This window comes from Acomys russatus, chromosome 19 (assembly GCF_903995435.1).
Source record: "Acomys russatus chromosome 19, mAcoRus1.1, whole genome shotgun sequence".
NCBI lineage: Eukaryota > Metazoa > Chordata > Mammalia > Rodentia > Muridae > Acomys > Acomys russatus.
This window is the reverse complement of record NC_067155.1, coordinates 12,408,886-12,480,974: the sequence shown is the minus strand read 5'-3', so window position 1 is coordinate 12,480,974 and position 72,089 is coordinate 12,408,886. Positions and strand designations below refer to the sequence as shown.

The 72,089-nt window shown below is 41.2% G+C and overlaps 2 protein-coding genes and 1 pseudogene across 2 annotated transcripts in view; 1 reads left to right on the top strand and 2 right to left on the bottom strand.

Annotated features, from left to right (window-relative positions):
• LOC127203197 (carcinoembryonic antigen-related cell adhesion molecule 3-like) overlaps positions 1–12,135 on the bottom strand; it is a 22,802-nt gene extending 10,667 nt beyond the window's left edge. The window contains exons 1-2 of the mRNA XM_051161993.1: positions 11,973–12,135; positions 2,963–3,322 (exon numbers count right to left, since the gene is read on the bottom strand). Coding sequence (XP_051017950.1) covers positions 2,963–3,322; positions 11,973–12,135 — 523 coding nt within the window. The remainder of the gene's footprint in view (positions 1–2,962; positions 3,323–11,972) is intronic.
• A 9,330-nt stretch (positions 12,136–21,465) lies between these two features.
• On the top strand, positions 21,466–52,149 carry LOC127203650 (vomeronasal type-2 receptor 116-like; annotated as a pseudogene).
• Positions 52,150–61,198: 9,049 nt separating this feature from the next.
• The window catches only part of LOC127203196 (carcinoembryonic antigen-related cell adhesion molecule 3-like), a 16,076-nt gene continuing 5,185 nt past the window's right edge, over positions 61,199–72,089 (bottom strand). Inside the window, exons 3-5 of the mRNA XM_051161992.1 lie at positions 66,458–66,817; positions 62,513–62,860; positions 61,199–61,479 (exon numbers count right to left, since the gene is read on the bottom strand). Of these exons, the coding sequence (XP_051017949.1) occupies positions 61,199–61,479; positions 62,513–62,860; positions 66,458–66,817 (989 nt within the window). The remainder of the gene's footprint in view (positions 61,480–62,512; positions 62,861–66,457; positions 66,818–72,089) is intronic.

The following is a 72,089-nucleotide window of genomic DNA, read 5'->3' as shown; positions in this document are numbered from 1 at the left end:
CCTACAAGATCTGGAACTTCACTCTCTAACTCTTTTTGTTCTTTGTCTGTTCCACTTGTACTTCCTGTCAACACCTGACTTCACCTTTTAGGTTCATTTTACTTCAAGCCCACTATGACTAGGTTATTGTGAGAACTTGGATCTGTATAATTTTTTAAATGGTGCCCTTAAAACTTCAGGCATTCTACAGGGCTTTAAGGAGATGAAAAGGAAAAACAGATCATCTCTTGCAGAACTTTCATTATCGGCATGCCATTTTACCAGCCCCCAGCTCTACCTTCAATCCCAGGGGTGGCACCCATTAAAGACTACCAAGACAGTAGCCACCAGGGACCACCAGAGGCCTGAAGCCAACACAGAATCTCAGATCTACCTGCAATCCAAAGGTCTACTGCCATCAGGTTCCACCACGCCAACACCAATGAAAGCCAGACAGCTACAGGACAGTGTAAGAACACATTCAAATAAAATCCAGGGCATGTCACCACCAGTTATCCTACTAAAACAAGTCGTGGATATCCAAAAACAGCAAAACAGTAAGAAAACTTGCTTAAACATAATCTTATGAAGAAAATAGAAGCCTTTAAACAAGAAATAAATAAATCCCTCAAAGAAATTCAGGAAAATATAGTCAAACAGGTGAATGAAATGAATAAATTCCTTAAAGAAATAAAGGAAATATACAAACAGGAGAATGAAATGAATAAAACTGGAAAAACATGAAAATAGAAGCAATAAAGAAAACACAAACTGAGGCAATCCTAGAAATGGAAACCTAGGAAAAAGAACAAGAACTACAGACACAAGCATCACCAACAGAATAGGAGAGATGGGAGAGAGGATATTAGGCATAGAAGATTTGATAGAAGAAAGTGATATATTGGTCAAAGAAATTGCTAGGTCTAAATATATTAATGCAAAACATTCAGAAATTCTGGACACTATTAAAAGACCAAACATAAGAATACTACACACAACCTAGAACTATCTTCTGAAAGGCTTCATCCAGCACTGGAAGAAAACATATGCAGAGACCCACAGACAAACAATAGGCGGAGCTCGGGGAGTTTTGTGGAATAGTGGGAAGAAGAACAGAGTGAAATGGATGGGTCAAGGACACCACAAGAAGACCTACAGAGTCAATTAATCTAGACTCATGGGGGCTCACAAAGACTGAACCACCAACCAAAGAGTATACATGGGCTAGACCTAGACACCTTACACATATGCAGCTGATATGCAGTGCAGTCATCATGTGAGTTCCCTAATAGTGAGTGTAGGGCTGTCTCTGACTCTGTTGCTTGCCTTTGGATCCCATTTCTCTAGCTGTGCAGCCTTGTCAGGCTACAATGGGATGGGATGTTCTTAGTCAGGCTGCCATTTGAAGTGCCTGGGTGTGTTATTACCCCATGAGGTCCTGCCCTTTTCTGATAAAAAGGAAATGAGGTGCTATAGAAATGACTCAGAGGTTAAGAGCACTGTCTGCTCTACCAAGCGTTCTGAGTTCAATTCCCTGCCACCCTGTGGTGGCTCACATCCATCTGTAATAAGATCTGGTGCCCTCCCCTGATGTACAGGTGTACATGCAAACACAACATTGTATACACAATAAATAAATAAATAAATAAATAAATAAATAAATAAAAAGGAAAAGGTGTTGGGCCCAGGGGTCCCGCTCAAACTAAGGCACCAGCCAAGGACAATACAGGAGGTAAACTTTAAACCCCTACCCAGATCTAGCCAATGGTCAGAATATTCTCCACAGTTGAGTGGAGAGTGTGATACGACTTTCTCACGTACTCTGGTGCCTCACATTTGACCATGTCCCCTGGAGGGGGAGACCTGGTGGCACTCAGAGGAAGGACAGCAAGTAGCCAAGAAGAGACTTGATACCCTATGAGAATATACAGGGGGACGTAATCCCCCTCAGGAACAGTCATAGGGGAGGGGAATAATGGAAAAATGGGGGTGGGGGTGGCAGAAATGGGAGGATACAAGGGATGGGATAAACATTGAGATGTAACAAGAATAAATTAATAAAAAAATTTAAAAAAAAAAAGGAAAAGGTGATTGAAGGGGCCATGAAGGTGGGACTGGGAAGAGAGGAGGAAGGGAGCTAGGATCTGGCTGTAGAGATTAAATAAACACATTAATGAAAAATATCACCTTTCAAAACAAATTTCAATACCTGTGGAAAATGAATGAATGAATGCATGGATGGATGAATGAGTGAGTGACATTTCAGGACCATGCAGCACTCTCCACGCTGCATGCTGTACCTCTCCCTTCTGTCTTTATTTTCTCATCCTAGAGACCGCACAATAAGCTACAAAATGATGGACATCCATGATCCCTGAAAGAACAGCCATTCAGCCTGGGATTCCCTCTGTCTCTCCTGGAACTTGGTCTGTCAGCAACAGTGAGGGTGCCTCTGAATTCCGTTTGTGAGACAGAAACCCAGCTGTGCACTCAGTCTGACCTGTGTTCTCAATGCTCTGGAAACACGGAGTTTGCTCTCATCAAACACGTGGCAAAATGCCTTTGAGGGATCCAAAAGAACCAGATGAGTGCCGAGTACAGAAAAGGACAAACTCAGTCTCACTGCAGTCACCAGTCAGGGTTCTGACACAGAACAAAGGCCCAGAAACAGATGTATCTGGAGCCTCTAACCCTCTGGGTGTGTGGGAGGAGGTGACCTGAGTCCCAGAAAGAGGGCTCTGGGCTCCACCATCTCGTACAGGGCTTCAAGATGGTGACATCACATTCTCAGTTGTGGCATGGGTCTGCCTATGTGCTCCCTGGGCCTTTATGAAATGTCTTGGACCTCTCTCTAGGTAATTCCCTTAGGTTAACTCCTCTTTTCCAAAGGAAATACATAGAGAAAGGAAATGAATATGAACCCTTGCCAATATGTGTGTCTAGTGGAATCAACCCCACCCACCAACCATGGTGAGTCACTTACAGTAGACGAGGAGGTATATGGGTGCTACTGATACAAGTTTTGCTTGCCTATTATAGCCTTCTAGAATATAGTGTCCTGTGTCCTTCTGAGTGACGTTGCGGATCTGCAGAGATCCATCACTGTAGATTGTCTCTCTGCCACTGTATGCACGCCCCGTCATATTTCCTTTAGCATTCACTGCATACAGTGCAATCTCGTGACTCTTTTCTGTTATCTCTTTGAACCAGGCAAAGGATGTATGAGTGTCTGGAAGATTTATAACTTGAAGAATGACGTTTGTTCCTTCAAACACAGGAAATGGTACGAAAGTAATGCCCATTTGGGTAGTGGTAGTTGGGTGCCAGCAGCTTAAAAGGGAGGCTAAAAGGGAAGAGAGAGAAACAATCAATATTGAGTGGGTGTCAACATCACTCAAGTTAGTGGGTAGGGGGTGTACCTCCCCACCTTAATGGAAGTGAGCAATATCACCACCATTCCCTCAGAGTCTCTCACGGTGTACTTACCTCTCTTAGAAATTCTCTGCTCAGGTGTCTGCCTGGCTTGCCCTTCAGTGTCCCTATATTTGATGTAAGGGTGCTTCACTGACCTCTTTCTCTAGGGAGTCTTCACTATCTGAATTTTTTTTCTTTTTCCTTCGTGGTACCAGGCAACCCCTGACATCATCTTGCAGATACTCTGACATCTAGCCCACTATGACCAGGGCTCTGTGAAGACAAAGCTTAGTCTGCCATATTAGGATGATTAAGTTCCTGGAAAGGATTTGGAGATGAATGGAGGAAGGAAGGAAGGAAGGAAGGAAGGAAGGAAGGAAGGAAGGAAGGAAGAGTGTGTCCATGAGTTAATCTACATAGTTCCCAGGTTTGTAGCCAACAACAAATAGTTATACTCAATGGTAATTTAAATATTCTTATATTTCTTATTTATTGTATTGTGGGTTTGTGAAGGCTCATATCTGAGTGTGTGCACATGAGAGTGCATACCACAGCAACAATGTAAAGGGCAGAGAAAAGAATCTGTGAGTCTATTCACAAATCTAATATGTAGGAGCTGAAGACTTAATTCAGGTTGTCATGGCCTCCACACACTGAGCCATTTTGCTGGACACTCATGCTTGATTTCTATTTGGAGAGTCACCTGGTCATTCATGGGAACAGCAGTCTTCAGAACAGAGCAGCCACTGTGATTTGGTTTGAGTAGAGAACATTGGGGCTCTTCTCTCCTCATCACTACCTGTCCCCAGAGAGCCTCAGGAGGCTGAATCGATTCCCTCTTTGTACCTTTTCCCTATGACATCAAGCAGAAACCTGGAGTCTCATCCTGGGCTCCTGTCATCGTTAGAAGAGTCAAGCCTTATTCTGAGTTCCCATCAACCCACACACAGTCAGGGATTGGGGACACTTACCCATAAGCAGGAGCCCCTGCCAGGAGGTACACTCTTTGAAGGAAAGCATAGAGGACACCACCATCTGTCTATGCACCATAATGTCCTCTGAGGAGAAAAGCTTCAGCTCCAGTAAGACTCCCAGCCTCTGTTGTCCTTCTGCCCTCTGAGCTGTTTGTCTTCTCAGGCATAAGCACTTCACAGACTCCCACAGACTGTGAGTGGTGGGGTCTGTGTCCAAGGAGCTGCTCTGTCCCTTCCACTCTCAGTGCTGCCCCTGCATCCCTCTTCACTTTTCTCTTTGCCTTTCTCCCCCAAGCAACACATTGCACACAAAGGTGATAAGCATCCCCCTGACCTCAGGGAACAACAGCTCATCCCAGACCAAACATCTACTGTTTCCTGGCCTTGGGTCTGTCAGTATCAATGTGGGAGACTTTATAATGCCTGTGGGTCTCTGTGACACAAAGACAAAGCCAAGAACCCAGTCTTCCCTGTATTCGCATTTCTCTGGGAATGTGGGATTTCCCAGCAAGAAGGTGACATAAATGCCTCTGAGGGCTTGGAAGAGATGAGCTCAGTGATGACCAAGGATGAAGAACAATTCTTTATTACTAATATCACCAGGCAAATTCCTGATCCAGGAGAGAGGCCCGGCAGCATTTTTGTGAGGAGTTTCACTTCCTCAGTCTTGGAGAAGAGGTTGTCAGCGTGTCGTGGAAAGGACTGTGATATTCTTCCTCCTATGGAGGGTTTCAAGGCAGCCTTGCAGCACTGTGTTGGCTGAGCTGTGTGTTGGGAGACCCCAGGTTCTCTCTAATCTTTCAGAGTCTAAATTATCTAAATGATTCCCCTGAATAAATCCTGTATTGCCCTTGGAAGATGCCAGGAAGGTAGGACTTTAATGTTTCTCAGTCAGGGCTATTCTCAGAAAAAAGAAACTGAACAGGATCTTGGGAGGGAGCTCCACGTTAGGAGGGACAAGATGGATACTAGTCTCCTAGGCAAGTTCATGGCTCAGGGAAACAATTTTCTGAGTGTTGAGTGTGTGTCCTGATATTGCCCCCTGGAGAGCCCTGGATGAACTGCAATTTCATGTCTAGGCCAACAGCAGGGATGGTCCACAAGTCAAATGTGACCTGCCCTGGTCTTTTCATCCTGTCATCCTACCTACCGTGCACTCCAGAGCTCCAGTTTCCATCTAGTGTAGGGTGGATATAGACAAGGTTCCCGATTTTTTCCTGGGAAGTCCTGGACTAAAGGTAGAGTAAGAGTTCATACAGAGGAGGAGCTTTTTGCTCAGAAAATTTCAAAGAAAAGTTCTAGGGCATTGACTATGTATTCAAAGGAGCGGGTCTATACCTTCACTTGCTGGCACATCTCTAGTGTCTAAATAGTTCCTTCTCTTTGCCCACAGGGTTCTTAGGGAGTCTGCTCTTGACTACATAGAACATTGATTCAAATGTATGTGTCCTCTGCACTTCCACACACACTGTTCTAGGTTTCTTTTTGTTGTTGTGTTTTTAAAAACACCCTAAGGAACAGCACACCAGGTGAAAGTAAAAGATCCATTTTCTTTTTTCTTTTTCTTTTTTTTTTTTTAAGTTTTAGAGAGATCGGGAATACAAGGCACTTTCCTCAACATAATAAAGGCTATATACAGCAAGCCAATAGCCAAAATCAAAGTAAATGGTGAGATACTCAAGGAAATTCCTCTAAAATCGGGAACAAGGCAAGGCTGCCCACTCTCTCCATATCTCTTCAATATAGTACTCGAAGTTCTAGCCAGAGCAATAAGACAACAAAAGGAGATCAAGGGTATCCAAATGGGAAAGGAGGAAGTCAAATTATCCCTATTTGCAGATGATATGATAGTGTACATAAGTGACTCTCAAAATTCCACCAGAGAACTCCTAAAGCTGATAAACACCTTCAGCAAATTGGCTGGATACAAAATTAACTCAAAAAAGTCTGTAGCCTTCCTATACACAAATGACAAGCTTGCAGAGGAAGAATTAGGAAAGCCACACCCTTCACATTAGCCACAAGCAATATAAAATATCTAGGAGTTACCCTAACTAAGCAAGTGAAGGACTTGTATGAAAAAAATTTCAAAACTCTGAAGAAAGAGATTGAAGATGACCTGAGAAGATGGCGTGATCTTCCTTGCTCATGGATCGGGAGAATTAACATAGTAAAAATGGCCATCCTACCAAAAGCAATCTACAGATTCAATGCAATCCCTATCAAAATACCTACACAATTTTTTAAAGACATTGAAAGTTCAATTCTGAACTTCATATGGAAAAACAAAAAACCCAGAATAGCTAAAACAATCTTGTACAATAAAAGGTGCTCCGGAGGAATCTCTATACCTGATTTCAAACTGTACTATAAAGCAATAGTAATTAAAACAGCATGGTACTGGCACAGCAACAGGCTGGTTGATCAGTGGAATTGAATCGAAGACCCAGATATGAATCCACACACATATGGTCACTTGATTTTTGACAAAGAAGCCAAATCCATTCAATGGAAAAAGGATAGCATCTTCAACAAATGGTGCTGGTCTAACTGGAGGTCTATGTGTAAAAAAATGCAACTGGACCCATATTTGTCACCTTGCACAAAACTCAAATCCAAGTGGATTAAAGACCTCAACATAAAACCAGAGACACTAAGCCACTTAGAGGAAAAAGTGGGAAAGAGCCTGGAATATATTGGCACAGGAGACAACTTCCTGAACAGAACACCAACGGCCCAGGCCTTAATGTCAACCATTAATAAATGGGACCTCATGAGGCTGAGAAGCTTCTGTAAGGAAGGAGACACTGTCAAGAGAACAAAGGGACAGCCTACAGACTGGGAAAAAATCTTCACCAACCCTACATCTGACAAAGGTCTAATATCCAAAATATATAAAGAACTCAAGAAATTAAACACCACCCAGAAGCAGAAAGAATCAAATGGTATATATTCACTTATATCTGCATACTAGCCCAAGGGGCATGTCCCACGAAAGCCTTCACTTACCAGGAAACTGGGACAGAGGGGAAGGCATCCTATTGGGACTCTAAATGAGAGACGCATGGGAGAACAGCAAAATAAAAGGATCCAGAGGGTCCTAGAAATCTACAAGTAGAACAATATGATAGGCAGATTTGGGCCCAGGGGTCCCGCTCAAACTAAGGCACCAGCCAAGGACAATACAGGAGGTAAACTTTAAACCCCTTCCCAGATCTAGCCAATGGTCAGAATATTCTCCACAGTTGAGTGGAGAGTGTGATACGACTTTCTCACGTACTCTGGTGCCTCACATTTGACCATGTCCCCTGGAGGGGGAGACCTGGTGGCACTCAGAGGAAGGACAGCAAGTAGCCAAGAAGAGACTTGATACCCTATGAGAATATATAGGGGGATGTAATCCCCCTCAAGAACAGTCATAGGGGAGGGGAATAATGGGAAAATGGGGGGGGAGGAATGGGAGGATACAAGGGATGGGATAAACATTGAGATGTAACAAGAATAAATTAATAAAAAAAATAATAAAAAATTTAAAAAAAATTTAAAAATTAAAAAAAAAAATAAATAAACACCACCAAACCGAATAACCCAATTGAGAAATGGGGCTTGGAACTAAACAGAGAATTCTCAACAGAGGAGTATCAAATGGCTGAGAAACACTTAAAGAAATGCTCAACCTCCTTAGTCATCAGGGAAATGCAAATCAAAACAACTCTGTGATTACATCTTACATCCATCAGAATGGCTAAGATCAAAAACTCAAGTGACACCACATGCTGGCGAGGATGTGGGGAGAGAGGAACACTCCTTCATTGCTGGTGGGAATGCAAACTAGTACAGCCACTTTGGAAATCTATCTGGTGCTATCTCAGAAAAATGGGAATAGGGCTTCCTAAAGACCCAGCTATTCCACTCCTTGGAATATACCCAGAAGATGCTCCAGCACACAACAAGAAAATTTGCTCAACCATGTTCATAGCAGCCTTATTCATAATAGCCAGAACATGGAAACAGCCTAAGTGTCCCTCAGTAGAAGAGTGGATAAAGAAACTGTGGTACATATACACTATGGAATACTACTCAGCTACTAAAAACAAGGAATTCCCGAAATTTGTGGATAAATGGATTGAGCTAGAAATGATCATAATGAGTGAGTTAACCCAGAAGCAGAAAGAATCAAATGGTATATACTCACTTATATCTGCATACTAGCCCAAGGGGCATTTCCCACGAAAGCCTTCACTTACCAGGAAACTGGGACAGAGGTGAAGGCATTCTATTGGGACTCTAAATGAGAGACGCATGGGAGAATAGCAAAATAAAAGGATACAGAGGGTCCTAGAAATCTACAAGTAGAACAATATGATAGGCAGATTTGGGCCCAGGGGTCCCGCTCAAACTAAGGCACCAGCCAAGGACAATACAGGACGTAAACTTTAAACCCCTTCCCAGATCTAGCCAATGGTCAGAATATTCTCCACAGCTGAGTGGAGAGTGTGATATGACTTTCTCACGTACTCTGGTGCCTCACATTTGACCATGTCCCCTGGAGGGGGAGACCTGGTGGCACTCAGAGGAAGGACAGCAGGTAGCCAAGAAGAGACTTGATACCCTATGAGAATATATAGGGGGAGGTGATCCCCTCAGGAACAGTTATAGGGGAGGAAAATAATGGGAAAATGGGGGGGGATGGGAGGATACAAGGGATGGGATAAACATTGAGATGTAACAAGAATAAATTAATTTAAAAAAAGAAAAAAAAAGATCCATTTTCCTTCTGGGTCTGGGTCAGTTTGTACCACTGAAAGAAATCAAGACAGTAAATGGGATTCTGACTGGCTCATCCACTGGCTGGATCTCTGGGTCATGCTTACCTAGCTGTCTTTCTTACATAAACAGGGACAATCTACTATGGATAGTGCTGTTTCTAGTGGCCTTGTCCTTCCTGCATCAATTAAGACAATCCCTCACAGACGTGTCCACAGCCCAACATCATAAGGAAGTTATTCAGTTGAGACTCTTTTCCCCCAAGCAACTCTGGAATGTGTCAACGTGGCTCACTACCGCACTGTTTCATACTGTTAAGCCCTCTCTGTCCACTGCAAGACTCCATAAGAGATATCACTTTCTGTTCCTAGTACTCATCACAAGCACTGCTGTCCACAGCACTTCACAGATGGACCCTCAGAATTAAGAAACAACTCATGGCATCTGCCCTGGGTTTCACTGTTTCCACTGTGTAGATCCTAAGCTCATGGACACCTTGATGTCCACCACTGACCTTGTGAGCAGTAACTGAAACAGCATCACCAAAACCTGCTTTCATCCTGACTCAGCACAAGATTCCCAGGCACATACATCACGTCCACTTTCTGATAACAATTGAATCAGAGTGGAAACCAATCAGCAACTGAGACAAGTCAGGAGCTGCGAACATTTGTGGTAAAAGAGCATGAGCAAGGTTCAGATCTCTAATTAGTCCTTCTGTGTCTTGAAGAGCAAAATATCATGAAAGCAAGTAGAGGGTACAGGAAGTCATGAATGAGTGACTGAAAGAAAAACCTACTTGACCTAAAGTACATTCCTCCCACTGGGTGGATCATCCTGCTTGGAAAATGCCCCAACTCATATTGAAAACCAAGATTAACCATAAGATATCAGAGATACAGGGAGAGAAGAAATAAATGGAGCTGGAATCTCATGAGAGTATTTGGAATTTTATATGCCTATGATCATGGGTTGGTAATTTAGTTCTTTATCTATTCATAAGGCTTCACACCAGAGCTCAGTGATGGTATTTCAGAGATCTGCTTACCAGGACTGTATTTCTTGACTGTGGTCCCATTGAGGCTAGTGACAGAGTTAGAGATGAGACAGATATAGGGTCTTCTATTATTAGTAGAGATGATTGGGATAAAGAGCTCTTGGGAGTATGACTGGGACTTACCATTGAAAACCCGTGGTTTAGAGGCTATGTGGCAGGAAAGATTGAAGTTTGCCCCTATATGGAAATTGATATCTGAGGATATAACCAGAGTTTGTGGGCCATCTGGAGCAAACAGAATGAAGCCACGTGGGATGTCAGAACAGGAAAGTGGAAATCCTGGTCTGTAGAAGGCTATGGTATCTGTGCTACATCCTCAGGTAAGTAGAGTTATTCTTGGCTGCATAGGTATCTGTCCACCACAAGCATGCCTGGTGTCTACATATGCCAGAAGGGGACATTGGATCCCCTGAACCTCGAGTTAAAGGCAGTGGTTACCTGCTATGTGTGTGCTGGGAACTGAACTTGGGTCTTCTATAAGAACATCTAGTGCTCCTAATCTCTTTGCCATCTCTCCAGCCCTCCCAGGTAGATCTTTTCAAAGGCAGATCTCACTGGTAAAAGGCACAGAGCCAGAACTCCCTGAAAATATGGCAGGAAAAGACATGTGAGTTTGGCAGCTCTGGGATAAGGATTTAGGACACTAACTTTCTATATATGAGACCATTGTTTTAAATACCCAGGATCTAAGGCCAATCCATGCAGGATCACCTCTCCAAAACACACAGTAGGGTAAGAGGAGAGGCAGAGTTGTTTGAAATCAGTTACTCCCTGAACAGTGTGTTCCTGTGATAGATACAGGATCTACTGAAGGAGGAGTTTGATGATTTCCAGCAGTCTACTCCTCTTGGGTGTGTCCACTTCCTTTTTCTAGAGTTTTCAGGTATTCCATTAAGCTGCTAGTATAAGATGGTTCCAATTTGTTTATGCAGGCACCTAGTGCTCTGAACTTTCTTCTCAACACTGCTTTCCTTGTGTTCCTTTGTGGTGCCAGGCAACCCCTGATATCACCTTGCAGATACTCTGACATCTGGCCCACTATGACCAGGGCTATGTGAGGACAAGGCTTAGTCTGCCATATTAGGATGATTAAGTTCCTGGAAAAGACTTGGACATGAATGGAGGAAGGAAGGAAGGAAAGAAGGAACAAACAAACAAAAAGAAATGAAGGAAGGAGCAGAGGAACGAAGGTAGGAAGGATGGGTGTGTCCATGGGTTAATCTACATAGTTCCCAGGTTTGTAGCCAACAACAAATAATTATACTCAAGGGTAAATTAAATATTCTTATATTACTTATGTATCATATGTGTGGGTTTGTGAAGGCTCACATCTCAGTGTATGCACATGAGAGTGCATGATACAGCAAATGTGTAAAGGGCTGAGAGGAGCCTCATGAGTCTGTTCTCTCATCTAAAGTGTGGGAGCTGAAGACTGAATTCAGGTTGTCACGATCTCCACACACTGAGCCATTTCGCTGGACACTGCAGTTTGATTTTGATTTGGAGGGTCGCCCAGTCATGACTGGGAGCATCGGTCTTCAGAACAGAGCAGCCAGCATGATTTGGTTTGAGTAGAGAACATTGGGCCTCTTGCCTCATCGTCACTACCTGTCCACAGAGAGCTTTAGGAAGCTGAATCGATTCCCTCGCTGTATCTTTTGCCCTATAATGTCAAGAAGAAATCCCTAATCTCATCTTGGGCTCCTGTCCTCTTTAGACAACTCAACTCTGACTTGTAATTCCCCTTGACCCACACACAGTCAAGAATTGGGGACACTTACCCATGAGCAGGAGCCCCTGCCAGAAGTTCTCTTTGAAGGAAACCATGGAGGAAACCACCATCAGACTTCTCACTGTGATGTCCTCTGAGGAGAAGAGCTTCAGCTTCTGCAAGGCCCACAGCCTCTGCTGTCGTTCTGATCCTTGAACCGATTTTCTTTTCATGCAGAAGCACTTCACAGAATCCCACGGACTGTGAGTGGTGGGGTCTGTGTCCAAGGAGTTGCTCTGTCCCTTCCACTCTCAGTGTTGCCTCTGCATCCTTCTCAACTTTTTTCTTTGCCTTTCTCCCCCAAGCAAAAATTGAGCAACAAGGCTGATGAGCATCCCCATGACCTTAGAGAAAAACAGCTCATCCCAGGGCTGATATCTGCCATGTCCTGGCCTTGGGTCTGTCAATATCAAAGAGGGAAATTCTATCTTGTCTGTGTGTCCCTGTGACACAGAGACAAAGCAGAGCACCCAGTCTGCCCTGGGTCCCCATTGCTCTTGGAATGTGGGATTCCCAGCCTCTGAGGTCTTGGCAGACACCAGCTAAGTGATGACCAGGGATGAAGATCAACCTTTTATCATTAATGTCACTAGCCAAATTCCTGAGCCAGGAGAGAAGCCCAGGAGCATTTGTGTGAGGAGTTTCACTTCCTCAGTGTTGAGGAAGATGTTGTCAGTGTGTCCTGGAAAGGACTGTGGGCTCCCTCTTCTTATAGAGGGTTTCAAGGCAGCCTTCCCGCATTGTGTGTTGGCTGAGCTGTATGTTGGGAGAGCCTAAGATCTTTCTAATCTTTCTGGGTCACCACCGTCCTCATTCTAAGTGATTGCACTGAATAAATTCTGTATTGCCCTTGGAAGGTGCTGGGGAGGGAGCACTTTAATGTTCCTCAGAAAGGGTGGTTCTCAGATGAAAGAAACTGAGCAAGGACTTGGGAGGGAGCTCCAGGTTAGTAGGGACAGGACGGATACCAGTCTCCTAGGCAAAGTCATGGCTCAGGGAAACAATTTTCTGAGTGTTGAGTATGTATCCTGATATTGCCCCCTGGAGATCACTGTGAGAACTGCAATGTCTAGGCCAACAGTGGGGGTGGTCCTCAAGTCAAAAGTGACCTGCCCTGGTCCTTTCAGCACAGGTGTGAGATATGCCCTGTCATCCTGCCTACTGTGTACTCCAGACATTCAATTTCCATCTAATACAGTGTGGATCTAGACAAAGTTCCATATTTTTCCTGGAAAGTCCTGAACTAAGGATGGAATAAGAGTTCATGCAGAGAATGGAGACCCTTGGGAGGAGCCTTATGCCCAGAAAATTTCTAGGACATTGGCTATGTTTTCAAAGGAGAGGGGACTAACGGAGGAACTGTACCTTCACTTGTGGGCTCATCTTTAGCACCCAAATCCTACCTTTTCTTTGCCCACAGTGTGCTTAGGGGCATCTGTTCATGACTACATAGAACATTGATTTAAGTGCCTGTGTCCTCTGCTCTTCCCTCACACTGTTCTACTTATCTGGGTCTGGGTCATTTTGTAGCACTGAAAGAAATCAAGACAGAAAACAGGATTCTGGCTGGCTAATCTGCTGGCTGGCTGGCTCATACCTAGCTAGCTATCTCTTATGTAACCAGGGACAATCTGCCTAGGGACAGTGCTGTCCACAGAGGCCTGGTCCCTCCTGCATCAATAAAGACAACCCCTCACAGACCTGTCCACAGCCCAACCTCATTACGAAGTTATTCACTTGAAACTCATTTCCCCCAAAGCAACTCTATGCTGTGTCAAGTTGGCTAACTACAACATTGTATCAGACTGTTATAGCCTCGTTGTCTACTGGAAGACTGCAAAAGTAGTTCCCCATTGTCCAAGTAAATGTCGCTCTCTGTTCCCTGCAGCGATCACAAGTACTGGTGTCCATAACCCTTCACAGCCAGACCCTCATAGTTAGGACACAGATGACAGCATCTACAATGGGTTTCACTTGTCCCACTTCCCAGTGATGTCCACCATTGACATTGTGAGGAGTAACTGAAACAGCATAACCAAAGCTCTGCTTTCATCTAGACTCAGGAAAAGCTTCCCAGGCACATACATCACCTCCCTCTTCCAGCTCCAATTGAATCAGAGCAGAAGCCAATCACCACCTGAGACAAATCAGGAGCTGTGAGCATGTGGGGTAAAAGAGCATGAGCAAGGTTCAAGGCTCTGATTGGTCCTTCTGCGTCTTCAAGAACAAAAATCATGAAAGCAAATAAAGGGGACAGGTAGGCATGAATGAGTGACTGAAAGAAAACCCTACTTGAGCTGACGTACATTGTTCCCAGTGGGTGGGTGCTCCTACTTGGAAAAATACAAAAAAAAAAGAAAAAAAAAAGAAAAATACCACCACTCATATTAAAGTCCAATCCAAGGTTAACCAGGAGAAATCAGAGATACAGGGAGAGAAGAAAGAAATGGAGCTGGAATCTCATGAGAGTTTTTGTGAAACTTTTTTTCCGTGAGCGTTAGTTGGTAACTTACTTCTTTATTCATAAGGCTTCACCCTGAAGCTCAGTGCTGGTATCTCAGAGATCCACTTTCCAGGACTGTATTTCTTGACTGTGGCCCCATTGAGGTCATTGACAGAGTTAGAGACTAGGCAGATATAGGTTCCACCATTATTAATAGAGATGTTTAGGATAAAGAGCTCTTGGGAGTATGACTGGGACTTACCATAGGTAAGCCAAGAGTACTGTGCAGGTGGGTGGGAAGCTGCATGTCAGAAGAGGTTGAAGTTTGCCCCTAGATAGAAATGAATATCTGAGGAGGATATAGCCAGGGTCTCTGGACCACCCAGAGCAAACAGAATAAAGCCACATGTGATGTCAGAATGGTGAAGGAGAAATCCTGATCTGTGGAAGGCTATGATATCTCTGCTACAACCTCAGTTAAGTATAGTTATTCTTAGCTGCATAGGTATCTATCCACCACAAGCATGTCTGATATCCACAGTAGCCTGAAGGGGGCATTGGATCCCCTGAACCTCATGTTACAGATGGTTGTGAGCTGCTGTGTGTGTGCTGAGAATTGAACTCTGGTCTTCTTTAAGAGCATCCAGCGTTCTTAATCATTAAGCCATCACACCAGCCCTCCAAGGTAGATGTTTTCAGAGGCAGATCTGACTGGTAAAGGGTACAGAGCAAGAACATGCTGAAACTATGGCAGGAAGGGACGTGTGAGTTTGGTGCATCTGGGCTAGGGATTTAGGACACTAACTTTCTCCATATGAGACCATTGTTTCTAATACCCAGGGTCTAAGGACAATCCATGTAGGATTACCTCTCCAAAACGCACAGTAGGGTAAGATGAGAGGCAGACAGTAAAGTTGTTTGAAATCAGTGACTCCCTAGGCAGAGAGTCCCTGTGTTAGAGACAGGATCTACTGAAGAAGGAGGACTAAGCAAAGCCCTGTCCCTTACTTTCCAGGGGTAGAGACATCAGCACACCAGAGAACACATGATTTCATGTCTAGTACATGACCTTTGGGTTCCTGGAATTCTGCAGAAATGCTCCATACTGAGGTGGCTTAGTTCTGGAGTCAAACTGTCTGTTTGTTCTCACTTCCTGGACCAGGTGTCCTGTCAATCTGCTGATGACCAAGATTAAGATCAGCTTCTCTCCATTCCAGACACCTGAGAAGGCCTCCAGGGTGGAGACACTGAATACGTGACTGCAGACAGACATCTTCTGCTTTTTCACATCTGCCACTGAGACTGTTCAGGCCTGATATGGTCAGTGTGCTGGCTGTTCCTCACTACCCCAATGATACTTCATGGCTTGGAGTGTGAAGAAAGGAGATTTCCTCTGCAACCCATGTTACTGCTCTTTTAAAAATTTATTTAAGTAATTTGTTCAGATTACAACTCAATTGTTGTCCCATACCTTGTACCCTTCTGTTCCTCACTCCCTCCTGCTTTCACCCTATAGCCCTCCACTATGTTTATGACTGAGGGGGAACTCCACCCCAAGTATATGGTCATAGGCTATCAAGATCCATGTTGATAGTCTGCTTATTATTTCTCTGAGTGCCACCCACCCTTCCCTCCACAGGGAAGTGGTCATATATGGGGCACCAAAGTTTATGTCAGAGTCAGTCACCACTCTCCACTCAACTGTGGAGAATGTCCTGTCCATTGGCTAGATCTGAGTAGGAATTTGATGTTTACTGCATGCATTGTCCTTGGTTGGTGAAGTAGTTTGAGCAGGATCCTTGGGCCCAGATCTGCCCATCATGATGTTATTCTTGTAGGTTTCTAGGTCCCTCTATTTCTCCTTTCTCCCATACTTCTCTCACCTAGAGCTTTTTAGGAGGTCCCCACCCAATCTCCTGGTAGGTGAAGACTTTTGTGGGACATGACTTTTGGGCTAGTGTCCAATTATAAGTGAGTAAATACCATGTGAATCATTCTGCTTCTGGGTTAACTCAATTGCTATGATCATTTCTAGTTCCACCCATTTGTCCACAAATTTCAGAAATTCCTTGTTTTTAAAAGCTGAGTAATATTCCATAGTGTAATTGTGCCACAGTTTCTTTATCCATTCTACTACTGAGGGACATTTAGGTTGTTTCCAGCTTCTGGCTATTATGAATAAGACAGCTGTGGTCATGGCTGAGCATCTTCTGAGTATATTCCATGGAGTGGAATAGCTGGGTCTTGAGGAAGCTCTATTCCCAGTTTTCTGAGAAAGCGCCAGATAGATTTCCAAAGTGATTGTACAAGTTTACATTCCCACCAGCAATGAAGGACTGTTCCCCTTTCTCCACATCCTCGCCAGCATGTGCTTTCACATGAATTTTTTATCTTAGCCAATCTGATGTGTGTAAAATGAAATCTAAGATCGTTTTGATTTAGTTTCTCTGATGACTAAAGACGTTGACCATTTATTTAAGTGTTTCTCAGCCATTCAGTATTCCTCTATTGAGAATTCTCTGTTTAGTTATGAGCCCCAATTTTCAATTGGGTTATTTGGTTTGGTGGTGTTTAATTTCTTGAGTTCTTTATATATTCTAAATTATAGACCTTTGTCAGATATAGGGTTGGTGAAGACATTTTCCCAGCCTGTGGACTGTTACTTTGTTCTGTTGATAGTGTTTTCTGTCTTACAGAAGCTTCTCAGCCTCATGAGGTCTCATTTATTAATTGTTGACCTTAAGGCCTGGGCTGTTGGTGTTCTGTTCAGTAAGCTATCTCCTGTGCCAATGTGTTCCATTGGCTCTTCCACACTTTTTCTTCTAACTGATTTAGTGTCTCTGGTTTTGTGCTGAGGTCTTTAATCCATCTGGACTTGAGTTTTGTGCATGGTGACAAATATCGATCTAAATGGATTTTTCTCCATGTAGACATCCAGTTCAACCAGCACCATTTGTTGAAGATGCTATCCTTTTTCCATTGAATAGATTTGGCTTCTTTGTCAACAATCAAGTGACCGTATGAGTGTGGATTCATTTTTGGGTCTTCAATTTTATTCCATTGATCAACCAGACTATTGCTATGCCAGTACCATTCTGTTTTATACTTTTGCTCTATAGTACAGCTTGTGATCATGTATGGAGATTCCTCCACAGGATCTTTTGTTGTACAGAATTCTTTGAGATATTCTGGGTTTTTTGTTTTTCCATATGAAGTTGAGAATTTATTTTTCAATGTCTTCAAAAATTGTGAATTTTGATAGGGATTGCAATGAATCTGTAAATTGATTTTGGTAAGATGGCCATTTTTACTATGTTAATTCTCCTAATCCACGAACAAGGAAAAACTTTCCATCATCTCATGTCATCTTCAATCTCAGTCCTCAACTGTGTCCTCCCTGCTGAGCCTCAGAAAGGGGAAATGTCCAAGTGACCTCACTTAACTGTGGCTCTAATGGCAGTGCTCTGGCTGGTTTTATTATCCAGGTGATTGCATAGCCAATTAAAAAATAATAAAGCTATATAAAGTCAATGCTGTATTTAGCAGGGAAAAATATCTAACTTCCCTAGCCATATAAATGTGGACACACATCTGAACCTGAACACAGACATACACCCAAAGTAGCTTTAAGTCAATCTATGCATAACAAATTCATGATTATGTGTACCTATGCATCTGTGTGTATACGTACATTTCCATGCATGTGTCTGTGTGTGTATTTATAAAGTATTGCTGAAAATTCTAATATCAGTTATCTCATCATTGCAAAGGCTGCAACCCAGTTATCCCAAAGCGATCATCGCTGGAAAGTAAAATACAAGAAAATATCCTCGAATAGCAAAGTAGAAGGATCCAAAGGGTCCTAGAAACCTACAAGTAGAACATTATGATAGGCAGATTTGGGCCCAGGGGTCCTGCTCAAACTAAGGCACCAGCCAAGAACAATACAGGTGGTAAACTTCAAACCCCTACTCAGATCTAGCCAATGGACATAACATTCTCCACAGTTGAATGGAGAGTGGGATATGACTTTCTCACATACTCTGGTGCCTCACATTTGACCATGTCCCCTGGAGGGGGAGACCTGGTGGCACTCAGAGGAAGGACAGCAGGTTACCAAGAAGAGACTTGATACCCTATGAGCATATACAGGGGGAGGTAATCCCCCTCAGGAACAGACATAGGGGAGGGGAATAATGGGAAAATGGGAGGGAGGGAAGAATGGGAGGATACAAGGGATGGGATAACCATTGAGATGTAACAAGAATAAATTAATAAAAAAAATAAGTAGGAAAAAAATAAAGATATGTGACTGAAGTGCCAAAAAAAAAAAAAAAAAAAAGAAAGAAAGAAAGAAAATGTCCTCAAATCCTTACAAATGAAGATGGTAATGGTGGAAACAAATAAAACCCATAAACAAATGCAGGAAAATACAGTCAAACAAATTGGGAACCTTAGAGAGGCCATGATAGAGGCTGATAGATAGGAAATGAAGAAATCACTCAAAGAAATTCAGGTATAAGCAAGTAATCAGGTGAATGAAATCAATAAAATGGTTCAAGATCTGAAGATGAAAATGGGAACAATGATAAATGCAGAAACTGATGAAAGACTGGAAAGAGAGAACTTAGAAAAGAAAGCAGGAACTGCAGAGGTAAGCATCTCCAACAGAATACAAGAGATAGAGGAAAGAATCTCAGGTACAGAAGAGACATTGGAATAATTTAATGCAAGCATCAAAGAAAATGTTAAATCTAAATCTAAAAAAATTCATGACATGAAACATTAAGAAATCAAGGACACCATGAAAAGACAAAACCTAAGGATAATAAGAAGCGGTCATCAAAAGTCTCCCAACCAAAAAAAAAAAAAAAAAGCCCAAGGCCAGGCAGTTTCAACACAGAATTCTACCAGATGTTAAAAGAATGGGTAATAACAATACTCTTCAAACTACTCCACAAAATAGAAATGGAAGAAACATTACCGAACTCGTTCTATGAAGCCATAGTCACATTGATACCTAAACCAAAGACCCAACAAAGAAAGAGAACTTCAGTCCAATTTCTATTATGAACATTGTTGCAAAAATACTTACTTAAATAGTGACAAACTGAATCAAAAAACACATCAAAGGTGGAACTCACCATGACCAAGTAGGCTTGGAGCCTTCTTCTTTTATCCTATTACGGTTGGTCTTTTCATAGTGCCCCAGATTTCTTGCATGTTTTATTTCATAAACTTTTCAGTTTTAACCCTTTTTGACTGGTGTATTGATAACTTAAACCATGTCTTCTACACTTGAGATTCCTGCTTCCATCTTTTGTATTCTGTTGATGTTGCTTGTGTCTGCAATTCCTGTGCTCTTCCCTAAGTTTTCCAAGGGCCTCCTCTGCTATTCTGCTATTTTGCTGGCTGTATCCCAGTCACTAATGGTATTTTATCAAGATGAATTTTATACATATCTAAAGAATCAATCAAATGAGAAAAATGAAGGCCCATAGACTGGCAGAGAATCTTTGCCAGCTATACATCTGACAGAAAGTTTAATATCCAGTGTATAAAAGGACTCAAGAGTCAATGAGTCAAAATAAAAATGATCTATTCAAAGAAGTGGGCCTGGGACCTGTACTGAGCATTATAAAAAAGAAGAAAGAAATGATTTTAAAAATCTCTAAAATAAAATCATCATCCTTAGCTATTAGTAAAATACAATACAAACAAATTTTGTTAATTCATTTTGCCTAAGGTAGAATGTCAAAAATTCACCAAAAAAAATGGACAACTGTTAGGGGTGATGTCATCCTATTCAAGCTATTCTGAACCCAGGGAGTGCAGGTAGGGTGGGAGGAGGAACTTCTGCACTCAGACTGTTAAGCTAGAGTAGCACAGAAAGACTAGTGAAATTGACCTGTTTCCAAGACCAGTAATGTTGATTCATTGCTATCTAAGAAAAGCCATTAATGCACAGTGATTCACACTCTGTGTTGGGCACAGTTTCCACTGTGGGCACCTTTGCATTAATATGCAGCACAGAACCATGCCTGAAACATTAGAGCCATGATTAAATACATCCCTGTGCTTTTGGAATCAGAGCCCTTCTCTCCTGAAAGCATTCCTCAGACACACACACACACACACACACACACACACACACACACACACACATACACACACACACACACACACACACACACACACGGTTAGATTTCTTAAGGACACTATGTGCTCAGGATATTAGTGGGTGGACCCAATGCTTTAGGATTAGGATTAGGTGTATCATAACAAAATGTCAATTCATTGATTCATGTGGATAAAAGAGTATTACAGAAAGTCAGAGTTCAGATTTACACAGGAAACCTGATCTCCACAATGACATTAAGCAGATCAATTGGAAATCAAATCAGCAGAACTATTAGTTACATTACAAAGAGACACAAACTGTTCAGAGCAGAGATGGACATAATATTGGCATTCAGACATCCATCTATAGGAAAAGGAGCATTCTATGACTCATGGAGACCCAGGAAAGCAAGACTAAGATTGATAGTCTCCAGTTCTACAGAGCATGGTGTCTGCTGTTGAGACTTGGTCAGGCCTGGCATAGGTCATTTTTGGCCTTCTTCCCTTTCATCTACCATGACACCATCTGGTGTGACATGTTTGTAATATCATAAATGGCTTTTCCATGAGTTGTCCTTTGGTTCACATTTGTGGATGTATCCACTAAGGATTTCATGCCTTGGGGCTGGATCTCTGTAGTCTCAGATGAAATCATACTGCCTGTGGCAGAAGATCCTAAAATAATATTTTTTAATCAATAAATGTTATTCTGAAGGCAAGGCCTCAGAATCAAAGCTTGTGGGAATAAAGCATTGGACAATTCCATGGAGGAATGAGGAGTCTTGTCAGAAAAAACAGGGCACGATTCAAGGGATATCTTCAGTCACCAGTAAAATTACAAACAAATGTGCACATACACACACGTGAGCCACGTGTATGTGTGCTGGGCAATGCAGAGTTCACCTTATCATGCTCACAGATGCGCAGGTACTTTGTTAGCATGCTGTTCTCATGGCTTTTTGTCTCTTGCTTTCTGCAGGTTCCACTTCTTCTGTGCTCCTACAGCAGCAGTGAGTGCTTGGTCAGAATAAATTACCGTTTGGACAGTAAAGGAGATGTGATGATTGCTGGATTTTTCCCTACTTTTACTGCCTACCCACTCAACAGAACAATTGATTGGAGAATCACTAAATTTACCAGAGATTTTATGATCGAGTAAGTCTTTTATCCATGTATTCCTTTTCAAGATTTGGCATGTGTGTGCCCCTGGGAAAGCACAGATTGAAGCATCATTATCCCAAGTCTTTACCCCCATTAAGTCATCTCCTCTCTTCCATTCCTGAATCTTTGTGCAGTGCTGTGGCTCATCTGTCACTTTCAAAGGACAAGAAGAATTCTGGGTTTTATTCATTTTATTTTCCACTAGAGACTGGGCATTTCCCCATATTCTTTCCCATGCCTATAACTCCTCAGAGTTTTGATGTTTTCAGTGTTAGCTTTACAGGAGAATGATTATATAATAGAAGATTCATAGAGTATTTGATGGGATTCTAGAAATCTGGCTGTGCTCCTGGGAAAAGACATAGTGTCACTGAGTTAGTGACCAGCGATATCCTCGTGTGAGGCTGAAGTGACAAATAATGTCTGTGTTTGCTTAGGAGCAGGAATGTCAGAAGTAGGAATTGGGACCTATTTTATGCTTCAAAAATACCTTCATCTGTCTCAGATGATTTTATCTGATTTTTAATATTTATATTCTCTGATAGCTTCTCTGACAACTTGCCATTTTTTACCTGTTTTCCTGAATATATGTCCGCTTGTTCACTGTCATGAATGTGTTCCCGTGCACACAGTGACTGTGATGCTGCCTCTCAAAGATGTTTCTAGGGATTCAAATGATACAAGATTGAGACATAGTGTCAGACAAGTCTGTTTGAGTTTCTTAGGTCCTACCAATGAGAAACAATCATGCCTCTCAAAGATGTTTCTAGGCATTCTCAATGATACAAGATTGAGACATAGTGTCAGACAAGTCTGTTTGAGTTTCTTAGGTCCTACCAATGAGAAACAATCATGCCTCTCAAAGATGTTTCTAGGCATTCTCAATGATACAAGATTGAGACATAGTGTCAGACAAGTCTGTTTGAGTTTCTTAGGTCCTACCAATGAGAAACAATCATGCCTCTCAAAGATGTTTCTAGGCATTCTCAATGATACAAGATTGAGACATAGTGTCGGACAAGTCTGTTTGAGTTTCTTAGGTCCTACCAATGAGAAACAGTCATGCATGTTAGTGCTTAAAGGACGTCAGGTGTATTTTATCTCAGGCAGATATGCCCACAGCTGCTGCAGGTGACTGCATAATAAGTACCTGAAAATGAGAAGTGCAGCTTGGACTCAAGTCTGAACTCAAAACAGAACACGGTAACGCATACTCTGGAATTAGGTTGGAAACAATGGGTGGAAAGCCACCTAAAATAAGCACAGGAGTGAAAAATGGATCATTGTCAGTGTGGCGTTACTGTGTCTGCTGAAAAGTGGCTGTGGAGTAAGTAATCAGCTCAGAAGTGGAAGAGGGAAAATGTTCCAGTTAGAATGTCATTTGACATTAAGGATATTGTAATAGGTTTAGTCTAAAATGGACCTACAAAGGCAGCACGGGAAATTTAAAATTTGGTATCCGGATAAAATAGTCTACTGGCCTCAGGGATCATTGCTTACTTCAGATAAAATTACAAAGCTGTATGGTCTACATTTGCACCTTGTATGCTAAGGAGACTGGTCTGCTTCACAGCAGATACTGTCCTTGTCCCTCACCTCCTCTCCTTTCCAATCTCAACAGCCCAGGAACCACTGTGCATCAGCCTGAGTCCCTCTTCAGGGTGTACAGCAGCATCCCCATGTCTGCTAAGATCACACTTGTAATTACGTGATCTCTCTGGGGCTGGCTTGTCTAATATGTACAGGAAGAGAGTGCTGTGCAAGTGTGACTTAGTACCTTATGGAGTTAGAAATTAAGCTAAAATAGTCAAAATTATAAAAGCAATCAACAATGAACATATCTGATTAAGGCAACACATTTCAAATCATACTTTTTCTAGAAAGTGGGACACATTCAAGTATATTATACTCTTCAAGGCTCACAAATGATTTCACACTTTTGATAAAGTTTTTCACACAAATGTAAGAGACTTTACCTGTAATTTGAAAGAGGAATTGTTCTTTCGTCGGTTAAATTTCCTCAGATTCTAATTATAACTTCATAAGTATATTTATCTTAATTACCATAAATGTAAAATATCATAAGTAGTACTACATTTAGCATTATATTCTCTGACATTAATTTTGTGTTGTCTAATTTTCTAATTGGATTTTACTTCCTTGTTGTCAAAATCAGGAAGACGGTAAGCGAATACATGATAGGCTCAGAATATGCAAACTGTGTCTACCTTCTGATTAAAGCAGATTAATTTACAAGAGCACATGTATTCGCATTATAGGATCTTTTATGCATGGTGGTTAACTTCCCTGCAAAATAATAATGACAGGCACTTCTCTCCCTATGTAGGAGAGTGATTTTCCTTCAAGTTAACTTAAAAATAGGACTGACTTAGTCATTTTACAAATTATGTGTCTATTTGTATATTAATAACTCGAAACTATTTTTGTATTAAAATAATATAAAAGGTCAGATTTTAATATTTTTCTTTTTCTGTGTGTATTTTTCCATTATTTGTTGTTTTTTAAAGATTTATTTTTTTATTATTAGTATTCAGGGATCTGGCTACATGTACATTAGCAGGCCAACAAAAGGGAATCCAATCACATTATAGATGGTTGTGAGCCACCATGTGGTTGCTGGGAATTGAACTCAGGACCTCTGGAAGAGTAGTCAGTGCTCTTAACCAATGGGCCATCTCTCCAGCCACCATTTTTCACTATTTTTCAAATTAATGGACATAGTGTCTGCTTATTGGTTATTTGAAAACACTTTATGATGCAATATTTGTTGTAAATATTTATTATAGTTCATGCTGAATATATAAAATAACATAAACTTTTAGTTGTACAAGTTATATTTATCAGTTATCAACGCCATATTTTCTTTTTTTTTTCAAAGCCATATTTTAAAAATCGGCACTTCTTTTCAGTTTTGTTCAAAAAATATTTGCACTAATTACTTTAAGTTTTGCATTGCCATACCAGTAATACTATCAGTAATATTTGTACACATTCATTTATGATCATGACATCAATATCTGTTTGTGAGATAATTCATCCTATGTGAATTGTGCAATGATTGATTACATTAACATACCTTTCTTTTCAACTTTAATCATATTAATTGTACGTCTTATAACAAACCCTGTGCTACCAAACCCAAATGTCTTGCTGGGCATCATGGTAGTGCATGCCTTTAATAGGAGAATTTCTGAGGCACAGACATTTCATTTTGGTTTGTTTGTTTGTTTGTTTGTTTTTGTTGTTTGAGACAGGGTCTCTCTGTGTAGCCTCGGCCGTCCTGGACTCTTTGTAGACCAGGCTGGCCTCAAACTCACAGCGATCCGCCTGCCTTTGCCTCCGGAGTGCTAGGATTACAGGCGTGTGCCACCATGCCCGGCTAAAGCTACCTGGATGGAACTTAGAGAACCAAGATCAACAGTACTGTTTAGTTTTTTTGTTTTGTTTTGTTGTACTTTGGGGGGGTTTGGTTTGTTTGTTTCTAGGGTCTCTCTGTGTAGCCTTGGCTGTCTAAGACTCACTTTGTAGACTATGCTGGACTCGAACTCACAGCCATCTACCTGCCTCTGCCTCCCAAGTGATGAGGTTAAAGCCTTGCGCCACCACTGCCTAGAGGCACAGACATTTCAAGGCAAGCATTGTCTACACAGAAACTCTGAAACACCCAAACAAATATACTGGTACTTTTTGAAGAAATTATCTTTCTTAACTTCTCTTAAGTGCCTGGGATACTTTATAAATAGAACTAGTAAAACAGCATGGTTTGTAAATACTTTTGGTGAAAATTCATGTATAATACTGTCTGGGGAGGAAATAAACCTCTCCTTTTTTTTATTTCTTGAGACAGAGTTTCTCTGTGTAGCCTTGGCTGTCCTAAACTCACTTTGTAGACCAGGCTGGCCTCAAACTCACAGCGATCTGCCTGCCTCTGCCAACCGAGTGTTGACATTAAAGGCGTGCACCACCTCCACCTGGTATAAACCGCTCTTGAGTTGCCCACAGTGTGTTTGTGTCTTGGTGTCCAGGAGGACAAAATGTCAAGCTCTAAGCCTGTGTGCTCACAGTGAGATGAGCAACCATTGTCCTGTAAAGTTTTGCGTTGTTGTGTACGTAGTGTGTAGAAACATAAAGGAGTCCTTATTTACATCACTTGTCTCTAGAAATGTAAAAAAAAAAAAAAAAAAGCTTTGAAACTAATATATTTTGTGTTTCAAAAATTCTCAATTTTTACAACATCATAGGGACAAAATACTTATATTTTGAAGATACTTTGAAAGTATTGTTCTATGTGGGGGGTCCTTGAAGGCAGCTGAGTACATAGTAGACAAACAATACTTTCTGTACACATGTTTTCTACCTAGAGGTTCACAAGAGCACAAGGTGTGTTAAATGTAGTGATAGAACTGACTAATGAGGTCACCTAACTTCAGAATTTCTCTAATTCATTTTTTCCCTGTATTAGAGGTCTATTGCTGAAAAGGGGGTGTTAAAACCACAAACCATCTCTGTGCTGGGGTTGATCTGTGCTTTTAAAACTAGTATTGTTTCCGTGGTGAAGTTGGGTGATCCTGTGTTTGACATGAGCATGATTAGGATTGTCATGCCCTGTTGTTGACTTTTTCCCTTGATGAGTATAAAGCACCCTTCACCAGCTCTTCTGGATAGGTTCTGTTTGATGTTGATTTTGTCGCATCTCTTTTGGAGGCTAGGGGATCTTTTTTTTTTTTTTTTTTTTTTACTTATTTTATTTATTTATTTATTTATTACCAAGAAGAGACTTGATACCCTATGAGCATATACAGGGGGAGGAAATCCCCCTCAGGAACAGTCATAGGGGAGGAGAATAAGGGGGAAATGGGACGGAGGGAAGAATGGGAGGATACAAGAGATGGGATAACCATTGAGATGTAACAAGAATAAGTTAAAGAATAAATAAATAGCTAGGGGATATTTTAAGACAGGTTTTCTCTGTGTAGCCCTGGCTGTTCTGGATTTGCTTTATAGACCAGGCTGGCCTTGAACTCACAGAGATCTACCTGCCTCTGCCTTCCCAAGTACTAGGACTATAGGCATGTGCCACCACACCTGGCTTATTTTGCTATAACTTAAGATAGCTATGCCTTCTGGGATTAGTTTTTCTTATTTTTATTATTTTCAATATATTGAACTCAGCTTTCCATCCCTCCACTTCTCCCATCCCTACCGCAATTTCTTCTCCATCCAATCCACACCTCCATTTTCCTTCAGAAAAGAGCAGGCCTCTCGGGATTATCAACCAAACACCACATGGCAAGATACAACAGGACTGGGCACAAATACTCATATCAAGTGGGTAAGGCAACCATGTAGGAGAAAATGGGTCCCAAGAGCAGATGAAAGAGTCAGGGATAACCCCACTCCCACCATTAGTAGTCCCACAAGAACATGAGCCAAAAAAACATAACATATGCAAAGGGCCTAGTACAGACCAATATACACTCAGTCATTGCTGCTTTAATCTCTGTGAGCCCCTGTGAGCCCTGCTCATTTGATGCTGTGAACTGTGCTCTCCTGGTGTTCTTAACCCCTCTGTCTCCAAAAATTCTTCCTCTCCTTCTTTCATGTAGTTCCCAAAGCTCCAAGAGGAGTGACCCAATGGAGATCTCCAAATTGGGTCTCTCTCCACCTAATATTTGGCTGTGGGTCTATGCATCTGTTCCCAACAGCTGCCATCAGAGGCCTCTGTGATGACGACTGGGCTCAACACTAATCAGTGGATATAGCAGAATATCATTCAGAATGTTTATTGATTTTTTTTTCTTCCTATGTCTCTAAGCTATCAAGCCTAAATTTCCTGGTCATCCAAGCAGTGTTCAGCATGGGTTCCCTCTCCTGGTGTGGGCCTCAAATTAAACCAGTCATTCATTGCCCAAGTTCTGCCTCTCCATAGCCTCAGCACATTTTTCAGGCAGAACACATTGTAGGTGGAAGGTTTTGTGTCATTGGTGTCCCACTCCTAACACTGGAATGTTTGCCTGGTTATAGAAGATGGACGGTTCAGGCTCCATATCCTCATTAACTAGAAACCCTCACTAGGATCACACTTGTAGAATCCTGGAAGCTTCTATCGCACTGTTTCCACATCACTCCCCAAATGCCCCCCAACTCCAGTCATCTCTCCACATATTCTCCCCCTTCATCCCATCCTCCACGTATGCCTGACCACTCCTATTCTCATCCCCACCATCCACAATCCATCCATGAAATCTATTCTATTTCCCCTTTGCAGGGACATCCATGCATTCCACTTAGAGGCCTCCTTGTTATTTAGCCACTTTGGGTCTTTGGGTTGTAGCATAATTATCATTTACTTAACAATCGGTATCCATTTATATATGAATACATATCATGTTTGTCTTTCTAGGTCTGAGTTCCCTCACTTGGGATGACTTTTTTCTAGGTCCATCTATTTGCCTGAAATTCTCATAAAATGTCATTTTTTCTAAAAGCTGAATAATACTTCATTGTATAAATATAAAACATTTTCTTTACCCATTCTTCAGTTGAGAGACATCTACATTGTTCGCAGTTTCTGGATATTATGGATAAAGCTGCTATGAACAGAGTAGAGCAAGTGTCCTTGTGACAGGATGGAGGATCCTTTGAATATATGCCCAAGAGTGGTATAGTTGGGCCTGATGTAGTTCAATTCCCAGTTTTCTAAGGAACTGCCACATTGATAGCCAAAGTGACTGTACAAGTTTGCACTCCCACCAGCAATGGAGGAGTGTTCCCCTCGCTCCACATCCTTAATGACATGAGCAGTCACTTGCATTATTAACCTTAGTCCTTCTGACAGGTATTAGATGGAATCTCAAAGTCATTTTTATTTGTGTTATCCTGAGGGCTAAAGATGTTAAACATTCCTTTAAGTGTTTCTCAGCCATTTGAGTTTCCTATCTTGAGTTATCTTTATTTATCTCTGTGCCCCTTTATTTTAACTGGAATATTTTGTCTGTTGATGTCTAGATTCTTGAGTTCTTTATATTTTTTGGATATTAGCCCTCTATCAGATGAGGAGTTGGCAAAAATATTTTCCTGTATTGATAATGTCCTTTGCCTTCCAGAAACCTATCAGTTTCACGAGTTTCATTTATTGATTGTTGACCTTAGAGCAAGAGCTAGCCCATCCAAGTTCTGTTCAGAAAGTCATCTCCTCTGCTAATACATCCAAGGCTACTCTCCAATTACTCTTCTGTTAAGTTCTGTATCTGGTTTTGTCTTAGAGCTTTGAACCACTTGGACTTGAGTTTTGCTCAGGATAATAAATATGGATCTATTTGCATTCTTCTACATGCAGACATCTAGTCAGACCACCACCATTTGTTGAAGTTTTTTTCATCGTATATTTCTGGCTTTTTATTAAAAACCAGGTGTCCATAGGTGTGTGGATTTATGTATCAGTGTTCAATTCAATTACATTGATCAACATGTCTGTTTTTGTGCCAATACCATGCAAATTTTATTGCTTTTGCTCTGTAGTACTGCTTGAAATCAGGATGGTGATAGCTCCAAATTCTTTTTTTTTACTATTTGGGACTATAATAGCTATTCTGAGTTTATCTTTTTCATATAAAACTGAGTTTTGTTCTTTCAGTGTCTGAGAAGAATTTTCACTGAGTTGGAATTTTGATGGGGATTGCATTGAATCTATAGATTATATTTGGTAGGATGGCCAATTTTACTGTTACTCTTACAATCCATCAGCATGGAATATCTTTTTCCATCTTCTGATCTTCTCAGTATTTTCTTCAATAACTTGAAGATCTTGACATACAGGTCTTTCACTTGTTTGGGTAGTAATACCAAGTTATTTTATATTATTTGAGTATACTGTGAAGGGAGTGTTTCCCCAATTTCTTTCTCAGTCCACTTGTTCTTTGTACAAACAATGACTGCTTTTTTTTTTTTACCTATTTTGTATCCATCCACTTCACTGAAGGTGTTTACTGGCTGTAGGAGTTCCCTGCTAGGACTCTGGGCATCACTCATGTATATTATCATATCGGATGCAAATGGAGATACTTTGAATTCTTTATTTCAAATTAAATCTGCTTGATCACTTTTAGTGTCTTATTGCTCTAGCTAAAACTTCAAGTACTGTATTGACTGGATAGAGAGAGAACAGACAGATTTGTCGTGAACCTGATTATAGTGGAATTTCTTTAAGTTGCTCTCTATTTAATTTGATGTTGGATACTGGCTTTCTATAAATTGCCTTTATTATGTTGAGGTATGTTCCTTGTGTCTTACTCTCTCTAGCCTGCTTACCTTTATTTACATTTGCTTGGATACCTGAAATTAAGCCAACATGGTCATGGTGAATTATATCTTTGATGTGTTCTTGTATTTAGTGTGGAAGTATTTTATTGAGTATTTTTGCATCAATGTTCATTAGAGAAATTGGTCTGAAATCTCTTTTTATGTTGGATCTCTGTGTGTTTTAGGTATCAATGTGACTGTGTCCTCATAGAATGAATTTGGTAATGTTCCACTCATTTCTATCTTTTGGAATAGCTTGAAGAGTATCAATATTAGCTCTATCTTTAAGGTCTGGTAGAATTCTTCACTGAAACCATCTGGCCCTGGGCTTTTTTTGGTTGGGAGACTATTAACAACTGCTTCTATTGCTGTAGGAGAAATAGGACTATTTAATTTGTTTATCTGATCTTGATTCAAATTTGGTAAGTGGAATTGATCAAGAAAATTGTCCATTTCACTTAGATTTTCAAATTTTGTGGCATGTATGCCTTTAAAGTAGGATCTTATGATTCTTTGTATTTCTTCAGTGTCTGTTGTTATGTCTCCCTTTTCATTTCTGATTTTGTTAATTTGGATAGTGTTGCTCTGCCTTTTAGTTAGTTTGCCTAACAGTTTGTCTATCTTCTTGATTTTCTCAAAGAACCAGCTCCTAGTTTTGTTGATTCTTTGAATTGTTCTCTTTGTTGTAATTTATTGATTTCAGCCCTGAGTTTGATTATTTCCAGACATCTACTCCTCTTGGATGTTTCTGCTTTTTTTCTAGGACTTCCAGATATGTCGTTAAGTTGCTTACATGGGATGTTTCCAATTTCTTTATAAAGGTACTTAGTGCTATGAATTTCCCTCTTAGTACTGCTTTCAATGTGTCCCACAGATTTGGGTATGTTGTTCTTTTATTTTTGTTGAATTTCAGGAAGTCCTTAATTTCTTCTCTGACCCAGGTGTCATTAAGTAGAGAGTTGTTTAGTTTCCATGTGTATGTGTAGGCTTTTTGATATTTCTGGTCTTGTTGAAGTCCAGGATTAGGCCATGATAATCTGATAGTATACAAAACATTATTTCAATCTCTTTGAATCTGTTGAGGCTTGCTTTGTGACCTACTATATGATCAATTTTGGAGAAGGGTCCATGGGATTCTGAAAAAAAGGTATAATCTTTTGTGTTTGGGTGAAAATTCTGTAGATATCTGTTAGATCTATTTGATTCATGACATTGGTTAGTGTCCTTATTTCTAAGTTTAGTTTCTGTTTTGCTGACCTATCCTTTGGTGAAAGTGGGGTGTTGAAGTCTCCCACTATTAGGGATCGATGTGTGGTTTAAGCTTTGTTAATAATAGTTCTTTTACAAATGCGGATGCCCTTGAATTGGGAGCATTGATGTTTAGAATTGTGAGGTCCTCTTGGTTGACATTACCTGTGATGAGTATGAAGTGGCCATCTTCATCTCTTTTGATTAATTTTGGTTGGAAGTCTATTTTATTGGATATTAAAATGGCTACAGCAGTTTGCTGCTTCTGTCCATTTGCTTGGAATACCTTTTCCAGCCCTGAGGTAAGGTGTATCCCTGTGGCTGAGGTGCATTTCTTGAATGCAGAAAAATGTTGGGTCTTGTTTATGAATCCATTCAGTTAGTCTGTGCCTTTTTATTGGAGAATTGACACCATTGATGTTGAGGGATATTGAGGACCTGTGAGCGTTGAGTCCCTTGTTTTTGACGCTGTTTGCAGTAGAGTGTTTGTGCAGTTATGTTTTTGTGACAGTGTAGTTATCTATTTCCCATGTAATTTTGGTTGTAGCTTCTCACTTTAGGTTTGAGATTTCCTTCTAGTATCTCCAGTAAGGCCACAAAACAAGGATGCCCAACCATGTTTACAGCAGCCTTATTCATAATAGCCAGAATCTGGAAACAACCTAAATGTCCCTCAGTTAAAAAATAGTTAAAGTTTACACTATGGAATACTACTCATCTATTAAAATTAACAAAATGCTGTGGACAAATCAATAGAACTAGAAATGATCATACTGAGTGATTTAACCCAGAAGCAGAAAGACTCGCGTGGTATGTACTCACTTATAATTGGACACTAGCACAAAAGGGATGTCCCATGAAAGTCTTCACTTACAAAGAGATTGGGATAGATGTGAGGGCATCCTATTGGGGCTCTCAGTAAGAGAAATATAGGAGAATGGGGAGATAGAATGATCCAGAGGGACCTAGAAACTGACAAGAGGAACATCATGATGGGTGGATCTGCACCCAGGGTTGGATAGTCTGATCAAACTACTGCACCAACCAAGGACAATACAAGAAATAAACATCAAACCCCTACTCTGATCTAGCCAATGGACAGGACATTCTCCACAGTTGTGTGGAGAGCAGGGACTGACTCTGACATGGATTCTGATGCCCCATATTTGACCACTTCCCCTTGGTGGGGAGACTTGGTGGCACTCAGAGAAAGAATAGGCAGGCTATCAAGATGAGACTTGATAGCCTATGACCATATAGTGGGGGAGGAAGTCCCCCTTGGTCATAGATCTAGAGGAGGGGAATAGGGTGAAAGTAGGAGGGAGCTAGGAATGGGAGGGTACAAGTGATGGGATAACAATTTAAATATAATCTGAATAAGTTAATAAAAAAGGAAAAAAGATGTTATTCATCTCCCTTTCCACAGATCCTACCAAAATGGAGAAAATAACATTATATTCTTATGAATCACTAAAAAGGAGAAAATAACATTGCATTTTTGTGAATCACTAAAAGTATGTCAACATGGGAATGAACTTTGACACCCAAGTCAACTAACTATTCACAAAATACTACCCTAATGAAATGAATATTTATGAATATTATGTTTTTTCTCATAAAAGTCATAATATTCCTCCATGTGTGTGTAGACTTGGCTGTTAAAGGGTGGAAGTTATTTTCTTCCCTACTGACTATTAAATGAGTGAGTAACTAGATCAGAGTACATGCTGAAGATGGCATCACCAAACATGCATGGTATCTGATCTGCAGGATAGAGATTAGGGACACAGCTGGAAGAAACAGACCACAAGACCAGGAGAGCCCTAGAGGAGAGGGATCTGCACAGTGGGTCCAGCCTTGGGCCATCCAACTGGCCCATGGAGAATAGGTTCCCAGTCCCCAGAATCTGGACTCATACCTGCCTGTGAGCTGCAGCTGTGCTCTATATCACGGACTTGGTATCAGGGACTGAACTATGGGCAGTGATGCACCAGAGTCTGAAGCTGCTGGCCTGGGGACAACTCAGGAAAACAGGTGGATCTGACATCAGACTGCCCAGGAGCTGGAAATCACATGGGCACAACGTCCAAAGCCCAGCACAACCTAGAGTGCCATACCTGTGCTCCTTCTCTCTCCCTCTCTGAATGTTCTGTGGGCCATATAGAAACAGTGTCAGTGTCTGCTAGCCAAGGGGGAGCCAAGTGTGTGGATCTGGGATAGAACTGATCTTAGATCATCTTTCCAGCCCATGGAGGGACTCCTCTATATGGGGCCCAGGCATCTGTGGCTCTATAGCTGTAATCTCGGGTTGATTGATCTGAGGTGGCACTTTCTTAATGGATCGAGAAAAAACCTAGCCAGCTGCCCCCAGAGGACTGTTCCTGAAGAGTTGGGTGGAACTGAACCAATGTGAATGCTTCAGGCAGAAGCCTAGCCAGCTACCCCAGCCCAGCAGGGCTCCCACGCTCATGGGAGGGACTAAACTGCCCAAAGGGATAAGGCTGAAACCTAGCCAGCCACCAGAAACTAGGAAGACCCAGGAAGCCATTTCTGCAAGCTGAGGCAGAACACAGCTAGCTACCACAACACAGTGGAAGTTCTGGTTCTCAGGCCAGACTGAACCTGCCTGAAAGGATCAGGCTGAAGCCTACCCAACTGCCACAAGCCAGAGAGCAGTATCTGCTCTCTCAGGCAGGACTGAACCAAGCCCGTGGCCTGGACAGTTCAGGAAGAAGCCTAGCCAACTGCCACATGCCAGCAGGGGTTCTGACACTCTAGAGCAGACTGAGCATAGCCCCCCCAAAGCCTCAATGCCCAAGGGTGAGGTTTTCAAAGCCTAGCCAAAGGCATGATAACCGGCTTTATCTACACTACCTCGAACTGATCCTTGGGCTGCAGAGCACCAGCACCTGCCTCTGTTCACCCACTGGGGAGGCCAAGGTGTGGAGCAAAGTCCCCTGTGGCTGAAACCAGGTTGCCTGCCAGATTCAGGGAAGGGTTCCCTGATCTCAAGTGAGGGCCCTCGACTTATAGACATTCACCAACAAACTGCTCTCAAAGACCAGTGAAGGACACCAGAAACTACCTCCCAACATAAGAGACAGTAAGATCACTAAAGGCCAGCTTAAAAACACAAACAACAAAAACCAAAACAATATGGCATCTCTAGATCCCAGCTATCCCAAAGAATTCAACCCTGAGAACTCAAACACAAATGAAGAACAAGAAAATGAGCTCAAATCCTGAGAAACAGAGATGATACTGGAGGAAATGAATAAAATCTGTAAACAAATGCAGGAAGATGTAGCCAAACAGATTGAAGACATTAAAGGGGCACTGGAAGAAATTCAGGAAAATACAATCAGTGAGAGAAATCAATAAAACAGTTCACAATCTGAAGATGAAAATGGAAACAATGGTAAAAGCACAGACAGAAGAAAGCTGGGAATGAGAGAACTTAGAGAAGAAAGCAAATAATGCAGACGGAAGCTTCTCTAACAGAATTCAAGAGATGGAGGAAAGAATCTCTGGAGTAGACGATACAACTGTAGAATTTGATGCAACCATCAAAGAAAATGTTAATTCTGAAAAATTCCTGACACAAAACGTCCAAGAAATCAAGAACACCATGAAGAGACAAAACCTGAGGATAATAGGAATTGAGGAAAGAGAAGATGGCTCCAAGGCCCAGAAAATATTTTCAAGAAAATCATAGAAGAAAATTTCTCCAGTTTAAAGAAGGAGATTCATAAAAACAAACAGGAGGCCTACAGAACACCTAATAGAATAGACCAGAAAAAAAAATCCTCCCACCACATAATAATCAAAACACAAAATGTACAGAATAAAGAAAAATATTAAACACGACAAGCGGAAAAGGCCAAGTAACATTTAATGGCAAAGCTATGAGAATTATACCTGACTTCTCAGCAGAGACCATAAAAGCCAAAAGAGCCCTGGCACAGGTCCTGAAAACCCTAAGAGATCACAGATGCCAGTCAAGACTACTCTTCCAATCAAAACTTTCAATAACAATTAATGGAGAAAACAAGATATTCCATGACAAAAAAATTCAAACAGTAATGATCCACAATTCCGACCTTCCTGAAGTTACTAGAAGGAAATTTCCAACCCAAAGTGACAAGCTACACCCAAAATTACACAGGAAATAGATAAGTACACTGTTGCAAAAACATAACCACTCAAAAATTCTACTGCAGTCAACATCAAAATCAAGGGACTTAACAGTCACTGGTCAGTAATATCTCTCAACAGCAGTGGTCTCAATTCTTCAATAAAAATATACAGACTAACTGAACGGATGCATAAACAAGATCCAAGATTCTTTGGCATTCAAAAAACATATCTCACCCCCAAGTATAGACATCACAACAGAGTAGAAAGCTAAAAAAGGATATTCCAAGCAAACAGACACATGAAGCAAGGTGGTGTAGCCATTTTAATATCTAATAAAATAGACTTTCAACCAAAATTAATCAGAAGGGATGAGAAAGGATACTTCATAGTCATCAAAGGTAAAGTCAACCAAGATGGCATCACAATTCTGAACATCTATGCCCGCAATACAAGGGCACCTATATTTGTAAAAGAACTATTAACAAAGCTTAAATTACATATCTATCCCCACACATTAATAGTGGGAGACTTCACAACCCTATTTTCTCCAAAGGATAGGTCAACAAAACAGAAACGAAACCAAGAAATAAGGACACTAACCAATGTCATGAATCAAATGGATATAACATATATCTACAGAATTCTTCAACTAACACAAAAAGATTATACCTTTTCAGCACCTCAGGGAACCTTCTCCAAAACTGATCATATGTTAGATCACAAAGAAAGCTTCAACAGATACAGGAAGAATGAAATAATACCTTGAATATTATCAGATCACCATGGACTAAAGCTGGACTTCAACAGTGGAAATAACAAAAAGCCTGCACACACATAGAAACTAAACAACTCTCTACCCACTTGCTCTCCGCATGTGAAAACCTGATCCTTTTTTGGTGAAATGAGGAGCAGAGGCAAAAGAATTCCCACCCTCTCATGGGCTACAAAATGCCCTGGTGTTATATAAGGTGGATGATGATGACCCCAATATGAAATTGTTTTCAGTCTAGCATTCACTCACACACACACACACACACACACACACACACACACACGTACATATACTACACTACACACACACACACACACACACACACACACACCACATTGAGTCACATCACATTACATCATAGAGAAATATATACACATCACACAAACATACACATCACATTAACTGTTATAGAAATTGCAGTTGTTGTTAAGACAGGTTGAATGACCTGGAGTTTCTTGAATTAAGCAGTTTCTTAGTAGCTGGTATCTTGATAAAGAAACATTTGTTTTTTGTGCTTATTAAGATTGAAAGTTAACTTCTAGGAGACTTATAGAACTGTCCCTAACTCACAGACATAATTCATCACAAGTACAAGGCAACTGAATTAATCCTATTTGGAGCTCAATTTTTAAGATATCCACATTCAGGGATTTACAACATCTTAAAGAAATAAAACTAAGGGCCATTTTAGTTATATGTAAAAAAAATACAGCAGAGGCTTCTTAATATATATACATATATATGAAATAAGTCTCAGAGGAATCACCAAATAACAAGAAAGAAAAATCCATAACTAGACATTCCTTACCACCAAATGAAACATACACTTCTGGAAGTGAGTTCACTGAGTTTTTGGCTAAATGGGCCCTATGGAAACATCCAAACAACCCAGGCTACTTCCAAGGTTATTGGTTGCTCTACACAAAATGAAGGTAAGGTTGCATTTCTGAAGACAACACCAGCAGGATTTATTGAACATGGAGAAGTTGGTATGGTGCCTACCTAGAGCATTTTTCCTATGCACTAGTATTTACAATACTGGAAGGTATTCTGCATGCTACCAAAGGAAAAGGGTAAATAACAACACAGCTACAAACCCTCTAATCAACAATGGTTCCCTACTACAGGATGCCAGTGTGCAGTCATGAAATATTGGCACAAAGCTTGTGGGACTAACAAAGCAATATTTGGTTGGATTTATGGACTACTCCATGAGAGGAAACCCAACATTCCTAGGGTTGCAAAGAAAACAAACATAGATAAGCCATGGACCTAGGGGGAGACCAAATACTATTGCTCTGCTAAAATAACGTAGCAATAAAATGACTCCTTAGAAGATTCTGCTATATTCTTAAAACACTGTCGCACTCAGCCATCGTCAAAGAAGTTCCCTGAGCAGTAGCCCGCTCGGTCCTAAATGGAAAGTACCCACAAAACTCACTCAGGCATCAGCAAATGCTGAAGAAAAGGAGGTGGAAAAATGGTAAGAGCTAGGCATGGTGAAGGACATTGTGCATAAATGACCTTCTAAACACAACAGGACTGATACACATATGAACTCCCAGAACATGTGGAAGCATGAACAGGCATTTACTAGTCTAAGTGAGATGGTGTACCAGTGCTGAGAGGGGAAGTGGACACAAGCCTCCTATTTCAGAAGCTCTTGGCAAGCTATAACAAGCCCCCATCCAAAACCTAGTGACAAGAACAAAAATTAGTTTTGTCCAAAAGAGTCTCCTTGGATATACAAACAAGTAAGGCCAAGCCCCATGCTCAGTAGTAGATGGAAAACAAAATAACCAAATTCACTGGCATTTTGGGAGGTTAATATTTTTAATTTTGCATGTCTTTTGGGTACATATTAACTTTTGTGCTTTTTGTTTTGTTTTTATGGTTTTCTGTATATGAAAACACATGTGTCTACACAGCTCTATGTATCTCTGTGCATCTTGTCCTTTTTCTTTGGCTCTTTTTCTTCTGTTTATTTGTTTGTTTCCTTGTTTTGTCCTTTTCGGGCTTGCTTGTTTTTTGTTTTAATTCATTATCATTATTATTGTTGTTGTTGTTGTTGTTATTGTTATTATTATTATTATTATTATTATTATTATTATTATTATTATTATATGTCTTTTTGCTTTCTAATACCAGAGAGAGAGAGAAAGGGTGTGGATTTGGGAGTGAGGGGATTTGGGCAGGCCCTGAGAAAAGTTGGTGGAGAGGAACTGCAATTAGAATGCATTGCATGATGAAAATCGATTTTTCAAGATATGCAGGAATAAAGATAGAACAGAGATTGAGGGCATGTCCAACTAATGCCTGACCTGACCTGAGACCTGCCCCATGGGAAAGAGTCAGCCCTTGGCACCATTAATGATACTCTGCAGACAGGGGTATAGCATGGTGTCCTCTGAGAGGCTACACCCAGTAGCAGAACCAAACATATGTGAAGACTCACAGCCAAACATTGGGCAAAGCACAGGAAGTCTTATGGAAAACTGGGGAGGGTGGAAAACCTGGATGTGACAGGAGCTTCACAACAAGATCAACCAAGCCAATTAACCAGGGCCCAGAGGTGCTTGTAGAGCCTGAAGTACCAACCAAAGACCAGGCATAGACAGATGTAGCAGATGGGGAGCTCAGGCTTCATGTGAGGCCCCTACTAAGGGGAACATGTGCTATATCTAACCTGGGCTCAGTTGTCTGCTTTTTGGTCACTCCACACAGTGGGGCTGCCTTGCCAGTCCACAGGGGAATGATCATGTCAGTCCTAATGGAACGTGATGAGCTGGGGTGGGAGGGTAAAGGATCTCTTCTTTTCTGAAGAGTAGGGAAGGAAGGATAGAGAGAAAGGGAAAGAGTGTGGTACTGAGAAGAGGGAAAGGGCTAAAAAAAAGGAAGTAAAATGAATAAATAAGTAAATAAATTGTGTTTTAAATTATTTTCCATTAAAAGTAGAAAAATAAATATCACTCCTATTCTAATTCCAGAAAATACTGGAAAGATATTTAAACATGGATTTTTGGAAACAGAACCATTTAAACTATAAAAGCCATTGCACTAAACTTGTACAAATGTTATGTGGTGTGAGTCTTCCTCCTAAATATTGTCCTACCTTCTTCCAGGTTTAAGTTGAGGAACTACCAATGTATTTTGGCCATGATGTTTGCCATTGAGGAGATCAACAGCAACCCCTATCTCTTACCTAACACATCCCTAGGATTTGAGGTTCAAACTATCCCGCACGGTCAAAGAAACACTCTGGCCCATCTTTTTGGCTCACTTTCAGGGTCTGATCATGCCATTCCTAACTACAGGTATGCAAGAGAGAGCAATTCAGCTGCTGTACTTACAGGACCATCATGGGAAATATCTGAACACATAGGTACACTGCTAAGTCTCTACAAATTTCCACAGGTGAGATGGGTTGATGGGGGACGATATGGTGCAGCTGTACTTGATTACATTTTAGATGGCTGTGAGGGAAGAGAGGGAAACTTAAGTCACTCTTCATTGATAGGGAACTTATGCAGATGGTTGATGATACATCTATGTCTCTGCAGCTTAGAATAGAGAGAAGGGAAAAGATAGAGTAGACACAGCACACTGTTGAACCTCTGAATATCTTCTGTACTTTTCTGGAAAAATCCATGGGAGTACAGATTTGACCCCAAAGTTTGATTGCCCTAGAGGCTTCAAGCCATTGCTATAGAATTAAGTTGAATTTTATGACTCTATACTTGTTTTTTATTGTTTTTTCTCTACAGCTTACTTTTGGGCCTTTTGATAGTATCCTGAGTGAGCAAAGACAGTTTTCTTCTCTGTACCAGGTGGCCCCTAAGGACACATCTCTGACACTTGGCTTTGTATCTCTGATGCTTCATTTCCAATGGTTCTGGGTGGGGCTCTTTATCATAGATGATCACAAAGGTGCCCAGACTCTCTCAGATTTGAGAAGCAATATGGATAAAAATTAAATCTGCATAGCATTTGTGGAAATGATCCTAGCCAGCAGGGGCTCATATCTTACCAAACCCTGGAAAAGTCAGGTTCAGATCCTGGAATCCTCAGCAAATGTGATTATTATTTATGGGGACTCTGATTCTCTGTTAAGCTTAATAGTAAATATAAAACAGAAGCTACTTATATGGAAAGTCTGGGTCCTGAACTCACACTGGGATCATTCAAAATTTGATGAACATTTCATATTAGATTCACTGCATGGGGCCCTTATCTTTTCACACCATAATGAGGAGATTACTCATTTTACAGATTTTATCCAGACAGTCAATCCCTCCAAATACCCAGAAGACATTTATCTTCATGTATTGTGGCACTTATTCTTCAATTGCTCACTTTTTAGGAAAGATTGTAAAATTTTGGACAATTGTCTGCCTAATGCCTCCTTAGAATTCTTGCCGGGGAACATTTTTGACATGGCCATGAGTGAGGAGAGTTACAATGTGTATAATGCTGTGTATGCCGTGGCCCACAGTCTGCATGAGATGACTCTCAATCAAGTACAATTTCAAACACATGGAAAAGGAATGGAGATGATATTCTTCCCCTGGCAGGTAATGTCAATTCAGTTGTATTGTGGCATCAGCAGCACAACACTCTAAGGGTTTGTAAATGCATTCAAACTAGGCAATACATATTTCAGATTATTTTGTCAAAAATCTGCAAGAGAGACTGTGTAAGGAGACATCATTTTTTCAGCCAATACATAGTTACATTACAAAGAGTCATACAGTATTTTCAGTGTAAATATTTCAATATGAAAAATCCATTTACCTCCCGCCAGGGATTTCACACAACAGAAAAGAGACAGATAATTATCACCATGTACCTGAACGCTTCTAAGTGCTATTTTATGTAAATGATTCATAAAATCATTAATTTTACAGAGCAAAACTCTAAATATTTTTAATTTTTAATTGGGTATGACTACATTTTCAACAAAGGTCCAAGTTTTCTCCATGGACATCTGTGACTTAGGAGTGCTTGGTTCCAAGTTTTCTAATGAAATTGATTGACATATTAGAAGCAGAGTGATGCCGCCGTTATCCTTGAGTGTCATTTGTTCAATGCAATTTACACCTATATTTAAAGGGGCTAAAATCAACATGAGACGTCCCTTGAATCTGCCTCTGTTGCCCTTCTCTGGAGGTTGGTTATGTAAAATGAGTGCATGCATCTCTTATAGCTTCACCCTTTTCTAAAGAATACACAACTCATCAACTCTGCTGGAGACCATGTGGTCCTGGATTGGAAAAGAAAATCGCATACAAAGTATGACATTCTCAACTTTTGGAATTTCCCAAAAGGTCTTAGGCTAAATGTGAAAGTAGGAACATTTTCTCCAAATGCTCCAGAGGAACAGAAATTGTCTTTATCTTATCACAAGATACAGTGGGCCACAGGATTGACAGAGTTGAGTTGCAGTGTTCTGACCAGAATGTAAATCTCAATGATACGTTTCCACTTTGCTCACACAGGGCCAATTCACAGGCATATAATGACCACCTATATAGAGAATTGTCCTAATACCTATTTTGCAGGATCAACTATTTAATTTCCAATGTGCTCATTTCCTTAATATCATAAGTACAGTATGTTTTTTCATCATTATCACAGATCATCCAATGGAAGATTTATTTTGATCCCAGCTTGAAAAGTTTCGGTCAATGGTCAGTGTGCCTTTTGTTTCTAGGCCCCTGTCAAGACAGAAGAGCATGATGTACATGTTTGTTTGGCTGTTGCAAAAAAAATGCTACTTAACAAACAATACAGGAAGATTTTTCTTGGCTCACAGCTTGAGAGTATATTCTTTTCACTGCAAGAAATGGTGTGTTTAGGGGGTAGAGGCAACTGTTCACATTGCATCAACAGTCAGAGGGCAGAGAGTGCAGAATGCTGCTGCTGTCATTCATTCCTGACTTTCCTTCATTCAGGGACCATGGCCAATAAAGTGGGACCACCCACTTTTATAGATGGTTTTTAAATCTCAAGTAACTTAATCTAAAAAAGATCTTTCACAATACTTCTCTTAAATGGGTTTCCACCGTGATTCTAAAATCTATCAAATTGACAAGATGAAACAATACCATCAAAGAAAACTATATTTTCCTTTTTATCCAAGAGTCAAGATACAGTAGGTTTATAGTCACAACAAGACATGATACCAAGAACTTAAATTTTTACTTCTACACTTTGCCTTATAATCTTTCAACATTTTTCCAAGGAAGCAATGTTTTAAAGCCAAGCATTGACCACATGGACTGGTGAATGACTCACCCTAGTAGTAAAACACACACACACACACACACACACACACACACACACACACACACACACACACAAATTAAACTATCTGCATTTAGAGATATTAACATAAACAAATTAGTGGTTCTACATTCAAAAACACTCTGTTGAAGATTCCATAAAAACCTTACCATTCCCTATAACTCGTTTTATCCTCAGATTCCTCAGTCACTCTGCAGTGAGAGCTGTCATCCTGGATTCAGGAAAACCCACCAGGAGGGCAAGGCTGCCTGTTGCTTTGACTGCATTCCTTGCCCAGAGAATGAGATTTCCAATGAGACAGGTAATTGTCAGTCATGCAGAAAACATCCCCACCTGTCCATCATCTGCACTGTCTAAGCAAATGGAAAACATCTGTAAGAGAACTGCCAGTTCACATCAGATAAGTTAATCCTCTTCCTTCCAGCTGTTAGAAAATTACCGGTATAGGTTAATGCCCGGCTGGTGCTCTGGAGAGGGTCCAGGGTAGATTCTCCGGTATTGGATTGCAGATGCCCTTCTAGTTCACTTTATCTCTTGGGTGACCAGAGCTGATGGCTCAGGCAACTGATCAGGATTGAAAGAAGAAAAAGGAAGGAAAGGGAAAAAGAGCCCAAGGTTTCTTCTCCAGGGACTGGCTGTACTCCGGCTGAGGAGAACTTAAACTGACCACCTTTTTTTCCTATGGCTGAGGCTGTAAAAGTGGCTTCTGGCTAGAAACTGCACAGGGGTCATAAAAGGAGGCTCTTTGATCTGTAGATAGGCCTCTTTATAGAGATCTCCAATAAGTTGGTGTAAACTTAGGCTTATTAGCCGTAGAAGGCTGATGCCCCTGAGTCAGCTAACTTATTTGCTAATCTATTGAGAAATAAGGAGTAAGAAAGAGAGATAGAAAATCAACCACTCACACACATACGTTCAAGAGAAGAGGACCAGGAGAAAAGGTGGATAAAGTCAGGTGTCTTAACATCAACTGCAGTTAAGCTGCTCAATCTTTCCTTCTCTGTTCTCCCTCATTTTCTCCTCTGTTCTCCTTCATTTTCTCCTTTGTTCTCCTTCCTTTTCTCCTTTGTTCTCCCGCTCACGTTTATTGTAGCCCATATTTATACATCTGAGAAAAGGGAATTACCTCATAGTCAGAAGAGTACAATTAATCACAAAAGCAGATGAATTCTAAAATACAACAGGTTACATATTTTAAATCTAAACATTTCTTATCTATGTATCCATTACAGACATTCATGGTGAGTTCATAATGACAAAGGTTGACAGGGTCTAAGGTTAACAGGGTCTGATACTTACAAGAGTATACAACTTACCAGTTAGGACGGACCTATACATTATCCAGCTATCTCTTAGTTTATTATGAGCTCAGAACAATAATTTTGTCTGTCTTTCATTCTAAGGAACAGAGTAAATTCAGACATCTCTAGGTAACTTCATTCCACATAGGTTCACATGGAGTTTAAACAAATTTGGCTATATTTATGGTCAAATACCAGGATTTGTGATGCCATCTGCGGTGGAGGCTTATCTGAAGCCACAAATCTGCTGGTAGGCTATCCTAAGTGAGGCATCTGGAGGTCCACAAAGGTATTTATTGCAGCCATAAACTAACTTTAACTTTTAAAACTATTTGAGCCAAATCAGGAATTCCATAATCAGGGATTAATTCATCTGGATAACAAAAAGTACATCTTCAATAAGATCCTCTAGGAAGTTTGCTCAATCAGAGCTGGTCAGTACCCAAAAGATAACAATTCACACCAATGCCAGATGTATTTATTTTTGGTTTTTCGAGACAGGGTTTCTCTGTGTAATCTTGGCTATACTGGACTCGCTTTGTAGACCGGGCTGGCCATGAATATAGTCCTGGCTGTCCTGGACTCACTTTGTAGACCAAGCTGGCCCTAGACTCACAGTGATTCACCTGCCTCTACCTCCCTGGGTGCTGGGATTAAAGGCATGAGCCACCATGCCCTGCTCTAATGCCAGATTTCAGAGAGATGCAGTAGTGCACAATTGACAGGGTAGTCAGAGGCTGGAAGCAATTCTGGGGTCCATCACAATACAGACCTTGCAAATATCGGATCACCTCCAGAGATCTCTCATGCCTCCTGGACTTTCCCAAATCAATAACTCCTGACAGCATGTCAGAGGCTGGAAGCAGTTTTGGGGTACATTGTGGTATAAGACCTTGCAAACACCAGATCACCTCCTAGACAGCCCACGTGCCTAGTGAGCTCCCTGAATAGGGCAGCTCTTGGCAGGTATACCACTGAAATAACACACTCTTGACGTTGAAATTCATAGCTGCTTTGTATTCTTGAACTATTGTGCAAGTGACTGACTACAGAAAACCATTGTAGACCACCAGGGTAATATGGTTCGCTTCACCATGCATTTTGTTTTAGTTTCTTTCCTAATGCTATGACAAAGCACCATGACCAAGAGACTTATTTTATTTATTTTAATATATTTTATTAATTTATTCATATTACATCTCAATTGTTATCCCATCCCTTGTATCCTCCCATTTCTCCCTCCCTCCCATTTTCTCCTTACTCCCTTTCCTTATGACTGTGACTTAGGGGGGACCTCTTCCCCCTGTATATGTATTTTTAAAAGCATTTGATTCGCTTACACTTTCAGATGGTTGGATTCCATAAAAGCAGATCAGAGGCATATATGGTAGTTTGAATGGGGAGGAACCCCATATGCTCGTATGACTGAATATTGGTCTATAGTTGTGGAATTATTTGGGAAGAATTAGGAAGTGCGGTCTTGTTGAAAGAGGTCTGTCCCTGAGGGTAGGATTTCAGGTTTCAAAAGCCCACTTCATTGCTATTTACTGCCCCTCGTCTCCTCTCTCTGTGCCTTATGCTTGTAGATAAAAAGTAAACTCTCTCTCTCTCTCTCTCTCTCTCTCTCTCTCTCTCTCTCTCTCTCTCTCTCTCTCTCTCTCTCTCTCTCTCATGGCTTGGCCTCATTGATTGGCCACTCCCAAGAGTTATGAGCCACTACTGGTGGCAGAACATGTTGTAAGCCAAAGGTTTGTGGCTAGGCTACTGTCCTAGTTCCAAACCTGGATCCTAGCCTAATACAGACCATGGACACTTTAGGTTCCATATCCTCATTACTACAAGCCCACTCTAAGGTCACCATCATAGGCTCCAGGAAGTGTCCACTTCACTGGGTTTCTACATAGCTCCTTGAATGCCCGCCTATTCTCTCCCCATACGAGATCCCTCTATCCTTATCCTATGTACTCTTCCCCACCTTATCCTTCCTGTTCCTATCTCCATCCACCCACAGTCCACCCACAAAACTGATTCTATTTCTCTTCCTGAGGGAGATCCTGAATCCCCCTAGAGCCTTTGTTGTTACTTAGACTCTCTGGGTCTGTGGATTGTAGTATGATCATCATGTGCTTATTAGCTAAAGTTCATTTATAAGTGAATACACATCATGTTTGTCTTTCTGAGTCTGAGTTGCCTCACTCAGGATCATTTTTTCCAGTTCCACCTATTTGCCTGAAATTTTTGAATATCATTTTTCCAAAAATCTGAGTAACACTCCATTAGGTAAATATACCAGATTTTCTTAATCCATTCTTCAGTTGAAGGGGATGTAGACGGTTTGCAATTTTGGACTATTATGAATAAAGCCACTGTGAACATAGTTGAGCAAGTGTACATGTGGTAGGATGGAGCATCCTTTGGGTATATGCCCAACGGTGGCGTATTTGGGTCTTGATGTAGGTCAATTTCCAATTTTCTAAGGAACTGCCATATTGATTTCCATAATGGTTGTTCATGTTTGTACTTGCACCAGCAGTGGAGGAGTGTTCCCCTTGCTCCACTGATCTTGGTCATTCTGACAGCTATAAAATGGAATCTCAAAGTCATTTTGATTTGCATTATCCTGAGAGCTAAGGATGTTAAATATTCCTTTAAATGTTTCCCACCATTTGAGTTTCCTATTTTAAGAACTCTCTATTTTGCTCTTTCCCCTGCCTTTGAATTGGAATGTTTGGTTTGTTGACATCTTGTTTAAGTTCTTTACATATTTTAAATATTAGCCTTCTATTGGGTGAAGAGTTGGTGGAAAAATTTCCCATTCTGTAGGCTACCATTTTTCTCCTCTTAATGGTGTCCTTTGCCTTACAGAAACCTTTTCGTTTCATGAGTTCCCACTTATTAATTCTCTATCTTGGTTCCATGGCTAGCTATCAGTGTTCTGTTGAAAAACTCATCTCCTATGCTAATGAGTTCAAGACTACTTGCCAATTTCTCTTCTATTAGATTTACCATATGTGATTTTATATTGGTGTCTTTGATCAACTCGGACTTGAGTTTTGTGCAGAGGGATAAATGTGGATCTATTTGTATTCCTCTGTGTGCAAACACCTAGTTAGGCCAACACCATTTGTTGAAGATGCTTTCTTTTTTTCCATTGTATATTTCTGGCTTTGATACAAAACTCAGGTGTCCATAGGTGTGTGGATTTATGTGTGGAATCTCATTGGATAATATTGACCAACATTTCTGTTTTTATGCCAATATCATTGATGTTTTTATTCCTGAACTTCTGTGGCACACCTTGAAATCAAGGATGGTGATACCTCCAGAAGTTCTTTTATTGTTTAGGATTGTAGTAGCTTTCCTGGTATTTCTGTTTTTCCATATGAAATTGAGTATTGTCCTTTCAAAGTCTGTTGTTATTTCTCCCTTTTTGTTTCTGCTTTCATTGATTTGCATACTGTCCCTTTGTGTTTTAGTTAGTTTGGCTAAGGGTTCGTCTGTCGTTTTAACTTTCTCAAAGAACCAACAAGTTTCATTGATTCTTTGTATTGTTCTCTTTGTTTCTAGCTTATTGATTTCAGCCCTCGGTTTTATTATTTCCTGCCATCTACTTCTCTTGTGTGTATTTGCTTCCTCTTGTTCTAGAGTTCTCAAGCGTACCGTTAAGTTGCTAGTGTGAGAACTCTCCAATTTCTTCATGAAGCATTTGTGCTATGAATTTTCCTCTTAACACCACTTTCATTATGTCCCATAAGTTTGGGTATGTTATGCATCCATCTTTATTTTTATTCTTTAATTTTTTCTTTATTTCTGCCCTGCTCCCGTAGTTGTTCAGTAGGGAATTATTCAGATTTCATGGGCTTATAGATTTTCTTTGGTTTCTGTTATTGTTGAAGTCAAGCTTTAATCTATGGTGGTTTGATAGGATACAGGGAGTTATTTCTTTTTTTAATTAATTTATTCTTGTTACATCTCAATGTTTATCCCACCCCTTGTATCCTCCCATTCCTCCTCCCCCCCATTTTCCCATTATTCCCCTCCCCTATGACTGTTCCTGAGGGTGATTACCTCCCCCTGTATATTGTCATAGAGTATCAAGTCTCTTCTTGGCTACCTGCTGTCCTTTCTCTGAGTGCCACCAGGTCTCCCCCTCCAGGGGACATGGTCAAATGTGAGGCACCAGAGTACGTGAGAAAGTCATATCACACTCTCCACTCAACTGTGGAGAATATTCTGACCATTGGCTAGATCTGGGAAGGGGTTTAAAGTTTACGTCCTGTATTGTCCTTGGCTGGTGCCTTAGTTTGAGCGGGACCCCTGGGCCCAAATCTGCCTATCATATTGTTCTACTTGTAGATTTCTAGGAACAGGGAGTTATTTCAATTTTCTTGTATCTGTAGAGACTCCCTTTGTGGCCAAGTATATGGTCAGTTTTCGAGAAAATGCCCTAAGGTGCTGAGACAAAAGTGTATTGTTTTATGGTTGGGTAAAATGTTCTGGTATCAATTAGGCCCATTTGATTCATAACATCTCTTAGTTTCATTGTTTCTTTCTTTAGTTTTTGTCTATGTGACCTGTCCATTGGTGAGAGTACAGTGTTGAAGTCTCCCACTATTAGTGTATGTGAGGTTAGATGTGTGATTTAAGCTTTAGTAATATTTCTTTTACAAAGATGGATGCCCTTACATTTGGGGCATAGATGTTCAGAATTGGGATATCATATTGGTGAATTTTTCTTCTGATGAGTATGAAATGTCCTCAATCTCTTTGATTGAATTTGGTTTGAAGTCTATTTTGTTAGATATTAGGATAGCTACACCAGCTTGCTTCTTGGGTACATTTGCTTGAAAAATATTTTTCTTATCCTTTACTCTGAGATAGTGTCTATCTTTGATGTTGAGGTGTGTTTCTTGCATTGTATGCAGAAGAATGGATCCTGTTTTATATCCAGTCTGATAGCCTGTGCCTTTTTGTTTGGAAGTCCAGTCCATTGATATTGATATTGATACTGATAGATTTTAGTGACCCATAATTGTTAATTCCTGTTCTTTGGTTGACAGTTTTGATGGTGCTGGTACTGGCAAGTGTGTGTGTGTGTGTGTGTGTGTGTGTGTGTGTGTGTGTCGCTTTGGCTTTTGCTAGGATGAAATTTATTTCTTGTGATTTTATGGGTGGGGTTAATCTCCTTGGGTTACAGCTTTTCTTCTAGTACTTTCTGCAGAACTGGATTTGTAGGTAGATATTGTTCACATTGGACTTTGTCATGAAATATCTTTCTCAGCCTGTGCTGATTGAAATTTTTGGGGGGGATACAAAAGTCTGGCCTGGCATATGTGGTCATTCAGAATCTGCAAGACATCTGTCTAGGCCTTTCTAGCTTTTAGAACCTTTGTTGAGAAGTTGAGTGTAATTCTAATAGGTCTGCCTTCATATGTTACTTGTCCTTTTTCCCTTGTCTATTTTAATATTTGTTTCTTTGCTCTGTACATTTAGTGTTTTGATTATTATGTGACATGGGGGGGCTTCTTTTCTGGCCCAATCTATTTTGTGTTGTAAACTTCATGTACTTTTATAAGCAGATCCTTCTTTAGGTTAGGTATATATTTCCTTCTATGATTTTGTTAAATATATTTTCTGCATTTTGAACTGGGAATCTTCTTCTTCTTCTATTTCTATTGTTCTTTGTTTTGCTGTGTTCAGAATGTCTCAGACTCTCGGGACATTTCTGTTAGAAAAAAATTTTTAAGATTTAACATTTTCTTTGTCCAATGAGTCTATTTCTTCTATCACATCTTCAACCACTGAGATTCTTTGTCCCATCTCTTCTATCCTGTTGGTGATGCTTACTTCTATAGTTCCTGTTCACTTACCTAGATTTTTTATTTCCAGAATCCCCTCAGCTCCTATTTCCACTTTCAGGCCTAAAACAGTTTCATTTGCCTCTTTGTTTTTCTTGGCTTTCCTCAAGGGATTTATTAATTTCCTCAATTTTTTGTTTCTCTTTCCTTGACTTCAGGATTATTTTCATTTCTTCATAAAGTACCTCTATCATCTTTGTAAAGTTGGTTTTAAGGTCCTTTTCTTGTGCTTCAGCTACACTAAAATATTCCTGTCCTGGTGGCTGGGCTCTAGCAGTGGCATACTGACCAGCCTATTGTTGATTGTGGTTTTACCCTGGCATTTAGGAATCTGAGTTTAGAGTGGTTATTTCTGAGTTTTCTTTCTGAGTTTGTCTTTATTGAATGGGTGTATTGTGCCTTGATTTCTATTTCTTCTTTGAACTTCTGGTCTTTGTGGCCTCATTTCTGGCATCTGACTTCACCTCTGGTCCAGTTGGAGAGTCTCTGTCAAGGTTGGGGTCTGGGCATCTGGTGACTAGCTTGTCCTTTGATGTAGCAGGGGATCTCTGTTCTTCTGACTGGTGTGGCCTGCACCTGTTCTTCTGACCACTCTTTTTTTAGTCATATTAAACTTTTTCTTTATACTTTGGCTTACAACTTTGCGGTTTTTATAATTTAAGTGTGCGCATGTGAGAAAGAGAGCTTTTTTTTTTAATTGTTATTTTGTTTGGTTTATTGGGATTTTGTTTGTTTCTCTTTTAAAGATAGGGAAAGAAAGGGTGTAGAATTGAGTGAGCATGGAAGTGGGAAGGATCTAAGGGAAGTTGAGGGAGCTAAAGTTATAATGTATTATATAGGGAATATGGATGATATATAAGGAGAATTAACTATATATTAAAATTAAAATGCACATAGAAATATAGATAGTATTAATAAATTGAAAATCTGGGGGAAGCCATAACTATATATTATAATCTAGGAGTAAACTGACAACCTGCCAGGAAAAAAAACTGTTGAAATATTGTTCCATGAAGACATGAGACTATATGAGTACTTCTGTATCTATAATTATGCCGATGCTGTTGTTTTGATAACTGTGTCACTGATGAAACATTTCAAGGCTCCAAAGTGTCAGAATACCAATCCACCCAGGTTCCTTCATAGAATGGGGAAACTTAGAGGACACCATGGATTTCATGAATGTAGGTACATGTGTGGGGTACATATAGGAAAACATCTTTGTGATTAGGATTTCGCAGGACATCCTCTCTATCTCACTGAAGCCCCTTGCCCTCTGATAAATAGAGATGTATTAATAAGGAGGTAATGCATGCCAGTGCTTTAATGACTTCTAAAAACAGATACAACAGGGTCACTAAAAGCAGGGATACCGTGTGAATAATATTAACAGGAAAAAGAAGCATTGGGGCTGTTTAATTTGTACCTGCATTAAGTAGAAGGGAAACTGAGTTTGGAATTATTATCCGAAAGTGCTTTTATATTTGTATTGGAAACAACGTGAGGTAGTACAATGTGTTGGGGCTTGGAAAGCTGCTGAGAACAAAAGCAGAAATCTAAGACTACACTTGTGATCACCTGCATTTCTTCCAGATATGGATCAGTGTGTGAAATGTCCAGAAACTCACTATGCAAACACAGAGAGGAGCCACTGCCTAGAGAAAACTGTGACATTTCTAGCCTATGATGACCCCTTGGGGAAGACATTCAGCTTCATGTCCCTGACCTTCTCCTCACTCACAGTTGTTGTTCTTGGGGTGTTTCTGAAGCACAGAGAAACTCCCATTGTCAAAGCCAATAACCGAGATCTCAGTTACGTACTTCTCATCACTCTGACCCTCTGTTTTCTCTGTCCCTTCCTCTTCATTGGCCATCCTACCACAGCAACCTGTGTCCTGCAGCAAAACATTTTTGGACTCCTCTTCAGTGTGGCTCTTTCTACCGTGTTGACCAAAACTATCACTGTAGTTATGGCCTTCAAGATCACTGCTCCAGGAAGAGTTTGGAGATGGTTGCTGATCTCAGGTGCCCTTAATTTCATTATCCCTATCTGCACCCTGATACAAGTTGTTCTTTGTGGAATCTGGCTGGCAACCTCTCCTCCCTTTATTGATAAAGATGCTTACTCAGAACACAAACATATCATCATCATTTGCAAGAAAGGATCAGCTATTACCTTCCACTGCATCCTTGGATACCTGGGAGCACTTGCCCTAGGGAGCTACCTTATGGCTTTCTTGTCCAGAGATCTGCCCGATACATTCAACGAAGCCAAGTTCCTGGCTTTCAGCATGCTGATGTTCTGCAGTGTCTGGATCATCTTCCTCCCTGTCTACCAAAGCACCAAGGGAAAGGTCAAGGTGGCTATGGAAGTCTTCTCTATCTTGGCTTCCAGTGCATCACTCTTGGCCATCATATTTACCCCCAAGTGTTACTTCATATTATTAAGGCCAGAAATAAACTCACTTGATCACATCAGGGACAAAACATATGGAAGGAAGAAAAATCTTATTAAAACCTAGCTCCTGTGTTTGTTAAATAACATCTTTGAAGGCTGATGGTTCTTCACCATCTGAACACTCGCATAAAAATTAGAATTTGGCATTTTGTACCATGGGCTATTACTTCTTTAGGTAATCATTTTAGGCTTAGGGTTATGGGGTTCAGCAGCCATTCATTCTTTAATGTTGAAATATATGTCACTCGCTGAGACAAACTGGAGACCTGTAACAGGGTGGGCTACAGAGAGAATATGGGGATGTCTCTACCTAAGACTATTAGCATGGTGGTACACAGGCTCTGGAAGTTATTATCTAGCCAGGAAGGATCTATAGTAGTAGTAGGGGAACACCAATCCACCTACAAAACCTTCAAACCAAAATTTATCCTACATAAAAGATGTGCAGAGATAAAGATAGAGACAGAAGGAATGACCAGCCAATGCCTCGCCCAACCTGAGACCCACCCCATGGGAAAGAACTAACCCCTGACACCATTAATAATATGTTTATAGAAAGGATCCTAACTTAACCATTCTCGAGAGGCACCGCAATCTCAAAGCCAAGAGTTAGGCAGGATTTGGGGAGTTCTGTAGAAGGGTGGGGGGAGTATAGTAGGACCTAGAGGAGACAAGAATGCTGCAGGTGATTTGAGCCCAGGGGTCCCGCTCAAACTAAGGCACCAGCCAAGGACAATACAGGTGGTAAACTTTAAACCCCTACCCAGATCTAGCCAATGGTCAGAACATTCTCCACAGTTGAGTGGAGAGTAGGATATGACTTTCTCACGTACTCTGGTGCCTCACATTTGACCATGTCCCCTGTATGGGGAGGCCTGGTGGCACTCAGAGGAAGGACAGCAGGTTGCCAAGAAGAGACTTGATACCCTATGAGCATATACAGGGGGAGGTAATCCCCCTCAGGAACAGTCATAGGGGAGGGGAATAAGGGAAAATGGGAGGGAGGGAAGAATGAGAGGATACAAGGGATGGGATAACCATTGAGATGTAACAAGAATAAATTAATAAAAAATTTTAAAAAATAAAATAAAATAAAAAGAATGCTGCACGAAGTCTAACGTAGTCAACTAAACTAGACCCATGAAGGAGTACAGAGATGTAAACACCAGTCAAAGGGAATGCATGGACTGGAACTAGTCCCCCTACAAATATGTAATTTATGGGCAATTTGATCTTCATGTGGGTTCCCTAGTAAGGTGAGCAGGTGTTATCTATGACAGGGACTCTGTTGTCTGCTTTCAATCACTTTGCCCTAACTGGGCTGCCTTGCTTGGCCTCAGTGGTTGAGAAGGAGCTCAGTCCTGATGCAACTTGATGTGCTGGGGTGACTTAGTTGGGGAACTATCCTTTTCTGAGGACAAGGAGAGGAGAAACAGGCTAGGAGGGAGTGGCGAGCAGGAGAAGAGGGAGGGAGCTATGATCAGGATGTAAAGTGAATATATAAATTTAAAAGAAATTTTAAAAAGAAATGTGTGTTGTATTTTGAGTCCTCCTCTTGCACTCACTATTACCTTTGTATTATTGATACGATTTGATAATGAAATCCTAATTTGTGAGTTCTGCCACTTAGATCACTCACATGTTTTATCAATTTGAAAACTACATTCCAAGAAGATTTATTTCCTCTACCAATTATGTGAGCTGATGAACAGATTCAAGAGCCATATACGCACATGTTAAGGTTTTCTTAAATTTTTTGTAATTTTGATGTTCAACAGAACAAATTTGTGTCAATGTATCACTTTCTTTCTGAAGCCCTTAAACTTTCACAAACATGTCATGCGTTCTTTTGATATTTATTTTTATATGGAAGAACTCTAATTACTTTGCATTTCACATAACTTTTTCTGAAGATTATTCAACACCAGGTCACTGCATAATGAGCTACATACTAAGTTATTGAGAATTTAGGATTTCCTTTTATAACCAAATGCCAAATGTCAACCAGAAAACAAAAAAAAAACAACAAATTTCAGTCAGTGTATGAAACCACACTTTGAATTATGGTGATATCAAATGTGCAGATTTAACTGCTTCTGCTGACTTTGTACTCACGCCTCTGTATTTTTTAAAAATTTTTTATTAATTTATTCTTGTTACATCTCAATGGTTATCCCATCCCTTGTATCCTCCCATTCTTCCCTCCCTCCCATTTTCCCATTATTCCCCTCCCCTATGACTGTTCCTGAGGGGGATTACCTCTCCCTGTATATGCTCATAGGGTATCAAGTCTCTTCTTGGTAACCTGCTGTCCTTCCTCTGAGTGACACCAGGTCTCCCCATCCAGGGGACATGGTCAAATGTGAGGCACCAGACTATGTGAGAAAGTCATATCCCACTCTCCACTCAACTGTGGAGAATGTTTTGTCCATTGGCTAGATCTGGGTAGGGGTTTAAAGTTTACCACCTGTATTGTCCTTGGCTTGTGACTTATTTTGAGTGGGTCACTCCTCTGTTTTACTCTAAACCTCTAAGCAGTATTCATCCTTTTATTTCTTCACGGTCTGCCACCTTTTGTAAAACTGGCACATATTGATATGTTACTAAAATACATTTAAAAGTGTTTTACTGTAATTATTTGCCTATGTTCATCAGGAAATTAAATCTATAATTTTCACTTTTTTATTGTGTACCTTTCTGGCTTTGCCATCAGTATGATGCTAGATTTGGATAAAGGTTGTCTAAGTTATAAGATAACTTGAGAATAACTGGTTTTCATTCTTTTCAAAGATCTGCTACAGGATCTAGTGGGATGGTTTAGTAGTTAAGAGCAAGGGTAGTGTAATTTGATTCCCAACACACATGTGATGGTTCACAGCTATCTGTTAACTCCAGATACCGAACATCAAACACTCTCTTCTGATGTCTACAAGCTCCAGCATGAAGGTGAGATGCAAGACATAAATGCAAGCCCAACACATGTACTGGTGGTGAAGACAAAATGGAAGAAAGAGCATCTCCCCATTGCCAATGCCACAACAGATGTGAGGCAGGACTGCTTCTCCCACACTCATGCTCTTGGGAAACCAACAACCCACATATACAGCATCAGGTCTACTGTGCTGCCAAGAGGAGAAGGACCTGCTTTCCTGAGCGCTTCAGGAGGTGTGGGGCAGGGAAAGCTCTCCTGCTCTGTTATCTCAGGGCCAGCTCTTCTGCATGTTGTAAGGGCCAAGGGACAAGGAGTGAATCTCTCCCTCACCCATGTCACCACACAACAAACAGGTTGCAGAGCCAGTTCTCCCATGTTCGTGGGGCAGGCTCACACATGCCACTGCCTCCAGGGTCAGCTCTATACTGCTGCCCAGGTGAGGCTCAGGGCTTTACATCCTGAATGCTGCAGCCGGTGAGGGGCAGGACCAAATCTGCTCTCTTGAATCCAGGGCCCCAGGATCTCCCACCTGCTTTCAGGTGTGCTGTTTAGTCATTAGAATGCGATCTCACTTATTTCTTTATGAAGGCACTTAGTCCTATGAAGTTTCCTCTTAGTACTGCTTTCATTGTATCCCATAAACTTGTGTATGTTGTGCCTTAACTTCCATTGAATTCTAGAAAGTCATTAATTTCTTTTTTTATTTATTCATTGACCCAATGGTCATTCATAGAGAATTGCTCAGTTTCCATGGGCTTGTTGGCTTTCTGTTGTTTCTATTGCTGTTGAAGTCCAGCTTTAATCCATGGTGGTCTGATAAGATATGGGGGATTATTTCCCATTATTCCCCTCCCCTATGACTGTTCCTGAGGGGGATTACCTCCCCCTGTATATCCTATTGGGACTCTAAATGAGAGACGCATGGGAGAATAGCAAAATAAAAGGATACAGAGGGTCCTAGAAATCTACAAGTAGAACAATATGATAGGCAAATTTGGGCCCAGGGGTCCCGCTCAAACTAAGGCACCAGCCAAGGACAATACAGGACATAACTTTAAACCCCTTCCCAGATCTAGCCAATAGTCAGAATATTCTCCACAGTTGAGTGGAGAGTGTGATATGACTTTCTCACGTACTCTGGTGCCTCACATTTGACCATGTCCCCTGGAGGGGGAGACCTGGTAGCACTCAGAGGAAGGACAGCAGGTAGCTATTATATCTTCTATGCTTGAGATTCTCCCTTCCATCTCTCTGTTGGTGACACATGTGTCCATACATCCAATTCACTTGCCTAGATTTTTCATCTTCAGGGTTCCCTCAGTTTGTGCGTTTTTATTCTTTCTATTTCCATTTTCAGGTCTTGAACAGGTATTCATTTATTTCACATGTTTCTATTCTGTATTTTTAAGAGATTTATCATTTCCTCTTTAAAGGCCTCTATCATCTTCATAATGTTGGGTTTAAGGTCATTTTTGTGCTTTGGTTGAATTGGAATATCCAGGTCTTGCTGTATCTGGACTCTTATGGTGCCATTTTGCCCTGGCTGTTGCTTATAGTGTTCTTATGCTGGCCTTTAGTCATATCGGTTCGGGGTTATTATAGCTTTAGGTGCTGATTTCTGAGTTTCTCTTTATTGGATAGGTGAGGCTTCGATATTTTCTCTTGGTTTCTGTTTTTTTCTCTGGTCTTCTGGCCTAAGTAGACTGTGGTTCTGGTCATCAACTAGTCTTTGGTTGTGGTAGAGTGTTTGCACAGGACTTTTTGTGGCCTGTGTGACCTCTGGGGCTTAGGGTGGCAAGGTGCTTTTATGGTCCCCAGAACCAGACTGGCCTGCAAAAAAGCGGAGTGTTTCTGCCAAACTTATGGGCCAGAATTTAGAACCCAAGGAAGGGGTGCAGTTTGGGACTGGTTGGGTCTGCTTTTAAGAAGAGTTGGAAGGCTTGGGGCAGGGTCATACCTGGAATCCCTGATGCTGACATGGTCTCCAGGAAAGCAGCAGGAGTTGGGGTTTTTGTTTTGGTTTTTTGTTTTGTTTTGTGTGGATGCTGCAAGGGTGGAAGGAAGCTATGATTAGATAGAGAGGTGAGTTGGGTTGGGGTTCACAATGTGAAATTCAAAAAAATCAATAAAAAGTTAAAATAAGTAGTTTAAAAATAAGAAGAAAAATAATCAAACAAATAGTATTATCAAGTCATTGGTGAAGTGTCTTATCCTGACCAATAATAGACCTGTCAGAGACATTCTTCACCCACAGCATAGAGCCAGTCACCATGTGAGACTGATCTGGGAGGGAGAAAGGCTCTGAAATGCTAGTCCCTATCCATGGAGTGTTTTCTCCTCTCATGTGAGATACAGGAAATGTGAGTATGTTTCAAAACCCTGGTGGCTCCTCTATATAGGGACTATGGTAAAAAGTAATGAAGGAGATAATAAGTCATGAATTTGAGACAAAAGGAAATCAGCTTTCCCTAAAAGACACTTTGCCCCCCTGGAAAGTCCTTTGGACTACATGAGACTGTGCAGGGCTGGGAGACATTGTAGTCACATTCCAGGCTGGAGCCATAGTTGGACAATAGAAATCAGGGAAGCAATGATAGGAGAGACTAGGGATGAAACTTCAAGTTGGGAAGATTAGGATTTGCTGATACTCAGGGACACAACCTGGGAACCAACTACTGTATCTTTTCAGAAAATCAAAATATTTCAAATCCAATACTGATGCTGACAGTTCAGGGTTCCAGTTAGAAAAGATTATGATTTTCTTGTCTATCACCCTACTATGACCAGTGGCAGAATTATGTATTAGGCCCCATTTTTAGAAATGATGTTGAGGATAAAGAGTCCTGGTGAGGCTGGATGAGGCTTCGCATTGACGAGGCAAGACAGTTTGGCAGATCAGTTAGAGACTGCATAGAAAGTGGATGATGTTTTCCCTTGTGGTGGTTTAAATGAAAAATGTCCTCCATAGGTCTCAGCCATATAAACTCTAGGTCCATAGTTGGTGGTGATGTTTGGTGAGGTTTAGGATGACCTGTGCCGGAAGACGGCCCCTGAGGCAAGCCATGAGACTAAAAAACCCTGCAGCATTTTCAGTCCAGTCTCTCTGAGTTGTGGCTGTAGTTCAAGAGGTGAAGACCCTGGCTTCCTGCTCACACCACAATGCTTGTAGCTTACTGACATGCTTCCCTGCCTAATAAATTAATTTCTCTGTAGGTTGGCGTGATCATGGTGTTTTATCACAGCAACAGAAAATTAAACTAAATTCATAATTGCCTCATATCAGAGGAGGTGGGGTTATGTTTATGGAGTAAACAGAACAAATCTAAATGTGGACTCACCAGAGACAATGTTTCTGTCTTTAAAAGGCTGCAGTGGATCTTAAAGCTATGTCAACCTCTAAAAATACTGAATAAACAGGCGGTTCTATGCCAGGCACACAGCTGGATTCCAGTGCCAGAACATCCTACATACTGAAAACCCCCAAGTATACCCACATGTGTTAACTGGACCTCAGATGTTACCTTTCCTCATCACAGTTGCTAACCCTGAGATTATCCAGACAAGAGAAGTCCCTCTGTGTCATTCTTGGCCCCAAGATGCACCTTGCTGGATGTCTGTGAGGAAGCCCATGATGACATGGCCAACCTAGGTGTTCATATAGGTTGTTCTCTGTCATGAAACTAAAAGGAACAGAGCAAACTGTCTCTGGCCCTGAGAACTTACACAGTTGTAGCTATGATGGAACCTAAACTATCATTTACTAACTAGATCATGCTGTGTTGCGCTCATTGAATTCTGGATTACACACTCATAGTGATCTGAGTCAGTCCTAATAAAATGAGAAAAGGGAGAGTCATGTTGCTCTCAGACATACTTAGTCTATCACCTTCTGAGAGGCTCTTCTTCACCACAGTATAGATTATATTATGAGTCTCAAGCTCACCTGTCAATGCTACCAAATCCTCACTTTCCACTGGACTGGAGTTGTGTCTTATGGCTGTATGAAACAGTGTTGTGAAGACAACACAGAAGAGATTGCCCCATATGGGACCTCTGATAAGTGCAAGGGTCTTTTCACTAGTGTTGAAATTTCGCCTCCTTGCCAACCAGAGTCCAAAGAAAATGTCTGAGGAAGCAAATCTCAGGCAGATGCAGGGGATCTGTGTGCTCAGAGATAGTCAGACTTCATGTGCTGTATGGGAGAAACACAGACTTTGTCATGTGTGAGCTGAGCTACAGAGCTTGATGATGGTAAATAGGCCTTGGACCACATTGCAGCACAGAGTGTTGTGTCCCTTCAGGTGCACTGACCTCCACTTCTCAGTATATGAAAGCACCCTGCAAGGCTAATACAGATAGGTGGTGCTGAGAGTTCCCATGTCACTTTACTGAGAAGCCTCACAACTCGGTCTCAGGACTTGATGTGTGACCAGAAACCTCTCCTTTCAGTTCAGTTGTTCAACTAAATAATAATATGAGCCGTTCTGTTTATTTGGTTCATGGTGACTAACGCAAGCCACTGATTCGCTAAGGTTAAAACATGAGAAATGATCTACAAATGTTAAGTGTCAGGGCAGGCTTTCAGCAGAGCCACCTTTTGGCCATGACTCCTAACATTCCTTCTCTCATATCTGTGGACCTTGTAGAGAGATTTATTGGGGTTCAGGTGGATACTGCTTATGTAACATGTAGAAAATAGGGGCAAAAGCCAGGTGCGGTAGCTAGCACACCTATCAAACAACTGGCTCCCCATTCCATGTTCAACAAGTTGTTGCCCCTATCATCTTTTCTTTTTGTTTGGTTGGTTGGTTGGTTGGCTCATTTGTTGGTTGGTTGGTTTTTCAAGACAGTGTTTCTCCTTGTAGCCCTGGCTGTCCTGGACCTTGCTTGTAGACCAGCGTAGCATCAAACTCACAGTGATCTGCCTGCCTCTGCCTCAAGAATGCTGAAATTAAAGGCGTGTGCCACTACCACCAGGTAATGCAAGCATGTTTTTTAAGTGAACATTTTTTAATGATGAAAGCAGTAACTAGGGATAGAAGAATATGCCAGTTCAGTAGGGGCACACATGTAAACCTACATCCAACGCAGCACTTGGTGGGGACAAGTGACCGTATTCTCTCTAAAAGCAGATTGACACAAGGATGCTGCTGTGGCCCCTTCTTTTCAGTAATCCCTTAGGAATCCTAGACAGAAATATTAGGCAACTTAAAGAAATGAAAGTCAGCCAGTTGGTAAGTAGTAAAATATGTCTATATATGACATGAACTTATTTTTAGACAATCTTAAAGATTCTACAGAAGTTTCTGGAGCTCATGAGCAAACACAGCCACATGAGCTGTACTTCAGTAAACTTATATTGACCACAATTAGAAGCCCTGTTTTGTTACGTGCATAGAGACAGAAGTAGATGAAGTTACACAGTGATGGGTTTAAAAATGATTTGAGAGTGGACAATGTTGATGGTCACATGACAATATGAGTGTGCTTCATGCCACTTAATTGCCCACTTTGAAATGACCAAAGTGGGAAATCCCATACATGTCTCAAAATTTGTTAACAGGAAAAAGAATTTGGTACAACTTCACATTGTGAAAGCCACTGCCTGAATAATCAGAGTTCAGTCATGCCTCTGTGATCAATTTTATACCTGTGCATCAAACAAACTGTGCACGAAAACCATTTAGATTCAAGTTATGTCCAGTGGAAAAGATGGACAGTACCTTCCCTTGTCACCCTTCCTCACCTCACATGGATGACTGGTATGGATGACTTATGTGAGTCAGTTATTCACAGAATATGCTTAGGCATATAAAAGTGTGTTTATCTCTATAAAAACATTACACCATGTTAACAGGGGACTCAGAGCACCTAGAAGTTTGGAGCTCCTGAAATGAGTTTTCATAGATTCTGAGGATTGGCTATATGTTTGATCCACAACCTAAGTTATTAATGCCTTTCAAGTCTCTTTACTATATTGATGTATTTTCCCCCTTTGGAAACTGAGTCTCTATGTCCTGGCTGGTTGTTGTACATGTTTATCCCAGGATCACAGGTGTTACTCAACATGCTGCCTGTACCTAACAGGTACCTAACAATTTTAACCATGTAACTTTTTCCAGTTTTTGTATCTAATTGACAAAGAATTGCCCCCCAATCTGCTGTAGGATGCGAGGAGGGGTCACTCATTCATAACAGTCAGGCTGAGTGGGAAACTGGTCTTCGAACTGACTGGGTTGGAGACCTCACACCGATACTCTCCAGCATCCTCCATCCTCACAGGATCTATGGTGAGCTGGCACTTTGTCGGAGACAGTGTCATCTTCTCTGTGAGCAGAATCTGGTCATTGAAGAACCACTGGATGGAGATTCCAGTGTCGGATGAGAGACAAGTGAGGACCACAGAGCTCTGGACTCTGACTGTGGTGCTGGTGGCCTGAATAATGGGCTGTGTCACAGGCTCTGTGAAGAAACAGAGGAGGGCACCAAATGACAGTCATCCTTCAGAGAGTTCAACCAGCCCCTGTGTAGCCAACAGACACCTAAAAGAGCCTCCAGGGTGGAGACATTGGGACTGTGACAACAGACAAATTTCTTATTTGGACCTGCCACCCATGGCCTGTCGACTCTGATTTTGACACAGAGTCTGATGTGCCTCAGTTTCCCTGTAATTGGACATGTGGTACATAATCATTGCTGTGTCCATGAGTTACACTTAGATATGAGCCAAACTTTGGAATGGCAGCAGCTGCTCAAATAAGCAACATCTGTTACCATTTACCTGCAGAAGAGAGTTCCCTGAGCTGGACCCATGAAGACAGTGAGCTTCCTGGAGTACTGTCTCCTCTGTCCCTCTCCTTGAGAACATGTCCTTCCTATAAGTCTTCCAAGCCCATCATATCAGTTGGCCTATGACCTGTTACCTCTCCACTGAGACTGAAGAAAAAGAGATACTCAGCTGACCTACGTAACTGCAGCTGTCAGGGCAGTGCACAGCTACTCCCACACTCCATGAGACTTGAACAGTCAATAAAGGCCTGTTCCCTATCAGCTCTAACAGAAAGTCCAATTCTAGCTCTGAAGAGATGCTCACTGGGGACAACTAGAGTTGAGTCTGGGATAGAGACCTGGACCCTTGACTTCCTGATATTCACTTCATAATAATGAAACCATGCTTCTCTCATCTAGTCCCTGCCTGATGTCTGCAGAATCTTTCTCAGGGCCACAGTTATGGTAAGAGCCCCAAGAGTCTGAGGCTAACTGGCACCCTTGGGCTGGGTTACCCAACAACATCCTCCTCTGTAGATGGAGTCAGGTGAGGTATTCTTATCTATTTCAGTATTTCTACTCGTTGTGAGTCCTGCAATGAGTGCTCAAACTCCAATGCAGAGACACAAAGTAGAAGGGAGGCAGTCATAATCCACACTTGACAGTCCTGTGTGTGTAAAGGGAAATCAACCCCACCAGCACCCAGATGACACAGAGAATCACTTACTGTATATGTGGAGCTGCACGTGTGTCTCCTGAGTTTCAAACTGCATATTTAATGTTCGTAGGGTGTAGAATCCAGTGTCCTCCTGGGTGGCATTGTGTAGTAGCAGCGACCCATTGGGGTACACTGTCTCTCTCCCACTGTGTGCAGGCCCCAGCATTCTTCTATTCGTGGTTATTACATTCCGTGAAATTTCATGTTTGTAGAGAATGAATACCCCTTTGTACCAGGAAAAGGACCAGAGTTTCTCTGGCATATTGTGAACACGCAGGAGAGCGTTACTCCCTTCAACAATGTTGAGAGGCACCGGTTCAATAATGAGGTGGCCAGCACTTGAAGGGTGAATGTAGTCTAAAAGGGAGGATAGAAGGGAAAACACACAGATTTTGTTAATATTGAGACTTTTATCATTGGTGAAAAGATGGGCCCTGGGTCCTGAAAGCCTAGATCCATCAGTCAGAGGAGGTGGTTGGGAGTGTCTGTCCACTCAGAGGAAGTAAGCAAATAACATTTTAATGCAGCTTATCATATCACTTCCTCTATGTTGAAATCTTTCCTCCTGTTGTTTCTGCCCTCAGTGTCCTCACATGCCTGCTCACACTAGGAAAATGGGGGGAATAGGTGACTTCCCTGCCCTCTAATTCCTCTATAGAGCCCCAGGCTTCTGCTTTTGACCTCTCAAATATTCTCCTTTCCTTGTTCTAACCAACACCTGACGTCACTTCAATGAGAGATTTATTCTCTGTCTTCCAGTCCACTAGAGCTAGGGTCTTGTTAGGAAAAACTAGTTTGATGTTTCTGGATGGTCCAGAGCTTGGATGGGCTCAGATACATGGGGGTGGTGAGCAAGCATGGTGGCTCACACCTTTAATCCCAGCACTCAAGAGGCAGAGGCAGGTAGGTCTCTGTGAGTTCAAAGCCATCATGGACAGCCAGGGCTACAAAGAGAAACCCTGTCTCAAAAAATCAAAAGTAAAAAAGCTGGGTGGTGAATGAAAGTCCTTGGGCCTTGCAAGTCCAGGTGTTAATGAAATTCTCATATTTGGAGGTATTGACACTGCTTAAACCTCCAGATAACATTAACTTATTCACTTCTGCAGAGTGTGGGGGGTATGGTTGGGTATGAGTATACGAGTTTGTGAAGGTGTAGGCAATGCTGTGTGGTGCGTGGGTGCTTGTAACAGCACATAAATGGAGGTCAGAGTACAACTTAAGGGAGCTTTCCCTACCCTTCCTCCTGGCTCTGAGCTCCCTTCTTCCTCCCCCACCATCTGGCAGTGTTGTCTTTGGGGAGTCATCAGTAGCCACTACCAGAAGCTGTACCCTTTGAAAGGAAATACACAATGGTGCCCCATGGACCCTGCTGCCTGTTCTGCCCTCCCTCTGTGGAGAACAGCATTTGATCTATTCCTATCCCAAGCTCTGCTGTCTTCCTCCCTCTGAGCTCAGCCTCCTTCCAGGTAGGAACCCTTCCCAGGGTAATGCTTTCTGTTGCAAAGGATGGTGTCCTAAGTACATCTCTGTCCCTTCCACATATATTTCTGCCTGGTGTCCTATTTGATAGATAGATAGATAGATAGATAGATAGATAGATAGATAGAATAGGTAAGTAGATGAGAGAGAGAGAGAGAATGAGAGACAGAACGAGAGAGAGAATGAAAGAGAGAGAGAGAGAGAGGGAGAGAGAAAGAGAGAGAGAGCAGGCACAATCCAGACCTCACAGTTCAGTGTATAAAGGAGGATGCAACATACCCATATGATGGAAGCCACTTAATTATATGAAGTTGTGCATGTGTTGTTGCCATTTTGAACTCTCTCTTTAAAGTTTCTAGTGTGTAGAATCCTGCCTTCCCTTATTGAGACACTTCACTGGCCTATCTTGGACAATTTTTTTTTCTGAGTCACTCCATCATAGTTGGGAACAGCACTCTCCAGAATATAGTGGCCAGTGTGATTGACTTTGAGTAGAGAACAATCTGGCTTTTGTGCACATCCATTTACCATTTCCTGTTCACTGAGAACTTCCTGCTGCTGAATCTCTGTCCCCACCTCTGTGTCACCTCCACTCAGGGGCAAGCAGACACCTTGAATTCCTTCAGACTCTTGTCCTCCCTGGAGACTCCAGTTAGGGCCTGAGCTCCCCCCTGCCACACAATGTCAGGGAATTCTCTCTTCACTTAGGGTACCAGCCCTTGCCCATAGTGCCCCTTGTGTGGATGAACAGTGGGGCCTCCACGGTCTCTGGTGCATGTGCCATATTCGCACAATATAGAGGAACTTCTGCTTCAGTGTCTCTGTGGTCCTGCCTCCTTCTGAGCTGAGTCTGCACTGAGGCAAAAGCCACTCCCAGAGTCACGTGGCTGTGGGTGGGGTGCTTGTCTCCCTCTCCTTCTCTTTATGTTTCAGTCTTCAGACTACACAGTAAGCAACAGACTGAAAAGCACCCCCTGTGAGCCAGAATCCAACAGCTCTCCCCATGAATGACCTCTGCTTCATCATGGTCTTGACCCTGTCACCACCAAAGAAGGGGACCCTGTGCTCCTTATGCATCCTTGGTGACACAGAAACTCCATTGGACACCTAGTTATTCCCATGTCTTCAATTCTGGAAAGGTAGAATTTATGCATAGCCGGAAGGTGACAGAGATGTCTGTGAGGCCTGGAAGGGGACTAGCTGTGTGACACCAGGGATAGGACACTCATCTATTATCACTAGTGTTACCATTCAGAGTCCGACCAGGACAAACATTCAGGATCAGTTAGTTGTATCAGGGGATCCATGTTCTGTGTGTGCAACAGAGGGTCACCTCAGCCCTGGAGAGGAGTGAGCTCCTGAGTTCCAGCCTCCTGTGTTGGCTGAGATGTTTCTCAGGTCTGCCCATATCCACCCTGACTTTTTAGGGATGCCTCAGTCCTTTTATTGGCAATTACCCTTTCATTACTCTCTCCCCAATTCAAGATACTAGAGGGGAGAACATGGAACAGGGTCCCCTAGTACTGTCCTGGGCTACAGGAAACAGCCAGTAGGCCAAACTGCCCTTGTTGGAGGGACCTCCAGATCTGTTGGGACAGAAATGGAAACGATTCTTCTCATCTTCTCCAGGAAACCAGCTTCTCAGTGTTTGACTGTAAGATAATACTGTTCCCTCGTGATCAATAGGATGACTAGTGCATATGTCTGGGAGCTGTCAAGATGAGCAGAGCCTGCTACTATTTGCCTACAGGAGAGAACTTCCTTGGCTGGGCCTCAGAGGAAAAGTACTTGCCAGGAGGACCTATGTCCTCTGTTCCTCCCCTTGGGTACCCTGAACTTGTGAGGTCTCATAAGCCGATGTGGACAGTTGGCTCATGGCCTGATGACCTGCTCAGCTCTGCTGTTTGTGCTGAGTATCAGGAGGTTCCTAGGTGACGTTGCTTAGCTGAGGCTCTCAAATCAGTGCACTGGTTGGTTTCCTATGAAATATGGATGGCCAAAATCTATTGATCCCTGTCAGCTGCTACCGTAAGATGCCATCCCTGGCCAAATACTTTTCAGGATCATTTGTAGTCCAAGCTAGAACAGAGGGCTGGATCCAGGACTTCCTGCTGCTCACTTCTCTGTGTGGACACAAAATCTGCCTGTTGTCGTGTCTTTCTCATACCATGTTCATGGTGAGAACATCAAGAGACTGGACTGAGTCCAATGTTCCTTGACTAAGAGCCCCGTTCTTATCATCTATCTATCTATCTATCTATCTATCTATCTCTATCTCTATCTGTCATCTATGAAAGGAGAATCAGAAAAGGAGTCTAATCTATGTCATCTTTCTCCACCTTGTGTGTACAACACTAAGTGCTCAAGCTCCAACATAGGGACACAGTACAGAGGAAGAGAGGTCACATGCCGTGCATGACAGTCCTGTGTGTCTAAGTCCCACCCAGCACTGACTGATCACATATACTCACTTACCACCCACCAGGAGTTGTACATGCACCACTTCTTCTTTCACATCTGTGCTCAGAGTTTGTAGGGTATAGAATCCAGTGTCCTTCCCGGTAACATTGTGGATCAGCAAGGATCCATTGCTGTACATGGTCTCTCTACCGCTGTGTGCAGGTCCATCCACACTTGCATTCTTGGCTATTATGTACCGAGAAACCTCTTGGCTCTTGAACACAGCTACCCCCTTGTACCAGAAAAGAGCTTGAAGCTTCTCTGGGAGGTTGTGAACACGTAGAAGAACGCTTCCTCCTTTAGCAACATTGGGAGGCACTAATTCAATGGTGGGCTGAGCAGAGGTGGGAGGGCGTCCACATGTCAAAAGGGAAGCTAGAAGGAAAGACAGAGATGCATCTTAGCACTTTTGTATTTGGTTTAAGATGGAGCCCTGTGTCCTGAGATGTGTTCATTCCTTAGCCAAGTTGTGTGGGTGAATGTCTCCTTGCCCTATTTTATGGAGGTCAGCAAATTACCTCCATAAACTCAGTGTCCCTGCACTTGGCATTGTATGTACATGGAGCTCTGACTTGGGTATCAGTATAGCTCTAGCTCAGTGCCCTCATTTCCTTGCTCACAGTCCATATAGATTGATATTGGGTGATTCCTCCACTATTTACTTCCCTACAAGATCTGGAACTTCACTCTCTAACTCTTTTTGTTGTTGTTCTGTTCCTCGTGTAGTTTCTGTCAACACCTGACTTCACCTTTTAGGTTCATTTTCTTCAAGCCCACTACGACTAGATTATTGTGAGAACCGGGTTCTGTATACTTTTTTTTAACTGTTGCCCTTAAAAATTCAGGCATTCTACTGGGCATTAAGGAGACAAAAAGGAAGAAAACCATACTCTCTTGCAGGACTTTCAATTACCAGCATGGGATTTTACCAGGCCGCAGCTTTACCTTCAATTCCAGAGGTGGCAGCCATTAGGTACTACCAAGACAGTAGACACCAGGGACCACCAGAGGCCTGCAGCCTTCACAGGCTCCCAGATCTACCCACAGTCCCAGAGGCCTACTGCCATCAGGTTCTCCAGGCCTGCCAACACCAGTGAAAACCAGGTTGATAAAGACCAGTGTAAGAACACACTCGACAAGATCCAGAGCAATAGGTTACCACCAGAACCCAGTTATCCTACTGAAACAAGCCATGAATGTCCTAACACAGCAAAAGAGCATGAAAACTTCCTTAAATAGAATCTTATGAAGATGATGGAGGCCTTTAAACAGGAAATGAATACATCCCTCCAAGAAAGTCAGGAAAATATAATCAAGCAGGTGAAAGAAATGAGTAAATCCCTTAAAGAAATACAGAAAAAAATACAAGCAAACAGGAGAAGGAAATTATTAAATCTGTCCAAAATATGAAAATGAAAATACAAACAGTAAAGGAAACACAAACTGAAGCAATCCTAGAAATTGAAACCTGGTAAGGAGAACAAGAGCTACAGACACAAGCATCACCAACAGATGGGAGAGAGAATACTAAGCATAGAATATATGATAGAAGAAAGTGATACATTGGTCAAATAAAATGCTAGGTCTAAAAATTTCTAATACAAAACATCCAGGAAATATTGGACACCAAGAAAAGACCAAATATAAGAATAATATAAATAGAAGAATGAGATTCCCAGCTCAAAGGCCCAGAAAACATCTTCAACAAAATCACAAAAGAAAAATTTCCTAACCTGAAGAGATACCTATAAACATACAAGAAACTTACAGAACACCAAACATGTTGTACCAAAAAATAGAATCCCCACTGGGTGTGCTGGTACATGCCTGCAATCTCAACACTCAGGGAAGCAGATGCAGGTGGATCGCTGTGAGTTTAAGGACCGCCTGGTCTAGAAAACGAACCCAGGACAGCCAAGGTGACACAGAGAAACCCTGTCTTGGAAAAACCAAAAACAAAAACAAAAAAAATTAAATTAAATCTCCCAACACATAATAATCAAAACACTAAATATGCATAACAAAGACTGAATATTAAGAACCACAAGGGATAAAGTCAAAGTAACATATAAAGGGAGACTATGAGAATTACACCAGACTTATCAACAGAGACTCTAAGAGCCAGAAGGGCCTGCTCAGATATCATGTAGACCCTAAGAGAACACAAATACTAGCCCAGACTACTATATCTAGCAAACTTTTCATTCACTGTAGATGGAGAAACAAGATATTCCATGGCAAAACTAAATTCAAAAAATATCTATCCACAAATACAGCCCCACAGAAAATACAAGAAGAAAAAAATCCAATCTAAGGAGATTAACTACACCCAAGAAAACACAGGAAATAAATAATTCCACACCAGGAAGAAAAAAACAAAATAAAAGAAGCACACACAAACATACACACTAACACCACCAACATCAAAGTAACAGGAATTAACAGTCATTAATACTTCTCAACATCACTGGATTCAACTCTCCAATAAAAAGACATGGCTGAGAAAACAGGATCCATCCTTTTTCTGCAACAAACATAAACTTTACCTCATAATAAAGGGCTGGAAAGAAGTTTTCCAAGCAAATGTACCCGAGAAGCAAGATGGAATAGCCATTCTACTATATAACATAATAGACTATCAAGCAATATTAATCAAAAGAGATAAGGAAGGACACTTCATACTCATCAAACAAAAAAATCTGCCAAGATGATCTCTCAATTCTGAACATCTATGCCCCAAACACAAGGGCATTCACATTCTTTTTTTCCTAGGTATTTGTCTTTTTATATTATTGTTAATTTATTCATATTACATCTCAATTGCTATCCCTTGTATCCTCTTGTTCCTCTCTCCCTCCTACTTTCACCCTATTCCCCTCCCCTAGGTCTATGACTGAGGGGGACCTCCTCCCCCACTATATCACCATAGGCTATCAAGTCTCATCTTGGAAGCCTGCTTATTCTTTCTTTGGGGAAGTGGTCAAATATGGAGCACCAGGGTTCATATTAGAGTCCGTCCCTGCTCTCCACATGACTGTGAAGAATGTCCTGTCTATTGGCTAGATCAGATAGGGGTTTGATGTTTACTACTAGTATTGTCCTTGGTTAGTGCCGTAGTTTGAGCAGATCCCCCCTGGGCCCTGATCCACCCATCACGATGTTCTTCTTGTAGGTTTATAGGACCCTCTGTATCCTTCTATTTCCCCATTCTCCTATATTTTTCTTACCTAGAGTCCCAGTTACCTAGAGTCCCAGTAGGATGTCCTCACATCTATCCTAATCTCCTGGTAAGTGAAGACTTTCATGGGACATGCTCTTTGGGCTGGTGCCCAATTATAAGTGGGGCACTCACATTCTTAAAAAAAAAATTACAAAAGCTTAAATCATACAATGAACCACAAACATTAATAGTAGGACACTTCAACACTCCTTCTTCAAAATTCAACATACAGATGGTCACAAAACAAACCCCAACTGATACAAAAAATTGAAATAACTCCTTGCATCTTATCAGATCACCATGGATTAAAGATGGACTTCAACAACAACAGAAAATCTAAAAGCCCATGGAAACTGGATAAATGTATCCTCAGTGATCATTGGGTCTGGCAAAAAAAAAAGAAATTAAAGATATCCTAGAATTCAGTGAAAATGAGGACACAGCAAACCCACATCTATGGGATACAATGAAAGCAGCCATAACAGGAAAGCTCAGAGCACTAAGCTCCTGTATAAAGACAGTGGAGAAATCCAACACTAGTGACTTAACAGAACACCTGAAAACTCCAGAACAACAACAAAAAAACACAACCAAGAGGAGTAGATAGCAACAAATAATCAAACTCATGACTAATTCAATCAAATAGAAACAAAGAGAACAATACTAAGAATCAATAATAACCAGAGATGGTTGTTTGAGAAAAATCAACAAGATAGATAAACCCCTAGCCCAACTAATTAAGAGGCAAAGAGACAGTATCCAAATTAACAAAATCAGAAATGAAAAGGGGGACATACAACAGACACTGAGGAAATCCAGAGAATCATTAGGTCTTATGTCAAAACCCTGCAATTCACAAAATTGGGAAATCTGAACAAAATGGACAAATTCCTAGATAGAACCACTTACCAAAGTTAAATCAAGATCAGGTCAAATATTTAAACAGTCCTACAACACGTAAGGAAATAGAAGTGGTTATTAAAATATCTCCCAAACAAAATAAGAGCCCAGGGCCAGAGGTTTTTAGAGCAGAATTCTTCCAGATTTTGAAAACAAGAAACCTCAAAATATTCCACAAGATAGAAACATATGAAGTTACAGTCACCCTGATACACTATATAAACAAACTAAAAGAAAAAAGCACATATGCTGAAAAATCTTTTGACAAATCCAACACCCCTTCATCATAAAAATCTTAAAGATATCAGGGACAGAAGGCGCATACCTAAACACAATAAAGACAATATACAACAAGCCAATAACTGACATCAAATTAAATGGAGAGAGACTTAAAGCAATCCCACCATAACCAAGGACAAGACAAGTCTTCCCATGCTCTCCATATCTATTCAACATAGCACTTAAACATCTAGCTAGAGCAGTAGACAACTAAAGGAGATCAAGGGGATACAAATTGGAAAAAAAGAAGTCAAAGTATCGCTATTCACAGATGATATGAAAGCATACTTAAGTGACCACCCCAAACCCTACTGGAGAACTCCTACAGCTGATAAACACCTTCAGCAAAGTGGTTGGATGCAAACTTAACTGAAAAAATCAGTAGCCCTCCTTTATACAAATGATAAATGGGCTGAAAAAGAAGCTGGGGAAACAACATCATTGACAATAGCCAGGAAAATTATAAAATATTTTTGGTGTAACTCTAACCAAGCAAGTGAAACACTCATATGACAAAATCTTCAAGTCTTGGAAGAAATAAAATGAAGAAGATATCAGAAAATGCAAAACATCTCCCATGTCTATGGACTGGTAGGATTAACATAGTAAAAATGGTCATCTTACCAAAACCAATCTATATATTCAGTACAATTCCCATCAACATACCAAAGCAATTCTTGGTAGACCTCAAAAGAGAAATTCTCAACTTCATATGAAAGAAAGAAATAACCCAGGATAGTTGAAACAATCCTTTACAATAAAAAAAAAACTTCTGGAGATATCACCATCCTTGATTTCAAGTGGTTTGACAAAGGAATAGTAATAAAAACTGCATGGTATTGGCCTTAAAACAGAAACATATATCAATTGAATCAAATCAAGGACCCAGAAATAAACCCACACATCAATTGACACCTGACTTTTTTACAAAGAAACAAAAAAAAAATACAATGGAAAAAAAAGAAAGAATCTTCAACAAATGGTGCTGTTCAGACTGGATGTCGGCATGTAGAAGACTGCAAATAGAGTCATATCTATCACCCTGCACAAAACTCAAGTCCACGTGGATCAAAGACCTCAACATAAAAACAGATGCACTAAATCTATTAGAAGGGGAAGTAGGGGATAGCATTGAACTCATTAGTACAAGAGACAACTGTCTGAACAGAACACCAACAGCTTAGGCACTAAGATCACAATTAATAAATGGGACCTCATGAAACTGAAAACTTCTGCAAGGCAAAGGAC